The sequence below is a fragment of the Rhododendron vialii genome, chromosome 10a (assembly GCF_030253575.1).
Source record: "Rhododendron vialii isolate Sample 1 chromosome 10a, ASM3025357v1".
Lineage (NCBI taxonomy): Eukaryota > Viridiplantae > Streptophyta > Magnoliopsida > Ericales > Ericaceae > Rhododendron > Rhododendron vialii.
The window spans coordinates 31,726,782-31,798,870 of record NC_080566.1 but is presented as its reverse complement, the minus strand read 5'-3'; the positions used below and the strand labels follow the sequence as shown (position 1 = coordinate 31,798,870).

Sequence of the window (72,089 nt, the reverse complement as noted above, 5' to 3'; positions counted from 1 at the left end):
AGCGGCATTAATGACTTGTTTCTAATAACCACAGACAGATTCAGACATATAACATTATATATTCAGAAAAACTAGCATATGACAATATATACTCACAGAGATTGACACATAAACAATCCACATATAATCACACGACAGTTTATTGACATTTAACCTTATATGTCTGAATCTGTTCCAAATAACCAATTTACGACATAAAGAATCGAAATAGATTGACAAATAAAAAGTTCACATATAACCACACAACAGTGTATTGCCATATAACCTTATATTCACACATATTTCCACGAAACCCAGTGAATACTAACCATATATTTGAGTAGAAAGCAAACAATAACGTTAGATACACAAATAACCATCATTTGGGTTAATGGTAGAGAACATACCATATTTTTTTTATAATATGATTATATGTATAAATAAAAATAACATATATTTATACACAAAAATTAATAAACTACTAAATTTATGTTATTGAATAGGTCCGTGCAGCGACTTATAAACCTGAATATATAACCATATATATAGTCACAGAACAAAATGACAACCGAACAAAATGATAAAATATCATACATCTTCACAGAACAAAATGATATTACAACCAACAGGAGAATATATAACGTCATATAATGTTACGCAATAACATATAACATTACAATGTTAGATGTTATAACCTAATGTTATATGTTTACATCCGGGGGTGTGGGGGCGGAGCCCCCACGGCACAAAGTGCCGCAGTTCGGGGTGCGAGCAGCGAAAACGATATTTTCAAGAACTTGTGGTGTAATTTCGGCCATAGAACCCGATCTAATTATATTGTAGTCAGTATGTAATTAGGATTATATGTTAAAGACTCAGATGTAAACATATAGCATCATATGTTCTTCCACTGTAATGAAAATGATTTCAGAAGCTCATATATAACATTATATGATCCCATAAGTTCATCCAAAATCCTAACCAAACCAGATCTGAACAAATAGTAACAAATAACCTTATATGTTCAACTCTAAATTAAACTAAACTTACCTGTTTGTGTTGAAAACAACGGCAGTGGTGGGAATGAAGCCGACGGTGGGAAAAGACGGCAATCTCGTGGAGATTTGTGCAGATCTTGTTTGGTGATGCGCTGGCGACCTATACTTTTGTCAAACACAAAGGTGACGCGGAGGTGATATGCGATGGCGATGGCGAGGCTGGGATGGGATGCTACGGCGACAAGAGATGGGTGGCGATGGCGACGGGAATGGGAGGCTGGGATGGGCTGTGACGGCGACTGAAGGTGGGCGGCGACGACGACAGGAGGTTGAGTCGAGATGCTTGTCCCGACTCTCTCTCTCTCTCTCACGTTTGAAGGAAATGAAAAAGAAACTGCTATAGTGGGGTATATATAGTGATTAGGACTACAGGGTTATATTAGTATTTTTGTAGGCTAGTGGACTTAGTGGGTTATGAAATTTAGTAGTGGACTTAGTGAGTTATGAAACTTCTATAGTGGACTTAAGAAAAATTCTCCTTTTTTTTCTTTACCTTGGCTTAAACTCTCCTTTACCTTGGCTGAAAATCTCCATTTGTTAGCTCCAAGAAGAAGGGATCTAGAAATTAAGCATGACCAGAAGCAAATTGTTCATGGGAATTTCAGGGCAGTTTTGAAGTTTATGGAGTCCTGATTGGATTAAACGCTAATTGGGTTTAGGATGTAGTGGATGCTACTGTACTTTCTTAGATTATGTTAGCTTTGCATGTCCTGTCGGAACGAACGGCATCTACGATAAGGTGAGTTGCAACAATTCATCTTCAAACTCAAACCAAAGGCCAAAACAATGGCGGAAAAATTCCCCCCACATTTGCTCCAAGATCAGGCAAGAAAACCACAAGAGAATGTGAAACAAAATTAGTTTCCTGGATCGAGTGAAAGTGAAACCCATATTTTTTGTCAAGCGGTTTAGGAAAAATCAGAGTTTTCGAAGTAACAGATCGGGATCTCACAAAGGATAGACAATATTTTGGCTGTCGTCTCCTACACTTTTCTCTAATTGATTCAATGTTGGGACCAAGTTTGAGTGGTAAGAGAAAATAAAGATGGAGAGAGTTCAAACAGAGGGGAGAGAAGGATTCGTTTTGGGTGATAAACAGCAGTGGTGCTACAGTTCCCGACGGGAGGATTTTTGATCAGAGTCCCGACGCCCTGCCGGGCACACTCCAGTCACTGGACGGCCGATCCAAGTCGTCCAAAAATTTAAAAAAAAAAAAACCGAGTGGGTTTCGCGAGAATAAACGGCATCCGACGTGTGTAAATGGCCGATCCAAGCACTCCATATTTAGCTGATCCAAACACTCCATTTTTGGCCGATCCGAACACAAAAATGGATTGTTTGGATCGGTTATCTACACTCGTCGGATGCTGTTTATTCTCGCGTCAGGGCCCACTCGAATTTTTTTTATAGAATTTTTGGACGGCTCGGATCGGCCATCCGGTGGCCGGAATGTGCCCAACAGGACGTCGGGATTCCGATCGGGATTTTTGGTCGGGAAGCTTAGACTTTCTGGATAAAAAGTGGATGTGTGATTTGGTTGAAATGATGTAACTGTTGGAATTATTTGGCGGAAGAAGTGGAGAAAGTTTGAGTTTTGGAAGCTGCAAAGTCTGCAGTTTTCTTAGGGCCTGACTATTTGCAACCACAAATTTTCTGAACGTAGTTTATTTTTAAATGCAAATGAAATGTGTACCATCTATATCTATAATATCTATAATACAATTTGCGACGGTGTGGTGGTCCACACATTTTTCCTACATAAATCTTGACCGTTTGATTTAATACACATTTTTCTGTATAAATCTCCACCATTCATTCATCTCTTGGCATTTTGGTAAATACCTTGTATTTTCTGGAATAAATAGTTGAGTAATGATTTTCAGTTTTGGTAATGATTTATTATGAATGCCGTTTTGGTAAGGAATTCTAAATGGTCAAATATAACGAATATAATGAGTAATGATTTAATGCAATTTTGAGTAATGATTTCAATGGTCGAATGTAATTATCTAATGCAGTATTGGTAGGCGTTGAATGCAGTTTTTTTTTTTTAAGGATTGGCGTTGAATTTTTGGTAGGCGTTGAATGCTAAATGCATTTTTTTTTTGGTTACATGTTCAATCTATAATACAAATCGCGACGATGTGGTGGCCCACATAAATTCCCTCCACCATTGGATTTGTAACACATTTTTCTGCATAAATCACCACCATTTATTCATTTTCATTTTAAAACCCCAATAATTATTCCGCACCCACGGCAATGATTGTTATTCCTATTCCTATATAGTAAGGCAAAGTTGAAATCGGGAATTTCACCCTTTATTCAACCCTTGGCTCAGATTGATTTCATTCGACGGTTGAGAGTCGCTAAATTGTTGAGTAATGATTTTTTCAATTTTGGTAATTAACAAACGAATTTTAATGACATGCTATAAACTCAAGTAAATTTTATTGTTGTTTTGGTAATGAACGAATAAACTGACGTGAATTCTCCTTTACTATTGAAAATCCAATAATAACTCCACGAAATTCCTTTACTATTATAGATTGGCATTGAATTTTTGGTAATGATTAGTGAATGAATTTTTGGTAATGACTTATTCACTCGGATTGCCGTTGAAAGAGAATACAATTGAAAGACATGCTAAATGAATTTTTGGCAATGAACGAATTTTTGGTTAGGTTGAATTTTCATTGTTTGTCTCTTTCGATCTCCCCTAAACGTTTTCTTTCCAGTTCTCTTTCCCTTCTTCCTGACTCTTGCCATCTCTTCGCCCTCTGTCCAGTTCACTCTCCACATGTATGGCTCTTTGTTCGCTCTTTTTTTAAATGGCTATGAATCAAAAAATTAGTTGTTTAGAAAATTAGTTCTTTATTCTCTACCCACGGTGAATTCTCTTCTTTTCTTTTTTCTTTTTTTCTAGTTCTCTTTGTTCTCATTTCAATTTACTTCTAGGTTCTACGTGGGAGTTGGAGTGAATCAAAAAATTATTTCAGAAACCATATTGCACGGCATAAGTCTCTCCAGTTCTCTCTCCACAGGTATGGCTCTTTGTTCTTTCTTTTTTTTTTTTTAAAAGGCTGCGACGGCTATGAATCGAAAAATTAGTTGTTTAGAGAATTAGTTTTTTGTGTGAATTCTCTTTTTTTTCCCAGGTCTCTTTGTTCTTATTTCAATTTACTTTTGGGTACTAATTGGGAGTTGGAGTGAATCGAAAAAATCTTTCAAAAATCATATTGCATGGGCATAAGCTAATATTTGTTTTTAGGGTTGCAGTTAATACGTTTCTGTCGATTTATGTAGTTAGGCAGGTACAGTTCAATTCCCGTTTCGTCAATTTTGGTGTTTGCAAAGTCATGAGACAAGAAGTATGTTACTCCACTTCTTCTTTTTTCTCATGTGTTGAAATTTGATTAGAATAACATGTTTTGGAATATGGTTTAGAAATTTGGAAGCTTCCTATTTTAATTTAAAGCATGGTAGGCGTCCGTGTTCTCATTTCAATTTTGCGTATCGAACCGACTCCTTATACGGAAAGCTAGATGAGATCGGGTCTATCATTGTTTTACTATTGACATCTGTATGCACAAAATTATTTTCTGTCTGTGTTTTGTGTTTCAAGTGTTGTTTGGTGTGATTAGGTGAGAAGGGGAGGAGGATCAGGGAGCTGAAGGCAACATGGAGTTGTACGCCGAGAAGGTGAACAACAGGGGACTTATTTAGTGAACAACGTGGACTTATTTTGCTCAGGCTAAGTCCCTGCGTTACAAGCTCCTCAACGGCCTCGCCATTAGGAGGTACACATGGATTAACTTTAATACCCATTTGTTGAGTGGGCCTTGCTGCCCTTTCATGGGAGTATTGGAGTTAAATTATTACCACTTTCATATGAATATAAAGTTTATTTTCGCTGAGTTTCTTTTACTTGTTATGCAAAGGGGAAATACGTAAAAGTCTCTACTTCTATAGTTTCTTTGTGGTTAAATGTTACCCATTTTTGATATGGATTGCCATAGCTTACGAGCCTTTGATGGTGTTTACTCTTATGCATACGGTTTGTATTCAAGGCTTTCTTTACCCTTTCGTCTTCATCTTATTTCTTTATAGCTTACTTACCAATGAAATGTTATTCTGAGATTGAGAGTGTTATGATCCAACATGTATTGTTGGTTTTTCTCTCTTTCATTCGATCACCCAAGTTGGTTTGCAGTTTTGGTGGCTACAAATCCCTTTGGGCGTCTACCCTTCGTTCAAACCTAGCTTCCATAAACTTTGTTATCTGGATTTCCGCTCTTTATATTCTTTGTCCCAATTGACATGTGGGTCTTTCTAAGATGCCCACTTTATGGGGAATGAGTTAATTCTTCTTCTTTTTTCACGGGGGGAATGAGTTAATTCTTATGATTCATTTTTACGAGCAAATTTCATATAGCTCTCTTTATAATTTTTGTTTTGATTGATTTTGGATAGACTTTTTGGTTTAGATTTATGGGTTTCCTTATTACATTTTTTGCCCGTATACGTATTTGTTTGGCTCACAAACTTTTTCTCTCCCTGCTGGCGACGAGTCCTAGCGAGAAACATGAATAGGAGAAACTTGATTAGGCTTTTACTTCAGTGTGGTGTATATATTTTTTGTGTCCGTCATCTCTCTTTCATTTTCTGTCATACATGATTGTTGTAGTGTTTTATCTTTGAATAAGGTGTAGACCGTAATCACTAGAATATTCAATTCCAATTGTTTGAGACCGGTTTACTTTTTCGAATTCATTTGTTGAAATTGGTGAGATGGACCATGTTCGGCAAACCAAATTTTTTGGACAGGTAGAAATTGTTTTGGAGAAGGAAAAGGAGTGGTATGGTACTTCTGTTAGACTTGAGGAAGTATACTTCGTTTGGGAGAAGGGGAAGGTGGAATATGATACTTCGTTTAGACTGCGTTTGAATGCATTGCGCCGTGCCTTTAAGTATTATTGGTTATCGAGAATATATAGCACAACATGTAAGGGTTCCAATTTTTGTTATTGGTGCTACTGGGCTTAAAATTTCTGATGGTACAACTTTTCAATTGAATAAGTGTACTGTCTTCTTAAGAGGTACTGCACGAATCTATGTGTGTGTATGTGTGCAATACCTATGAAGGTCTAATTTCCTAATGCAATGGACATGTATTGTGTTGAACAAAGTTGCGTCTTCTTCTTTTGGACTTTTACATACAATTGATGATCTGAATATAGAGTGGAAAAACTCATGTGTCTTGAGTACCAAGGTTACCAGAACCTTTTATTTTTGTTTCATGTGCTTCCTTTGGATTTATCATAAAGTCAATACCCATGCTATAAGATGATTTTTGGGGAGACTTTAGCACCAACAAATGAATTCTTATCCGAAGTGCAGTAGGCACTGGCCATTAACTAGGGGATTATGGTGTGCAACTCTTAAATATAATTGAAAGGGAACTTATGTCCAACATAATAGATTCTATAAAAAAATTAGCCTAGGGTCCACTATAGCATGTTTCTAACCCACTAGGTCTATTGATCAAGTTTCTAACCCACTATATAAGTCCACTAATATGTATTTGGTAAGGCATAAAGTCCACTACATTTAAAAAGAGAATTATTGCCTGACAGAATTACCCTTCCATTCAAATCCCATCAATTTAGCCAATTATCCTCCCATTATCCCTTCTAGTTTTGAAATCAAAATCCCATCAATTTAGCCCATTATCCTCTCATTATCCCTTCTAGTTTTGGAAATCACACCAATCACGGGTATCTCTCTCTCTCTCGTCTCTCTCTATTTGGAATGTTGATCACGCCAATCACGGATATACTGATCTTGATATAGATTCGTATGTAACGTTGTTGTACTTATATAACATTATATAACAGTCGAAGATTCTTTTTTTCTGATACACTATATATAACGTTATTGTACATATATAACGTTATATACTCGTTCATCAGTTCTCATTTAACGTGCGATACTTACATTTTACGTTATATACTCATTCATCGGCTCGCATTTAACGTTATATGAGTTTTTGAAATCTTTTTTTATTATAATACAAGAACATATAACATTCCACGTTTACATCCGAACGTAATATACTTGTTCGTCAGTTCACATTTAACGTGAAATACTTACGTTTTACGTTATATACTCATTCATCAGCTCGCATTTAACGTTATATACTCATTCACTCATGACAGAAGACCACATATAACGATATTAAGGATGCAAACCTAAAATGATTTTGGTTGTTTAGGTTTAACCTTATATAATGTCAATATAACGTTATTGTACATATATAACGTTATATAACATTATATACTCGTTCATCAGTTCACAGTTAATGTGAGATACTTACATTTTACGTTATATACTCATTCATCAACTCGCATTTTAACATTATATACAATGCAGTATCAAACCTTAACACGCCATCAATTTCAATTTATCCAAAATGTACGACCTAAGTCAGTGGGCAAGTCAAAACTTGTTCAAAATGAAACATCATTAATGTTCAAACCATCGAAGACAAAGTTTGTTCAAACCCCTACAAAAAATTAAAAATAAAAATAAAAATTGTCCCAATGACACCATCTCAGTCCTTCTTTATCACCATCTCATCAGTTCATCCGTGCTGGAGGATCTATCCTTGCTATTGGCGGGACATTATATGTTCATTCTACAGGTACCAACTTTTTATCTTTCTGATTTGGTTTTCTCATTCCTGCAAAGATACATAGAGTTAAACATATGCAAATATATATAACCTAAACACTAGCATGGTAATAAAGTAGATTCAAGAATCATGTATAACCTAAACATTAGCATTCAAATATAGTCGTATATGTTACCATAACCATAAATAACAGTAGACAATCCTATATGAATTGGTCCCCGCAGCGGCCCTAACAGACTTGAACATATAACCATATATGTTACCTAACAGCAGTTAAACAAAAGTACAAAAACATTCCAAAGCCAGTAAGACATTAATAAAACACGTAACATTATATAATATATATAACCATATATATTTAAGGTGAAAACATGATATATAACCTTCCGCAAGTCTACTGATCATATATAACATTTTATCAAAACTAATATGGAACATGTAATATTTGTATGTTGTTGCAATACAATGAAAATGATACGGTATATCATATATAACCATATATATTTACGTTATTGAATTGGTCCGCGCAACGGTTTATAGACCTGAATATATAACCATATATAAACTTATAAAATAGTCACATATAATGTTATATATTATTAACTGTCCAATTGTGCTTTACTAATGAGTTCCTATAACTGTACTCAGTTACCAACATTGATATAACCATATATACTATCAATCAAATCCCTAACTTAATTCAACCATACCATACCAGATCAAAGATTGATATAACCATATATACTCACAATCAACACCCTATCTTAACTTAACCAATACCTAATCAATTAGAGTTTGATATAACTATATCTACTCGCAGTCAAAACCCTAATTTAACTGAGCCAAACCATTTATATAACCATATATACGATGAGAAACATAATATACTCAGAACAGGGTCTCAGAGTCAACGGATACCAATCATAAATTTTCCCCAGGATGCTGTGTACAAAACCCTCAATCACATGGCAAATAACTTAGGTTTATAACCATATATACGAAGAGAAACATACCTGGTATATCGATTGCGTTGTAGGATCTGACGAAGGCGATGGAGAAACGAAGGCGAAGAACGGCGACTAGCACTGAAACGAAGGCGACTAGATCTGACGAAGGCGAAGAACGACGTTTGACTGAAACGAGGGCGAATCAAAGGCAACTAGCGCAACGGAGATGAACGTGGGTGAACAGGTGCGATCGTTGGTGAACGATCGCGACTGACGAAGGAGGGCGACGAAGAAGCCCGACGACGATGAAAGGCTCTCAGTCTGGTTCGTTGGGTCAATGGCTTTTTTTTTTCCCTCTCTCTCTAGTTCATTTTGGAAATGGGGGGGGGGGGGGGGGGGGGGGGGGGAGGGTGGGCGGGTTTTGTAATGGGAGTAAATGGATATATTTGACATGGAGGAAAATACGAAGATTGAGAAAAAAACGGGGCAATTTTTTTTTTGAAAGGAGGGGTATATTAGACTAATCAGAGTTATTATATCCTTACTAATATGTTAGTGGACTTAGGGGATTTTAGAATTTAGAAATGGACTTAGTGGCTTAGAAAAGTTCTATAATGGACTTATGAAAAATTCTCCCTAGATTCTACCTGAGCTCACATCATGTGTAGCCAATTTTGTTGATCGTCAAACAATACGCTTATATATTCACTGTCCAGGGGAAAATGATTTTGATCGAAATTTAAAAATAGCATTGAAAGGTTGGACCAAAGAGGTTAGGAGGATAACACTAAATTGTTTGTTGATCGTCCGAGCCGTGCCTTCAGGCACGGGCCAACCCTAGTAGTATAAACATGCTACGTTCAGGAAATTTGTGATTGCAAATAGTCGATCCCTTTTCTTATCTCAAAACGACATGGTTTGATTGAATAATGAATTGGCCAAAACCCCACAAAACGCCCCTAAAACGTCGTCGTTTTGGGGGCTGTAAACTGTGACTCTTTCAGCTCACTGCGGGGACTCGGAGTCCCAATTTCTCGGTTGTGGTTTTTGCGTGTAAACATCTAAAAGCCAAGAAAGATGCAAACCCACATCCCACGCCTTTCTCTCTCCCCTTTCCCTTCTCTCTCTAAACCCAACAACAAAAACAAACCCTTCCTCTGTTCCTTCTCTTCTTGTGTATCCGCTCACTCACTCTCCCAGCATCCCAACTCCAACCTCAAACCCCTCTCTCTCCAATTTCCTCATCAAAACCCTGGCGATCTCCCAACCACAAGCTGTTTCCATCTCCAACCGCTTCTCATCGAAAAAATCCCTTGAAAACCCACACCATACTCCGTTGTTCAATTCCTCAAGCAACTAGGCTTCTCCGACGACCACATTCGATCCTCCATTCGGTCCAGGCCCCAGATTCTTCTCCGACGTGGACAAGACTTTGAAGCCCAAGCTGCAGTTTTTTCAGGACCCGGGTCTCACTGGTCCTGATCTGGGTAACTTCATTTCAACTCATTCTCATGTTTTGCATGATAGTTTGGAGAGAACATTGATACCCTTCGTTGATATTATCAAGAACACCCTCGTAAACGATGAAAACAATCGGGATTTGATTCGGGTTCTGCAGAGGGCCCATGGGGGTTGGGTCTTTTCAACCCGTATCGAGATTGAAATGTAACATTGCCTTCTTGGAGAGCTGTGGCATTGTTGGGCCCCAGCTCTCATTTCTTTTGAAGGGGCAACCTCAGCTTTTCTTCATTTCAGAGACGGCACCTTGTTTCGCGTGTTTTAGATTTGGGGTTTTCTGTTGATTCGAGGATGCTGGTTCATGCTGTGAACACAGTTAGTAGCATAAGTGGTGAGACTTTTAGCAGGAAGATTGAACACAGTTAATACCATTCTAACACTCAGCTCTCTGTTGGAGCTCTTTATGTATGACGTTTGTATTACCAGTAATTTTTACTTGCAGTTTCTTTGTCCCTACTTAGAATTCTTGACTTGCGGTTTGTTTATTACCTTGACTTAGCACATTTTGATTTCTCACTACAATTTTATTTTGAAGGATCTCCTTATTGTATTTGTATCCATATGTTCGAAATGATTGAGAATATTAACAACTTATTCTAGGTTCCAAAACCAAAACAGGAGGAGGAATCTCTGTATGATGCATTAAACAGTGGATTGGCGGAATAATATGCATCTTTTGGACGAAAGAGGGCTCATCTTGTCATTTTGGCACACTCGCGTAGAGAATGCGCTTGCACACGCATACTGCTTGTTTTCCTTGTAGAGTCCAAAATGCTGCGTGTTAGGAATTAATTGCACAGGTAGGCTTGGTTGCAATATCCTTCAGTCGGGCAGGGGAATCCCCACCAGAACCTGTGCTCCCACACTACCAAGTCAGAACCGCCTAGGAATCTCGCTCTCATCGAGAAAGCAGGCACTCTCATGTAGGATACAACCTCTCAAGCATATGAATCCCAAAATGAAATAAGACGAGAGCTATGAAACAAGATATGAAGTAACAATACTAGGAAAACATTTAGTTCAGACAAGATACTTGGAAAGTATTTACTCAAATTTGCTCAAGTGTTTAGAATAAGCATAAGATTTACCTATACTTGGAAGAAAGCATTTGCAATTGACTCTAATTCTTAGGTTCAAAGATTGCCTAAACAAAGATCTTCTGTGATTGGTAATTAGTTAGGTGCCGTTCCGCTTTCTTTTTCAACCTTCTTTTTCAAAAAGAAGGTAATTTTAAGCTCAAATATAATAAAAATGAAAAATAATTTTTAAAATTTTTTTTTGCATTGTTTAAAAGATCTCAATGAGATTTATCAAACAAGATCCATATTGGTAAGAAAATTATTTGCGTAAACACATAATTTTTTACCTTAAAATTACCTTCCTTTTCTAAAAGTTCCTTTTTTGAGAATCCGGAACACCCCCTTAATTGGCTGGGTTTTGCCGAGCTTGGACTCCGGCTCTATATTAGACTCAAATACTTTAACTGTTTTTTTTTTTTTTACAAATTATTTCCAAACGCTCCCTAGCGACTTTTAGAACATTGCCCCCCAAAATTCCCAAGCATGTAGTTTAAGGTTGATGTTAGATCCATTTCCTCCAAAGTATGAGGAAACTCCTCTTTCTTTTTCTTTTTGTTCCTATATAGCAGAGTAGAGGGAAGGTATACCAAGGACCAGTAATACCAGTTAAGGTAGCTGAATTTGCAGGACTCTAAATCTTTCATTTAGTACTTTAAACTTCTGCACTTCCTGAAGAACATGGATACATATCAGCTAGTTCCACTAGAGTCGCTACTTGTCTACTCAAACCCTAGCTTGTCTGCCACATTACTGCAAATGGGCTCCTATCATTATGCCTGTCACTTTCCAACAAGATTGAATACCATTTGGTTGAGATTTTATACTCACTCTCCCAGCAGCATCTCAACTCCAACCTCAAACCCCTCCCTCTCCAATTTCCTCATCAACTCCTTGACATTCTCCGAACCAGAAGCCATTTCCATCTCCAACAGCTTCTCATCGAGAAAAAACCTCAAAAATTCAGTCTGTGGTTCACTTTCTCAAACAACTCGGCTTCTCCGATGCCCACATTCGATCCTCTGTCCGGCTCAAGCCCAAGATCCTCTTCTCCGACGTGGACAAGACTCTGAAGCCGAAGCTGCAGTTTTTTCAGGACCTGGGTCTCACTGGTCCTGATCTGGGTAACTTCATTTCAACTCACTCTCATGTTTTGCTTGATAGTTAGGAGAGAAAATTGATACCCTGCGTTGACATTATCAAGAAAACCCTCGTAAACGATAAAAGCAATCGGGATTTGTTCCTGGATTTGCGGAGGTCCTATTCGGTCTCTGTATCAAGATTGAAATACAACATTGCCTTCTTGGAGAGCTACGGCATTGCCGGGCTCCCGATGCTTTTGAAGAAGGAACCTCAGTTTTTCTTCAATTCAGAGACGGCTCTTAGGGACCTCGTTTCACGTGTTATAGATATGGGGTTTTCTGTTGATTCGAGGATGTTCATTCATGCCATGTGCACAGTGGGTAGCAGGAGTCATGAGAACTTTAGTAGAAAGATTGAAATGTTGAGGAGTTTTGGGTTCTCAATGGATGAATGTATGGATATGTTTAGGAGGGTTCCGAGTTTACTTACGGTTTCTGAAGGGAAGTTGAAGTTGGGGATGGTGTTCTTCTCATATGATGTCAAGTTGGAGAGGTCTGCTTTATTTAGTCGGCCTATGTCTTTGACGTACAGCATGGGGCAGAGAGTCCTCCCTCGGTACAGAGTTTTACAGATTAAGAAGTGCCAGAGGCTGTTAAAGAAGAGCCAAGTCTACTCAACGTATTGGTTTTGACGGAAGAGAAGATTCTACTTTTGGTGGCTTACAAGGGCGATCGTTTGGATTACTCTTCGATGGACTTGAAAATCTGACCCCTTCGTCACTTGTTGTTTTTAGCAGTCATGACCAATTACGCTATGGATGTCATACTTTGGGAGCACTTTGTGGCAAGAAACCTCCCTATGGGAAAGCCATGAGCACCTCTGCAACCACAACTGGAATCAGAACTAGGGTTTTCGCTACACACTTCCCTCAAGTCCAAAGTGTGCTTTTGATATAATTGTTGGTATTTTGGTGCTAAAAGTTGGCAAGTTCTAGCTCTATGCTATGCAGTATGCAATATGCAACGTAGTTGACAATTTCTCGATCATGATAGCATGGTTTGATAATGGTAAGCAATTAGGGCGCATTTTGTTGAACCATACAGGAATGAGACAGGTGAAGGGTGACTGAGTGGATACTTAATTTGCTGAAGAAGATTTTCGACAGCAAGGGATGTCTTTTTTGTTCGGGTAAGGAATTGAATGGCTATGTTACCCTTTTGTGTCATGTTAATATATTTTTTGACAACATAGTTTTTTTTCAGTTTTGGTCATTCGGTTATATAAATCCGGTTTGTGGTTCATGTTTGACTTATGAAAGGAGTAATTGGATTTTACCAGTCTGTGACTATGAAATGAAATATTTCACAAGAGAATGTTGATTTTCAATTTCGCTTTTGTGCTTTATATTTTTGTCATTAATCACACGTTGTGGTTATATTTGCATAAAATTGGTAGTTAATGTATTTTTTTCAAAGGTTGATTTAAAATAGAGTCACACTAGGGCTGAGCAGCTGGCTTTTGCATTTGTTTATTGGGCGATAGGAAATCATTTTTGTTAAAATAGGTAGGATGAAAAATGATGCAAATAGTACTCACATGATGAAGAGTTAATCAACACAAGTTTTATCCATGGTCCATTGCTTTTTTCACAATCACCCAACTTTTGAAAATTGCATTTTGACCTCTTAATATGTCCTTAGTGTGTCCTCACCTGTCTCGGAGTCAGAGGAATAAATGTAGCAAAAAGTTGGACTTTGGTTTAGTTCACATTGAGAAGTCTCTCATAGCAACTACTAACTACTATTTCCTTAAGAATTTGTCTATCCTCTTCATCCAGCCGCTAAAATCCTCCACACCACGTGTTCTCATTATCTATTCCACTGAAATCAGACATACGATAGCTAATCTTGTTGTATTCCTTGTCCCGATCAACAAGTTACTGAACTAATCTGGAACTCATGGTGTCAACTCTTTTGCATTGGCATTATGTCCTTAATTCTCCGTGCTTTTGGTAAAATTGATAAAGTGGATATGGAAATATACAAACATGATATAAGATGCAAATGCTAGTTTTTACTTTTTGACCAAATGAGGGAGTTCTGGGCTTCTCTTTGGCAAATTCTCCAGGGTACCTCCATTTCTCTCAGGGTACCTGGAGTTCAGGCCAGATAAATTGGGATTAGAAAACCATCCTGGCCTTGTAGGTTCTCCCGTTGTACTTAATCTGGTTTTGGTGCTAAGTTCTAATCTTTGACTATGGTTATAGCCCGACCGACATGTGGGGGACTACAAAGGGGTGAGCTTTACCACCCTTTCTTTGGTATCAACTCCTCCCTCCGCCCCGTTTATCTTCTCTCCCCATCTAATCGCTGAAGTTATTTGATCTTCTTTCATTTCATTCTTTATCCGCATGTAATAAACAATAGTATTAATAACCTGCCGGTATTACTTTGTCTCATCTATCGCTTGAATTCAATTCTTTGAGTATATACTGATAACCCTTACAGCTATGGAGCACGGGTACCGGTATGCGGTACCGGTACGGGTACGGAAAACTGCAAAACCCCAAAAAAGTAGGGTACGGGTACGGCGGGGGTACGGCATATATATATATATATATATATATATATATATATATATATATATATAATGTTTTTCTATTTTTTATTGCATAAAATGAAATATAAACCCATTTTACCAACAAAAAGCAAAATCAGTACAAATATGCATATCTACTGCATATCTATTAGTATTCAGAATTTCAGATACATATATACATATACATATACATTACACATGCATACATTTGTACATATATACAAAGAGAGATTATTCCGATCGATAAAAAAAATATACAGAGAGAGACGAAGAGAGAGATGGACAAAGAGAGAGAGGGGTGTTTATAAATGACAAATAAATTACACAATAAGCCCCACATTTTATAATTATTTACAAAAAAATCCCAGAAATTTTGAAACAATTTCATTTTGGGCTAAAACGTACCCTTGCCGTACCCGTCCCGTACCCTTGCCGTACCTGTGCCGTACCCAAAATTACCAAAAGTACCCGACACAATTTTGCCGTACCCGGTACGTTTTTGCCGTACCCGTACCCGGTACGCGTACGGCGACATTTTCGAAGTACCCGTGCTACATAGCCTTACAAGGAGCTCTAGGAACTCTAAATAGTTGTTTTGACACCGAATTACATTTGCGTACTGCAACCTAAGACTGGTAATAATAGTTGGATACAGTTAATATAACCAGAAGGCTGGTTATGCTACTTTTGGCCGGTAAGGAGATTTCCCTTGACAGTGCTCACCATACAAGTGAATGGAATTGAGATTTTCCTTTGCATTTTCGAAATTGGTGATACAACTTTATGGCTGTAGAGTAGTTCCCCATGAGCGCAAGGAAAAAAATTCTATATATGTTGCCATTGAGACTACTTTCTCTTAATAGGACTTCGTCGGTATTCAAAATCATTGACTCTTGTTATTGGAAATTACCTCTTCATTGGTCATGATGACGCATATGTCGCAGATAAAGATCTCCAACCATTAGGATGATTTTTATTTCAAATAAGCCTTCAAAATTAAACCTTCGCCTCAAATCACACATGCATAATTAAGAGCACATGGTGTAAATGAAAGATTGAAATATAAGGCACAAGAAACTATTTCCATGTAGAAGATCCTTGGATCTACTGACATATCATAAGCATAATGGTACCTATCATAGATGATGCGTTGAGATTGAAAAAGCGCACACAGACTACCGGCCTTGTGTATCCATCCTTGACGCATGTCAGACAAGTTAGGACACTACACGCTCACACATGTTAGGCACATAAATACTGTTTATACCAGTTTTTTGCACCAAGCATCAAGCTAGCACTGGAGGGCCATTTAATTAATTTGTTTATTAAAACTTATGGGCTATTATGGACTGGAAGATTATGGGCTATGATATTTAATTAATGTTGGGCCCAGTTATTTGTTAATTCCGTTTGCCCAAGATTTATGGATATTATATAAAGGGGAAATGACGGCCCAGGACACTTTGTGGGCCCAAATTGCCAAGAAGGATGAGCCCATTTCCAAAAGGAGACTTAGCCAAAGATCCCTCATATTTTCATTTTTTGAGCTCAAGGACAAGCCTTAGGATACTCTATGAAAGTGCCTAAAACCCTAGGGTATCTTATGAAAGTGCCTAAAACCCTAGGGTGCCCTATATATGAAAACGCCTAAAACTCTAGGGTACCTTGTGAAAGTGCTTAAACCACTAAAATCCTATAATAGGAAAGTGCACCCTAAAATCCTATAAAAGTGCCTAAACCATAGGATATTTCCAAAATAAGAAAACTACACTAATCCTTATCAGTCATTAACAGAAAACCACGTCCTTACACGGTTAGGAAATAGTTAAGTCCACTCCGTTGTGGCAATCCACAAACCAACTTGTGGCTTTCCCTTTTAAGTCACACACATTTGCTCTACGCTTAGAAGTTAGATTCACGGCATCCAACCTTTCAACGTTAGGCGCAACAAGTCTTGGCACGCCCGCATTCAATCAACAAACACCTACAAGCGTGCTCACGCCTTGCTCGGCATCCCCGTTTCAAAAACAGGACTTTTCGTTGACGTATCCTCTACTAATATTTTGTGTTTGTGTGTATGTAAGTTGGACGTGCTTGGACACTCGGGGACAAGTTACACATACATTAGGAGGTAAGAATACAAAATTTGTAAAAACATTGGGCTAGGGTGAATAATATCTTGGCTAGTTGGTTCATTTTTTGTAGTATTATCACAATGTAGAACTGATTTTTTTTAATCCAAATTTGATAGAAATTACGTTTTGTATCTGATATGAATTTTCATAATAATACTTATGTTAGTTATAGTATTTAGCATGTCCTCAACATGTCGGTATCCTAGTTTTTAGAAAAAGCATTTCCATGTCGTGTTTTTTTCGTGTCCTGGCTCCTTAATCGTGCCATTTAGATTGAGATTATGTGGGTTCTGCATAGGGTTTCATTCTTATTATTTGCGTGAATCTAGTGCAATGGAACGAGACTGTGGCTTTTCTAAGAGTGCATAGAATTGTATTTTTTTGTTGACACTTTCTTTTTACTAAAGGAAAAAGTTCTACTGCTGTGTGCGGGGTTTGATGACACGGTATTGCAAGATCAAGCCATCGTTTGAATGAGGAATGGACTCTGCATCGAAAGAAACGCTACTGGTGGGGAGGAGCGATGGGCAATTGCTGGCAATGTCTCCAAGGTGTACTTTTAATTTGGCATCTGCTAGTGGACAGTATTATTGGTCCCCAGATTTAGTTGGTTCATGGGCCCGATACCAAGTTATCAAAAACAAAAAAGTGTGTTCTCCGTGCAGATGAAAGGCACAACATCAGACAAGACTTCTATGAACTATTGATACTGATTTGAAATTTTTGTTTGAAGCTGCTTTTTTCTCTGTTCCCTTGGATGAATTCATTTTTATTCGTACTTCTTGATTTCCAATTGGCTACCGCACCGGTTTCTTTTCAATATTTTGGTGCTCTTCAGATTATTTTTTCTTGAACTTGTGCGCAAAGAGGGAAATGATCCGTTGATGTTTGACCGTTTCAGTTTGATCTTTGGGGTGTAAACATTGCAATCCGTTTTCCTCTTTGTTTCTGCAATTTAAAAATTTTGCATTAGTTTTCAAACCCACCAGAAGTTAGTAGATTATAGTATTGCTGTTGCTTTCGGTTTCAATACAATAAAGAGAAAGAAGAAATAGAAAAAAAAACATTCACTTTGACCCTCTGCTGGTTGGCCTATGTGCAGTTTCACCCGTCACATGATTGTTGGCACTTAACCTCCTTACGATATTTGTACAAGTAGTTAGAGATCAACAAAAGCAGCTCAATCTAGTGTCAAGCATATAGATATGCATGATACTTTTTTTTTTTAGAACTAGGTGTTTAGGCCAATTCACATTGACCTCGATTAATCCTAGGCGATCATAAACCCATAGTCCACTTGCAGGGGGCCCATTTGAAGCTGGAGCAAATACTCCGTGTGGACTGGCCTCAAAAAAGTTGATAACACCTGAGAGGTTTCGAACTTGAAACCTAAAGAGTGGGCAAATCTCTAAGTTTTGTGCCTTGACAACTAGCACAACCCCTTGGGTTTTATATGCATAATACTTGAACTCATTCAATAACTTTTATTGATTTTAGTCACTCAAAGTGGATTTTGCTAGATGGCGTGCAAAATATGTTAGATGTCTCGTTGACAAATCCCATGAAATCGAACTCCGTTTTTTTTGTCCATCAATAAGAATGACAAAGTACAAACCACGGAACACTATATTAACTTTGTGGTAGTCCATGAGATAACCATATCCAACAACTCAACCAACACAAAAAATAAACCTATCATAAAAAAGAAACAAACGAAGAAAGAAAGAGCCCTCTAATCGATTTATCCTTCCCGTGCCAAGACCTTTTCTTTCGACCTAACCTATACTCGAGCTACGACTTCCTCAAATTTATCAATAAAATGTCTCACACTAGCTGGTCTCTTAATAAGGAGACCATTGCTACAATCCAATGCCAAAGAAATGAGATGGGCACCGACTCTTTTGGACTTACGATCCTTGCCTATGTCAGTGTGTACGTGTTTCCTTAGATTAAAATCTTCAGCAACTTCATCCCTCAAGTTATTCGGGAACATTCTCTTCATAATCAGTTGTAGCATGATCACACCCAGACTGTGCAAGTCAGAGAGTGGGCTCGCCGAACTTGCTGCAAACAAAGGGAAAAAAGAAAACAAATCAAAAGAAATAATCTGTTTTAGGCTAAAAATCTAGCACTTTAAATGGGTCCAAATAGCCCTATAAGACGTGAATTCTTGGGCTTTCACTGAACTGGAAAGCAACCGTCCATTAACATTGAAAACTGAGTGTTGATACCCGAAGCTCTAAAGTCATTCAAATGACAACCAAAGCCATAAAATGATTAGCCTATTTTGCTAATTACATGGTTAACATTCATTGATATTTGGCTATAGAAAATGGACATCGTTCAGCCAATTTTTAAATAAAGTTACAGCCACTCAAGGCTAAAAACGATAGGATTTGTACCATTTTCCCCCTTATTTTCTCCCCCTCCCAAATTCAAATTTTAAACTTGATTTGAAAAGAAAGTGGAGCATATACATACATGCAAATAGGATTTGGCTCAATTCTCTCTTCATGACATGACAGGACTAGTACTACTTGTGGATTTGGGATCAATTGTTTTAATTTATTTTTTAGTACAAAATTGAAATATTTTGTTAAAGTGGTAAAATGGTAAAATTGACATAAAGTCAATATAATTGTGGTGTTTTCTTAAATTTAGTGAAAGTCAATATAGACACAACAAAATGGGACGGGGGTTGTATTTTTTTGGGTGAAAATCTTGTCAATTGAAAGAGTAAGAAGCAGGCAGTGTTTGCATAGTCAAGTGCAGAAGTAGAGTATCGAGCAATGGCCCACACGACATGTAAGATTGTATGGGTGCGCTTGTTTCTTGAGAAAATCAGATTTGGGGTGAAACTTCCTATGAATGTATATTGTAATAATCAAGCGGCAATTCACATTGCATCAAATTCAATCTTTCATGAAATAACTAAACATATTGAAGTGGATTGTCATCTTGTGCGGGAAAAGTTAACTAGTGGTGTAATAGCTACTCCCTTTGTATTGACCAGTGTTCAGAGTTGACTAACATGTTTACCAAATCATTGGTCAAACCAAGGTTAAAGTTGTCATGTAGCAAGCTGAGACTTTTTGATATCTACTTCCCAGTTTGAGGCGGAATGTTAAAATATTGCTAGTCTTAATCACTGTCCCACATCGGTTAGCTAAGCAGTGTAAGGAGTTATCATTCAATATAAATAAAAATTGTGTGTGTTAGGGTCATTTAACGTACCTGTGTAAACATCATGGTAACAAAAAGTGCCAAAGTGATGCCTTCCGATTCTCACCATATTGCCAAAATCAATAATGACAGCTTCGTGATGCTACATATAAATAAATGATAATCAATAACCAAAAGAAAAGTAATAAATACATGTTTTTTCAGTTGATATATCACGTTACCTCATCTAGAACAATATTGTCAGGCTTTAGGTCGCAGTGAATCCATCCTCCTGAATGCATGTGAGCCAAGCCCAGAGCAACCCCTTTGACGATTTTAATAATTTCAGACAACCCATACTCCCCTTCAAATTATAAAAGACATTTCAAAGGATTATGATCAACTTCTATTTTGCATGTCCATGCTTGAGCCATCTAATCTTCAAAGCCGATCAACTTTTAAAAATACGTATAATTACATGCATATTAATAAAAAAATAGTTTTTTTTTTATGAATATAGAATCAGAAAGAATCTACTTCCTCACGAAAATAAGCCCCTACGAATATACCAGATTTTAGAATATCACTAAGAGATCTTGCATAGCGCGGGTAGACAAGATACAACGATTCGTCGAAGGAGTCCAACTTCCCCTCAATGATGCCTTCAGACAACGAATAACCGAGCAACTGAATTAAATTTTTGTGGTGTCCGATTGCCGGCAAAGATTCAATCTCTTCCTATCAACAAAAAATTTCTAATTAATAACCCATAAAATAAAAAGCTATCAAAAAAAATTTATTACTTTAACACATACCTGCCAGACTTTTAGTAGCATCCCGTTGAAAGACATTTTCACTACAATCTCCTGCTCCCCCGTATGTCCGGAAAAAACAACTCCAAACTGGCCAATACCAAGCGAATGATCTAGTGCGTAGTTGTTTGTGAATCGCTTGAGTTCATCTTCTGTTAAATAGAAGGAAGCGTGTTGGGTCATGATTCCACTTTGTTTGATGTGGGTTATCTAGCGTGAGAGAAACTCTAGATGTTTTGAAGGCGTGAAGAAAACTAGTTCTAGAATTAAGACTTTTTTGGTGAATAGCTTGTATAGTTGGAACAAGAGAGAATGTAATCCATCCCTTAACCAATTTTTAGATTGGTTTGAGCTTTTTCATTTTCACATTTGTGTAATACCGAGCACATGATCTGTTGCGTAGTTGTATGAGAATAATGAAGAAAATAGGAAAATGATTAGAATCCAAAACCCTTGAACAAACGGGGTAATGCCTTCTTTTTAATATAAATTACATAATCATTTACTTATTCAAAAAAAATTGAAAGGACAAATACGAAAAAACACTTTCAGAGAAGGAAGAAGATAACCTGAGAACAGAACCAAGGTATAAGGTGGGAGCTGGTAGTCTGGGTCAGGAGTAACGGTGACAGATATATCAAGTATTGTTTCCCCCTGAGATCAGATTAAATGTCTTAGCCAAAAAATATTATTTGACACTAATATGTAAAGTACAACTGAAGCACTTTAATACTAGGTCCAACAAGAGAGCATCCATCCAACTCATATAATTGCCGTACAACTTGCTACGAAAACATTGGCCATGTGACAATCAATCGAGTATAAGCATGCTACACTTGGAACTTGGAAGCCAGACTGACCAGAGTATCAGACCACTTGATCATCTACCTTTAAGGTAAATTTCATGCAAAAAATAGGAGTATGAGATACATTTGTATCAAAATGCTACTTTTAAAGTCAAGTAAATTTCTGGTAACACCCCTGTTCCTAAATGCCACAAACTGATAACAGAAAAATCAACATAAGTATCATATATGATATGAATGGGACCAGATTACATAAGAGGGAATCCCTATAAACTTATTTTGTGAAGAATTTATAGAAACTCACCAAAACAAGATTCAACAAGAAGAAGAGAGAGAAAGTAAAGTGGTTTTCCATTTTGTTTTCTCGATGATCTCTCTCAGAGAGAGAAAATACAATGCTTTTATATCTCAGAATCTCAACTCCCTAAACCCCACTTAATCAACAACTAACTAAACAACTAATTACTAGTTCCACTAGCAGACCCAGCTGACGTGGAGATGATAGGAGCTGTATCTGTTGAGTAAGAGCTATAATCAGGTGTGGTCGATGCCCCTAACTCCTGTACACCCCTCTTCAAACTCGGGTGGATTAGCAACTCTGAGTTTGGACTTGAGAAGCTGAAATCTGGAAACTGACAAAGCCTTGGTAAAAATATCAGCTAGTTGAGCTTCTGAACTAATATGATACAGCACAATCTTGTTATTCAGAACTTGATCTCGGATAAAGTGATAGTCAATTTCAATGTGCTTGGTTCTAGCATGGAAGACAGGATTACAAGCGAGAGCAATAGCAGACTTATTGTCACACCACAAAACATGAGGTGTAGAAGATGGAATATGAAGTTCAGAAAAGAGCTGTTGTAACCAAACTAAGTCAGTTGCTGTGTGTGCCATGGCCCTATACTCAGCCTCAGTGGAAGACCTAGCCACTGTGTGCTGTTTCTTAGCACACCAAGAGACCAAGTTATGGCCCATGAAGATGCCATAACCTGTCGTGGACCTTCTATCAACTGGATCACCAGCCTAGTCAGCATCTGCAAACGCTGTGAGAGTGTGAGAGGCCCTGGAACAAAATGGAGACCGTGGTGTATGGACCCTTTGATGTACCTAAGGATTCTTTTGACAGCCATAAAATGGCTGATCTTTGGATCATGCATATGCTGACATGCCACATTCACAGAAAAATGAAATCTCAGGTCTTGTCAAAGTTAAGTACTGTAAAGAATCCACCAAAGTCTATAAAGATGTACATCTTGGAATGGGGAATCACAGTCAGGAATACCAGGCTTGACTGAGGCAGGGGACTCAGAACTCTTACACTCCACCATACCAGCTTTAACAAGAAGATCTGAAGCATATTTAGACTGTGAAAGAAATAATCCAGAAGAAGAAGTAACAACCTCAAGCCCAAGAAAATAGTTGAGATTCCCCAAATCCTTCATAGCAAATTTCTGGCTAAGTTGATGAATGAGTGAAGTAATGTAAGTAGAATTGCTGCCAGTGACAATAATGTCATCAACATAAATCAAAACCAAAGTAATATGATCCTCTGTAGCCAAAATGAAAAGGGAAGTATCTGTCTTACTGGACTGAAAACCAAGCTCAACAAGATAACAGGAGAACATGGAATACCAGGCGCGAGGAGCCTGTAGAAGACCGTATAAAGTTTTGGACAGCTTACAAACAAAGTCAGGATGAGCTGAATCTTTGTACCCCTGTGGTTGCCTCATATATACATCCTCAATGATCACCCCATGCAAGAATGCATTAGACACATCTAACTAATGTAGAGACCATTGTTTATGAACAGCAAGACTAAGAACAACCCTTAAAGAAGGCTCTTTAATAACAGGACTAAAGGTCTCAGTAAAGTCCATGCCCTCTGCTTGTTGATTGCCATTAGCAACCAATCGAACCTTGTATCTGGCTACGGAACCATCAGAATGTCTCTTAATCTTATAGATCCATTGACAGCCTATAACATGCCCATGAGAGGGAGGAGGCACAAGTACCCAAGTCCCTTGCTTAACTAAAGCTTCATACTCTTCAGCCATGGCCTTTTGCCAAACATAATGTTTAATAGCTTCAGAAAAATAAGAAGGTTCTGTAGTAGGAAAAGAAGAAGAAGAAGAAGAAGGAGAGGAAGAAGAAGTAGAAGTAGAAGTGAGCAAAGTAAGAGGTTGGCATGGCTTAAAAATACCATCTTTAGATCTAGTTCTCATAGAATGAATAGGTCTGGACACAGATGGATTAGAAGTTTCAGAAGTAGTGGAAATAGGAATAACAAGAGGAGAAGGAGGAGGAAAAAGCAGACTGAACAGAACAGTGATAGGAACAGAAGAAGAAATAGAAGGAATCCTTGGAACAGGAGTAGGTGTGGATACTCCTGGTTACAATTTTGACAAAGTGAAGATTCTGGCTCTGGGATCTTTACTAAAATATACATGAAAGGGAAAAAATGGAACCAAGGCTGACGTGGGTATGGCCAGATTCTATGCGGAACTAGCGTAGGTTAATCAACTAAATTATGCTCTTTCCTCGTTATTTCCTTTATGGCTGGTGCAGCTTGTTAATTTTTGTTTATGGGGCTCTAGGTAAGGATGCCATGGTGACTCACGTGGACACCAAGCTCGTTGGGACACAAAATGGTCTATCGACTCTATCCTAGCATATGTAATGTCTTGGCTTCTTTCCGGCGTGATGCTTCTATCTTTTAGGCGTGTGACTTAGAGCCTACGTGTGATGCATCGTCTTCTTCTCCAGCACTGTTAAGCCTTTAAAAGCCACAGTAAAAATTTCCGACCTTTGACCAATATGCCTCCAAATCTTAATTAACATGCTGTGCAACAACCCTCCATCTAACCCTTCATTCACAACCTGGAAACGAAACCAAACCCTAAACCAGCCAAGGTACTGATATTACCATTCCAGTCCCCAAAACTTCATCTTTCCTCATTTGGTTCAACCTTGAGGCCCTTACCATTCAATTTACCTTAGAAAATTAACCATTGACACCCTATTAATTGAGTCCACTAGTAGCTAGAAAATGACTGTTACCTCTAATACAAGCCTACATTTACGAAGGTCCACATTACCATGCTAGATCATAAGTCTATCATTCTTCTTCTATGCCCCAAAATTTAATTTCCTAGTTGTCAAAACATACCACCCATTCTAAACTGTCAGATTCCAGACTATGATTGCATGGATTATAGCAGAAAGTTTGAGATGGTAACACATGACACCGGATCCAACATGAAGACAACATTTATATATCATGAAGTGCAAGGCAGAGTTGTAGTTATTTGCTTCAGCAAATTAGTGAAAATAAGCCAAAGTTTAATTCAATTCTCAAGCGATGCAGTCGAAGAAATATAGGATACGCTTGGGAAGCCACTCGACCCTAGTCGAGGATGTCTCACAAGCAACCATGACTATGCTATCCTTGTGATGAATGAAATTTTTGTCAATGTTCAAAAGAACCATGACACATGCTTGATTGTAGGAAGAATCGCTCTCTCCAACACTCCATACAATTTCTACACAATAAAATTTTCAAATATCTAGACAACTAATAAGACGAATACATAAATAACCTTTAATCTACATGCATATATGGCATTCAATTTATTGAGTCCACTGGTTGCTAGAAAATGACTGTTACCTCTAATACATGCCTACATTTACGAAGGTCCACATAACCATGCTAGATCACAAGTCTATCATTCTTCTATGCCCCAAAATTTAATTTCCTAGATGTCAAAACATACCACCCATTCCAAACTGTCAGATTCCAGAGTATGATTAATTGCAGGGATTATAGCGAAAAGTTTGAGATGGTAAAACATGACACCGGACCCAACATGCATGAAGACGACATTTATTGATCATGAAGTGAAAAGCAGAGTTGTTGTTAGTGAAAATAAGCCAAAGTTAAACTTTCATGATCAAACATCACATTAACGCAATGTATACAATGGTCCAGATGTGAAAATGCCACACACGAAACATCGAATACTTTTCCATCATCTTTCCAGTCAGATAAGAGGTATTCAGACAGAGGTATAGGTATGCAGTATCAACTATCAAGTCACAAGTCAGAAAAAAAAGACATCACAAATTGGTTGTTGAACTGATGAGAAGGAAACACACCGAAACTAGGACTGCATCCTGTGCTCCACGTGAATCCTCAAACGTGACAAATGCAATTTGGGATTCTTCGGTATCACTACACAAACAACTTACTAAATTAAAGAAACTATGACAAGCAGCAAAAAAGATAAAACAGTATTGAGTAACTAGTTCAGATGTTAACCTCTTCATTTCAGCATATAAAATATCACCAGCAGGGGAAAACAAATTCTTCACATCTTGCAAAGTTGCCATTCGGGAAACATTGCTGACTTTGACAGTTCTTATCTGCAGCAAAAGACAACTATATCATTAGAAATACCAACAGACACATAATACTTATCTGCAGAGAAAAAAAGAAACAAGTTGCATGTCATTTCTCAACCATCAGAGCACAAATTTTGCCAACATAACCAATGATAAATAACAATCAATGTGATTCATCACCCAACAGGAGTGTGTTAGAGATTTTCAAAATAAAAGAGTCGTCGTTTTTGGTTTTGTAAATTTCCTTTGTTTCCTTAGAATGCTTGTTTTCCTCTTTGTGAGCTTTGTCCCACATTGGTAAGCTGAGAGATGTTGGAGTGGTATATATTAGGAAACATTCCTAATATAAGTAACTAATGATCTAGTGTGGTACAGCCCTTTGGTGCTTCGCACCATACCGGCAGAGCCGGTACACACTCACACACGCACACGCACACGCGCGCGCGGCGTGGGCAGTGTGGCGTGGGCTGTGGTGCATTGTGGCGCTTTAGAGGCGCACTTTGCACTTAGCGCTAGGCGCCTTATTGGCGCCATTTCTTATTGCGAGTTGACAGTAAGGTGGGGCTGACGTGGATGACACGTGTCACACGCGTGGCAAGTGAGTCACATGGAGCGGTTCCGATCGGGTGCAACTCGAGACTACGGGTGCGTTGGTTCGTAGAGTTGCGATCTTAGCCGTCGACCGCGAATGGGCTCGATCCAACGGATTGGATCAAATCAGATTGGGTGTGAGTGAAACAGCACACCAGTTCGGTGTGACTGGGTGCATACTCATTCTCAATGGGTGCGTAGTGGCCTATAAATAGACCACTACTTAGCAGAATCCAGTGCTCATAATATACACACATAATCCGAATTTCTCCCACATCTCTCTCTATATTTTCTAGCATTCATTCTGCGTTCTGTTTTGTTGCAGAAAATAGAACACAGTGGTTCTCGGTTCTTGTATTCGTTCAAGCAGATATTCTGTCCGTTTCGTTAGTGCAAACGAAAACGGAAAGAAGTTCAAGTTCGGGCTTCGATTTATCTTGAAGGCAGGTTTGCTGTAACCCTTTGCATACCGGAATTGGTGGGGGCAAATACTGTCTTTAGGAAAGCGACATAGTCGTGACTCGAAGTGTATTTCAGCATTTGTGGAGGTTTCGCCAACAGTACAGAATTGCAGCAGCCAATTTTTCCAACAATCTAAAGACAGTATTTACGATGGCGATGTCTCTACAGAAGATGACACAAGACTTTCTGAAATTGGAGCGGTTTGAAGGTGGGAATTTCAGGCGTTGGCAGAAGAAGATGCACTTCTTGCTAACGACCCTGAAAGTGGTGTATGTTCTGACTACTCCGAGTCCGGAGATACCGGAAAATCCAGATGATGAAACTATGGAGCAGGCCCGTGAAAGGGGCAAGTGGGAGAATGATGACTACATTTGTAGAGGACACATCCTCAATGCACTGTCAGATGCACTGTTCGATGTCTATCAGAATTCAATGACAGCAAAGGAACTTTGGGATGCACTTAACGATAAGTATCTTTCTGATGACGCTACAAGTAAGAAATTTCTTGTTAGTCAGTTTATGAATTATCGCATGGTTGATACAAAGCCGGTCATTGATCAGTTGCATGAGATTCAGTATATCCTCAGTCAGTTTAAGGTTAAGAACATGCATATGGATGAATCTATTGTTGTTTCCTCTGTTATTGACAAACTGCCTGCATCTTGGAAAGATTACAAAAAGGAACTCAAACACAAGACCGAGGAATATACCCTTGATCAGTTGGCCCAACACCTTCGGGTGGAGGAAGAGACAAGGCATCAAGAGGGTAAGGATAATTCTACTTCTAAAGTACATGTGGTGGAAGAAAGTTCCAACAAGAAACGCAAGAACAGGGACGGTGATAAGTCTTTTGGTAAGTGGAAGAAGCAGAAGCGGGATCCTACCGACACTGGTTGCTGGCATTGCGGCAAACCTGGGCATCTTAAGAAAGATTGCAAAATCCTGAAAAGGAAGAACTCTGGTGGAAATCCAGGAGCATCTGGGGCAAAGAATTCTAAATTCATTGCTGTTGTTTCCGAGGCGAATATCCTCGATGATGCTGGAAGTTGGTGGGTTGATTCTGGTGCGACAAAGCATGTTTGCAATGACAAGAGGCTCTTTACTGAGTATAGTCCAGTTGCAGATGGTACCGTTCTGTTCATGGGAAATGCGTCAACTGCATCAGTTAAGGGAAAAGGCAAAGTGGACTTGGAGTTCACTTCTGGCAAGACGCTTACTCTTACTGATGTGTATCATGTACCGGAAGTTAGGAAGAATCTCGTGTCTGCAAGTCTACTTAATAAGTATGGTTTTAAAGTGGTTTTTGAGTCAGGCAAAATTGTTGTATCCAAGGGTGGTGTGTTTGTTGGCAAAGGCTATGTAACCGAGGGGATGTTTATGCTTAATATTAATAACACAGTTATTTCTGCTTATATGCTTGATTCTTTTTCTTTATGGCATACTCGTTTAGGACATATCAGTACAAGGAAAATGAATTGCATGATAAAATCTGAACTAATTCCTAAATCTGATAATGATATGGTTGATAAATGCAAGATTTGTTTGGAATCAAAGATAACCAGATTGCCATTTCCTAAAATTGAGCGGACTTCTTCATTACTTGAATTGATTCATAGTGATGTATGTGATTTTCATAGCACTCCAACTAGAGGCGGAAAACTTTATATGGCAACATTCATAGATGATTATTCGAAATTTTGCTATATCTATTTGCTTCATTCCAAAGATGAAGTACTTGATAAATTTGTTGCATATAAGACTGAAGTTGAAAATCAATGTGGTTTGAAGATAAAATGTCTTAGGTCTGAGAGGGGTGGTGAATATCACTTCCCTGATTATTGTGAATCAGTAGGGATAATTCATGAAGTAACTGCACCTTATACACCACAACAAAATGGAGTGGCCGAAAGGAAGAATAGAACTTTATGTGAGATGGTAGTTGCTATGCTAAGCAATGCAGGATTAAGTAAAGGTTTGTGGGGCGAAGCCATACTTACCACTGCTTATATCCTAAATAGAGTACCTCTCAAAAAGTCTAACATTACTCCATATGAACTCTGGTCAAAAAGGAAACCAAACTTGAGTTATTTTAAGACTTGGGGGTGTAGGGCGATTGTGAGATTGCCTAGACCTAAAAGGAATAAACTGGGTCCAAAAGGAATCGAGCGTGTATTCCTTGGATATGCTTTGCACAGTAAAGCATATAGGTTTCTAGTGGCCGAGCCTAATGATGTTGTGTCCATCAACACCATCATTGAATCTCGAGATGCAGTGTTCTATGAAAACAGATTTGACAAAATTCCAAGGTTAAAATCTAGTAAAGATTTGGAATCTAATAAAGATTCGGAAGAGTTTCCTTTGATGTCCGAAGAGGACAACGAGCCTTTAGAGGTTCCAGTTGAAGGAAATGAACCTGAGGAACAAGTTGAATTGAGAAGGAGCAAACGAGTTCGGATAGTGAAAACGTTTGGTCCTGATTTCATAGTTTATCTAGTTGAAGGCACTAGAGAGACTTCATGTGCTCACAATGTATTTTCACTTCACGTTGAAAATGATCCTTTGACATTTGAGGAAGCAATGAAATCGCAAGACTTGGCTTTCTGGAAAGAGGCTATCCAAGATGAGATGGACTCTATCATGGGTAATAATACATGGGTTCTGGCGGATTTACCACCTGGTTCTAAGCCAATTGCTTGTAAATGGATTTTCAAGAAGAAAATGAAAATTGATGGAACTATTGATAAGTTCAAGGCCAGACTTGTAGCCAAAGGTTTTACCCAGAAAGAAGGTATTGATTACTTTGATACCTATGCACCGGTTGCTAGAATCTCAACAATTAGAGTTTTAATTTCTCTAGCTTCTATATACAAGTTTGAGATACACCAAATGGATGTCAAGACTGCATTCCTTAATGGTGAGTTAGATGAGGAAATCTATATGAAGCAACCAGAGGGGTTTGTTGTGCAAGGTTATGAGCACAAAGTTTGCAAGCTTATAAAGTCTCTTTACGGACTTAAGCAAGCACCTAAGCAATGGCATGAGAAGTTTGACAAAGTGATTGTGTCAAATGGTTTTACAATACACCAATCTGATAAGTGCGTGTATAGTAAATTTAATGGCAAACGAGGAGTCATTATCTGTTTGTACGTAGATGATATGCTCATTTTTGGTACAGACCAAAAGAGCATTCAGAGTACAAAAGATTTTCTTTCTGCTAACTTTAGTATGAAAGATATGGGTATTGCTGATGTAATATTGAGTATAAGAATTAAAAGAAGTGGTGGTCACTTGATTCTATCCCAGAAACATTACATTGAGAAGATTTTAAAGAAGTTTAATTACTTTGAAAGCAAACCGGTGTCTACTCCATATGACTCTCAATCACCATTGGATCTTAATGAGGGGAGAGCTGTGTCACAACTAGAGTATTCTAGAGTGATTGGCAGCTTGATGTATGCCATGACAAGTACAAGACCGGACATTGCATATGCGGTGGGGAGACTTAGTAGGTATACTAATAATCCTGGGCATGTGCATTGGCATGCAGTATATAGAGTACTGCGGTACCTCAAAGGGACTATAGATTATGGAATAGTCTATAGTGGATATCCTTCGGTTCTAAAAGGATACACTGATGCTAGTTGGATTACTGAGCGGAATGATCACTCGTCAACGAGTGGTTGGGTGTTTACACTTGGTGGAGGGTCAATCTCCTGGGGATCTAAGAAGCAAACGTTGATAACAGACTCAACCATGGCAGCCGAGTTTGTAGCATTAGCTTCTGGTAGTAAGGAGGCAGAATGGCTGAGAAATCTGTTGCTGGAAATTCCAGTGTGGCCTAAGCCTATGCCACCTGTATCGCTGCATTGTGATAGTCAAGCTACGTTGTCGCGAGCGTATAACCAAGTGTATAATGGAAAGTCCAGGCATATTGGACTAAGGCATAGCTATGTGAGACAATTGATTGTTGATGGGGTGATAACCATTGATTTTGTTAAGTCAAGTCAAAACTTGGCAGATCCTTTTACGAAAGGCCTTACAAGGGATTTGGTGTTGAAAACATCAAAGGGAATGGGACTTTTGCCCAATTAGCTTAATCACTCCTGGTGGAAACTCAACTCAACCGGTTGATACTCTCAATCTCTTGAGTTCAATGAGAAACTACACCATATGTCGTGATTGAAAACACTTGAAAGCTATTTTACACATTCCAAGGTAAAGTGTTTTGTACCTATAATGTGAATACAAAGGAGGTTGAACTACTTAGTTCTTAATAGATTGTTTTGTGCTAATATTATAGGAGCACGGATAGCGATCTACCTATGTGAATGTGGAAGTGGTGCCGCTTCCTATAGGTCACAGGGGCTAGACCTTAGAGCGTTCATGAAATCAAGATAAAATACCCAAGGCCAGTTCACGGGTCAACCGATTAGGATATCTGCATTATTTGGAGGATTATGTGTGAGACACGTCCGGTTGGTCGACAGAGGACAACTAGTTCAAAGACACGTCTACTATGCTGCCCTGACCAGCTTTGATATGTTTTCACTAAGTGAATAGTTGAAGTCGCAAGACACTATTTATGTATGCATAAACCTTGTAATAAGAACTGAGAATATTTCATCTGTATTTCGAAAATGGTGGGGGATTGTTAGAGATTTTCAAAATAAAAGAGTTGTCGTTTTTGGTTTTGTAAATTTCATTTGTTTCCTTAGAATGCTTGTTTTCCTCTTTGTGAGCTTTGTCCCACATTGGTAAGCTGAGAGATGTTGGAGTGGTATATATTAGGAAACATTTCTAATATAAGTAACTAATGATCTAGTGTGGTACAGCCCTTTGGTGCTTCGCACCATACCGGCAAAGCCGGTACACACTCACACACGCGCGCGCGCGCGGCGTGGGCAGTATGGCGTGGGTGTCAAGCAATCACATTAGTTAGTTAGGTAGTTAAATTTCCAAGTATACTTAGCTGTTAGTTAATCTTGTTTAGCGGTTAGTTAATCGAGTTTTGTGTAATTAGTTGGCTACAATTTGCAGAGTATAATTAGTTTTGTAACAGATTCTGTTAGAGAGAGAGTGCTGGGTATAAAGCACGATCTCAGTCCTGTAATCAGTTCAAGGAAAAGAAATAAACATCAATATGTTTCTCTCTCTTGATTCTCTCTCTGTATTCTTGTTTTTCCATATGGTATCAAAGCCATTACAGAGACGAAAGTCCTTCGATTCAAACACTGATCTTTGATACAACAGCGAAATTAGGTCATCATTCCTTCGATCAAAACACAGTTCTTTGATACAACAGCGAAATTAGGTCATCATTCTCATTCTTCGACGAGATTAGGTCATTGTTATCTTCTCAATCTTGTTCGTTTCCACATTCAGCAAATTAGGTCATCGATCTTATCGATTATGACATCAAATTCAACTATTGCAATGTCGACCACAACCACGGCTGTTACGTTACCTCCGGCGCTTGCCTTTCTCGTTTCAAATTGGCACTCTCTGGTCAACATCAAGTTGGATAGCACCAACTATTTACTCTGGAGAATTCAGGTTGAGAATGTTGTCGAAGCAAATGGATTTCTTGGTTATCTTGATGGTACGGTTGAAATTCCAGCCACACATGTTCGTGATACTCAAGGTGAACTTACTCTGAATACTACCTTTTCTCTATGGCGTTTGATAGATTCACAAATTCGGTCTTGTTTAACTGCTTCTCTCTCCCAAGCCACACTTCCCTATGTTCTAGGGTTACGCACTGCGCATCATGTTTGGGAATCTTTATCAAATCGCTATAATACCTTATCAGAAACTCATGTTCAAGAGCTTAGGGATCAGCTGTATAATCTGACCAAAACATCTACTATTGATGTCTATATTGATAATATCAAGGAAATCGCACAAAAATTGGCTGCAGCAGGTAGTCCAATTGAAGATGATGAACTTGTTTTTCGTGCTTTACATGGCTTACCTAAGGTGTTTAATGGTCTTAGAACTGCTGTACGGGCTGTACGCACCAGAGGTCATAATGTGAGTTTTGATGAACTTGCGGTAATGATGAAAAGTGAAAATCAACAGTTAAGTAGAGAAACTGCTGAGATAGAGGTGCACAATACCGTTTTGGTTGCTGCTCATGGAAATCCAACATCATCTCATAATGACACAGGCATTCTTTCCTCTGTGCCCTTGGTTAACCCTGTTTCTCAATCTCATATTGGTGCATCACAGTCTCAGGGGGTTAATTTTAACCAATTTCCATCTCCGACTCAGGGTGTTGGTTTTAATCAGTTTCTACCAAACTCTCACCAACCGTTTCCTCAGCAATTTAGACATTTTCCAAGAGGTAGAGGGAGTAGAGGACCTTATTATCCCAAAGGACCTTGTGATATATGTGGCAGAACAAATCACTCCACTAATTACTGTTATTATAGACCACACAATGGGTTTACTGGTATGTCAAGTTCTCAGTGGAGGGGTTATCAAGATCCCTATCAGTTCTCTCCATGGATACCTTCTATGCTTGCTGGTTCTGGTTCCTATCAGTTTCATGCACCTCCTTATTCTCCTTTTTCATCATCATCACCGAGATTTCCTCAGCATTTCACCGGACAGACCAGACCTAATGGGGGATTCAGACCTCCTCCTACTCATTCAGTGCACCCAATGCAACCTGTTCAAACTGCTTTTGCTGGTTTTACTGGTGGTTATGAGTTGCCTTCTGGTTCTACTGGTTTCTATGGAAATCCTCGCATCTCACAACCGTCTACTGCCTTCTATGGTTTAGATTCTTCTTCTGCATCTGTTTACAATGATGATTCAGTCTCACAACCTTGGTATTTTGATAGTGGGGCCACAAATCATATTACTAACAATATGCAGCACCTCAATTTGGGTCATTCTCCTTCCTCAGCTCTGAATGAAGGTGTCATGGTTGGTAATGGGAATACACTGCAGGTCACTCACACTGGTAAGGGTTTACTTCCAACACCTCATACTACTTTTCAGCTTTCTCACATTCTTCGTACTCCACATATAACTCACAATCTTTTGTCTGTTCATCAATTTGCTAAAGACAATCATTGTCTGCTTACATTTGATTCCAATGGTCTTGTTATCCAGGACAAGCACACTCTTCAAGTTCTGTACAGAGGCCCATGTCACAAGGGTTTATACCCCATTCTGAGCCAATATAGGTCAGTGTCATCCAATTCTAGTCCACTTTCTACTTCAGACACTGGTGTTGTTCCTGCTTTCCTTAGTAAATCTACTTCCTCTGAGCTTTGGCACAGAAGACTAGGGCATCCTAGTACTCCTTTGTTTGTTTCCTTAATAAAACAATTCAGTTTACCTGTTGACAGAGTTGTTTCTTTTGACTGTAATAGTTGTCACATGGCTAAAAGTCACAAACTTCAGTTTTCTATCTCTGAAACTCACACTACAGCACCTTTTCAGTTAGTACACATGGATGTATGGGGACCATCCCCTGTGGCTTCTAATAAAGGTTTCAAGTACTATCTTCTTGTCATAGATGATTTCTCAAGATTTTCTTGGCTGTTCCCTATGCATTATAAATCCGAAGTTAAGTTCAAGATTTCGGATTTCAAGGCTTATGTTCAGAACCAATTTGGTACTTCTATTAAGATTGTTAGAAGTGACAATGGAGGAGAATTTGTTAACCACTTTCTTCTTCATTTATTTCTTTCCACTGGTGTCATTCATCAGACAACTTGCCCTCATACACCAGAACAGAATGGTGTTGTTGAAAGGAAACATCGGCATTTGATTGAAACCACTATCACTCTCTTACTTCAAGCTAGTTTACCTGTTACCTTTTGGCTTGAAGCTTTAATCACTGCGGTTTACTTAGCCAATCGTTTACCCCATTCTTCTTTGCACTATCAAGTTCCTTATGTTCGTCTGTATAACACCACACCCAATTACTACAATCTTAAACCCTTTGGTTGTTGTTGCTATCCTTGGCTTAAACCATATACAAGTCACAAGTTACTTCCTAAATCCACACCATGTGTATTCTTAGGCTACTGTGATAACACTAAGGGTTTCAGATGTTATGATCCTCAAACCACAAAGGTATACACTTCTAGGCATGTGCAATTTCTTGAAAATATTTTTCCTTATCCCAGTCTTGTCTCTTCTAAATCTGACTCATCTTCTGTTGATTCTTCCTTTATTGTTCCTGTAACCTCATTTGATGATCTTCTTATCTCTGTGCCTGTATCTGTTTCACCATCTCATTCCACTTCAGTTTCTATCCCTACTCCTCTTGTTGATCCTAGAACTTCTATTCCTTCTAGCACTCCTATTATTTCTGCTTCTTCTCCTTTAGCTCCTCTTATATCTCCTGTTTCTCCTTCTGAACTTGTTCCATTTTCTACTTCTGTTGATCATTCTTCTAATAGTTCCCATTCTTCTTCTTCTTCTTCTTCTTCTTCCTCCTCTGAGGTTTCGTGCACAGAACACACCCTTTTTCCTTCTAATCAGCATCCTATGGCCACTAGAGCTAAGCATGGGATAGTTAAACCTAAAACTATTGTGAGTTTGACTGCTGTCACTTCTTCTGTTCCCACCCCTAACACTGAACCTACACACTATTCAGAGGCTGTTAAACATTTTGTGTGGCAAGCTGCCATGGCTGAAGAATATCAGGCCTTGGTTAAACAAGGCACCTGGTCTCTTGTTCCACCACCTCTAGGGGCAAATATCATAGGTTGCCAATGGATTTACAAAATTAAGCATAATTCTGATGGCAGTGTGGCACGATATAAGGCACGACTTGTTGCCAATGGAAATCAACAGGAAGAGGGTTTAGACTTCACTGAAACATTTAGTCCAGTCATTAAACAACCAACTATCAGGGTTGTTCTTAGTCTTGCTGTTCATTATGATTGGGCAATTAGACAGCTTGATGTATCCAACGCTTTTCTCCATGGAGTTGTTGAAGAAGAGGTGTATATGAAACAACCTCTTGGCTACAAGAGTGTGTCTCATCCTTACCATGTTTGTAAGTTGCACAAAGCTCTATATGGTCTGAGACAAGCTCCAAGGGCTTGGTTTTCTCTATTTTCCAGTTTTCTTATTCAACATGGATTTATCAATAGCAAGGCAGATCCTTCTCTCTTTTCTCTCAAGACAGATCAAGGCCTTACTTTAGTGCTTGTGTATGTTGATGATATTCTCATCACTGGTAGTAACACGTCTTACATTAACGAGCTTATCAAGATTCTCAGTTCCAGGTTTGTGATGAAGGATCTTGGCACTCTTAGCTATTTTCTGGGTCTCGAAGTTCTGAGACATGGTAAGAACATTATTCTTTCTCAAAGCAAATATGCTACTGATCTACTTGTTAAAGCTGGAATGCATGAATGCAAACCTAGTCCTTCACCATCTTCTACCAAACCTGCTCTCTTAGATCCTGATCCTTATTTTGAGAATCCACATTGGTACAGAACAGTGGTTGGTTCTCTTCAGTATCTTACCTTAACTAAACCTGAGATTTCTTTTGCTGTCAACCTTGCTTGTCAACATATGCATGCCCCAAGACAGAGTAACTATGTAGCTGTAAAACGTATTCTGAGGTATATCAAGGGCAGCATACACCAGGGTCTCCACTTTATGCCTGGTCCTTTAACTTTAACAGGATTTAGTGATGCAGATTGGGCAGGGGATCATGTAGACCGAAGGTCTACAACAGGTTTTTGTCTATTTCTAGGCTCAAATTTGGTGTCCTGGTGTGCTAAGAAGCAACCCACAGTGGCACGATCATCCACAGAAGCCGAATACAGAGCCCTGGCTCAGACAGTTGCTGATGTAACTTGGGTACAACAATTACTTCTTGATCTTCATGTTCTCCCAACTTTGCCTCATTTGATTTGGTGCGACAATCAGTCTGCTATTGCACTGGCCTCTAACCCTATTTTCCATGCAAGAACCAAGCATGTCGAGGTTGACTATCATTTCATCCGAGAGAAAGTTCTGAGTAAACACATTTCAGTGCATCATATTGGTACTTTGGCTCAAATCGCTGACATTTTTACTAAATCTCTATCTGTGGAAAGGTTTCAGTTCTTGAAGGCCAAACTCATGGTCCAGCCAACTCCCATGAGTTTGCAGGGGGCTGTCAAGCAATCACATTAGTTAGTTAGGTAGTTAAATTTCCAAGTATACTTAGCTGTTAGTTAATCTTGTTTAGCGGTTAGTTAATCGAGTTTTGTGTAATTAGTTGGCTACAATTTGCAGAGTATAATTAGTTTTGTAATAGATTCTGTTAGAGAGAGAGTGCTGGGTATAAAGCACGATCTCGGTCCTGTAATCAGTTCAAGGAAAAGAAATAAACATCAATATGTTTCTCTCTCTTGATTCTCTCTCTGTATTCTTGTTTTTCCATAGTGGGCTGTGATGCATTGTGGCGCTTTAGAGGCGCACTTTGCACTTAGCGCTAGGCGCCTTATTGGCGCCATTTCTTATTGCGAGTTGACAGTAAGGTGGGGCTGACGTGGATGACACGCGTCACACGCGTGGCAAGTGAGTCACATGGAGCGGTTCCGATCGGGTGCAACTCGAGACTATGGGTGCGTTGGTTCGTAGAGTTACGATCTTAGCCGTCGACCGCGAATGGGCTCGATCCAACGGATTGGATCAAATCAGATTGGGTGTGAGTGAAACAGCACACCAGTTCGGTGTGACTGGGTGTGACTGATCGATCTGGACCATAGGATCTGATCCAACGGTCAGATTAGATCGGGTGCATACCCATTCTCAATGGGTGCGTAGTGGCCTATAAATAGACCACTACTTAGCAGAATCCAGTGCTCATAATATACACACATAATCCGAATTTCTCCCACATCTCTTTCTATATTTTCTAGCATTCATTCTGCGTTCTGTTTTGCTGCAGAAAATAGAAAACAGTGGTTCTCGGTTCTTGTATTCGTTCAAGCAGATATTCTGTCCGTTTCGTTAGTGCAAACAAAAACGGAAAGAAGTTCAAGTTCGGGCTTCGATTTATTTTGAAGGCAGGTTTGCTGTAACCCTTTGCATACCGAAATTGGTGGGGGCAAATACTGTCTTTAGGAAAGCGACATAGTCGTGACTCGAAGTGTATTTCAGCATTTGTGGAGGTTTCGCCAACAGTACAGAATTGCAGCAGCCAATTTTTCCAACAGAGTGTACCCACAACGTCTTTCAATTAATAGCAGTATCAAACATTCCTTCGCAAAATCATAGCTCTAGCAACTCACGGGAAGAACGACACACCATAACCTCGCTTTAATAAAAAGAAGGAAAGAGGATAACCGAGTTAAGCAAAAGAAAAAGACAAGACGAGCACCCCTTTACTCCTTTAAAGAATAACCATTATCGCTGCGGTAGCCTCGCCCTTACACTCAATGACAAAAGCTTACTCCAACTACCACTATTCTATTCGAACGTATCAGCAAGTATTAATCAAATGGATAGTTAGCGTCGACCTACTCTTGCATTAAAGATCTCGAAGAAAGATGAGGAAGCTGCTTCGCTACCGTTCCTAGAGCCCAGAACTGCTTCTGGAACTAAAGTCAGGACCTCGACCCGCCTACTCGGGTCTTATATGGATATGCAGGAAATGACTTATCCTAGCTACCTATTACCTTACAACATGTTGTGGCCTATCATGTGCAGTCATTCTTATCGGTACCGCACTCCTAGGACATGAATTCTATGTCTTGACGACTTACGGAAGTCATTAAAAAATAAGAAATTACACTAGTGGGGGTGCCTTATAAGATGTTTTACCATGCTTTCCATACCGAATGAGTTGTTAGGTGAGGGCCGAGAGGACGAGATTCAATATCTTCTTCGTATGGACGAACTATACCAGAAAACGAAGCGGGGATAGAGAGATAATGGGAATCCATCTACAGTTCTACACTTACTGCCGACCCATAGAGTACCTTTAACATCAGCGTTATGCAATTTTAGAGTTCGCATAAAATCCTACACAAGCTTCCTTACAATAATGCACAAATTTGGACCATCTTTGGTACTGAGCAACTCATCAGAGCACAAGGGAAGTAATATAAAACCTTGGTATTGCAACTATATAGGAGAAACTGCTCGGTTAGTATAGACTCGTATATAGCAATATTTTGAAATCCGAAAACTGGAGCGAACTGGTAAAGGGATCGGGCGGTTAGCTCTTCAAAGAAAATGTCGACGAAATGCAGAGCTACGTACACCTAGGCATATGTGCGTAAAGATGCTAACTTTATACTGAGAGAGAGACGCATATGCTACGTACTAATCTTTTGATATGGAGATCAGAGGGGAAAGAGAGAGACAGAGACTGAGAGTAACCGGACGGTTCTTTACCAATCGACGGTCCGGTCGAGCCGGGTTTCAAAACACTGTTATATATATTAGCTCTTCAAAGAAAATGTTGACGAAATGCAATTAAAGATGCAATCTTTCAAGAAAATGTTCGTAAACATCCACAAGAAAATGTTTGTTTGTACATATATATACTGTGAGAGAGACGCATACCGACATCTTTCTTTCGCTATGGAGCTAGAGTTAGAGAAGGAGAGAGAGAGAGAGAGAGAGAGTTGTATAATGAGTGAGAGAGAGAGAAGCAGCTATGGAGAGAGCTATGGGGAGAGGGACGGAGGGAGTGAGGGAGTGACTGAGAGTAAGGTGGTTTTATGCAGGGTCATGGAGCTAGGCAGGGCGATAGTGAGGATCGTTTACCTACGGACATAATGCGAGTGTATTCACGAACGCAGACCGTTGATCTAATCATTAAAAAAAATCGGACGATTCATCTGCTAATGGACACCAACAGTAGTGATGATCCATGGTCCTGGAGCATAAAAAGGAACATATCATTTGCAATTCGATTTGGACAAATTTGGTCCAATTTTTTCAATTTGGTCCTTCGTCTATTGTCCACGTTGCCATTTTCAGGGGTAAGGTAGATCGATCTATTTGCTGTTTTTTAAGAAATTCAATGCTTTGTTTGTATTGGAATTTTAAATTTTTTTTGAAAAATAGTAGGGGTAATAAGTGGAGAGAGATAGAGAAAGAAATGTTAAAAATAGAAGGAATCTAGAGAAAAAAAATTTAAATTTTTTTTTGAAATTACAAAAAGAACAAAGCATTGATTTTCTACGGCTCTTCAATTGATGTACATACTCTCTTCTTTCTTTTTTTTTTGGTCTTTTAGCAGGTGAATTTATGAAACTGTTGTTATAATTTGTAAAAAAAAAATCAATTAAGGTATTGTACAAATCAATTTCCTTTTGTAAATATTACTTTAACGAGTTGTCCGACCTTAACTGGTTATCTAAGTTTTGATTAGTTATGGTGGGTTTCGATTGAAAAGTTAGTAACTTATTTTTTTGTATTTATTTGATTTTTTTTTTTGTATTTGTTTGTTTTGCTTCAAACTTTTGTGAGTTATTATTTCTTCCTCTAAGTAAAAAAAAAAAATTGATCGAAACTCATAATTTTTTGAATAAAGAAAAAAATAAGTCAAAAAAGACAAAAAAAAAAATACTTACTTTTGTCTTTTTTTAAAAAATTATGAGTTTTGTTCAAAATTTTATATTTTTTAAATTTCTCTCAACGAGACTAATCAATAAGTAACAAAAGTTTGAAGCCAAAACCAATAAATGCAAAAAAAAATTTATACTATTTGACTTTAAAGCCAAATCCACTTATCCACCCATTAGACTTTCAAAAAAGAGTTAATATTTTGTTTGTTTATTGCTAATCCTAAAAGGGTTTAATTAATTGATTGGGTAAATTTCACTGACCTCCCCTGAGGTTTCTAAAATCTCAGTAACCTCCCTTGCTTTTGCTGACATTACCAAAAATCCCCCTTTCCGTTAATTTAACCTTAAATGGCGTTAACTATTGTGACAAAATGACATATATGCCCTCTACTTGTATTTCCATTTGCCCTCTACTGAATAATTCTTCCCCTTTGCAAAGAAATCCAACGGAAATTGCCGATTTGGATGCTGGCATAAGCAAAAAACATAATGGGAGAGAAATAATTAAACCTCACTTGGTGGGTTTGGATTAAAAAATTAAGAGTGACTTTTTTTTTTTTGTCTTTATTAAAAAAAAACACATTTATTAGTTTTGCTTCAAAATTTTGACTTATTGTTTTGTCTCGACGAGAGGAATCAAAAATTGATCGGAAGTCTTAATTTTTCTAAGAAAGAAAAAAAGTAAGTCAAAAATACAGTTTTTTTGACTCTTTTTTTTTTTTTGTCTTTTTAAAGAAAATTATGAGTTGCGATTAAAAGTTTATACTTTTTTTAATCTTTTCGCCAAGACGAATCAATAAGTCACAAAAAAATTGACGCAAAACTAAATGTAAAAAATTATTTGAATTGAGAAAAAAAAAAGTTACTCCCGACTTTTTAATCCAATTGTGCTCTTATTCTGCATACGCAATTACTACTCAAATAAAATAAATATAAACACATTTTTATATAAATCGGGCGAATTATTCTTTTTCGGCGAATGGAGTGAGCAACATGCGAAATTAGTAAAATAAGGATAAAAATTGGTTGCGCTACGGCAAAATTGGGTGCGGTGGTTTTGGGCAATTTTTACGATGGGGCATTGGGTGGTGATAAGGTGATGGAAGAGGTTTCTGGAGGTTTACAATTTATGCTGGGTTAGAGGTTTTGAGAGCTCATTGTCTATATTGAACAAGAAAAATGGATAGATTTGCTCAATACAACAAGTTCATATTCTAGAATTTCTTATTTAAGACATTTTAGATTTTTTTAAATAACTAAGGTGTTCGGGCTAACTTAAGCGCGCCTCGAATAATTCTAGGGGCCGAATCCTACTGCCCATTTGCAGGGAGCCCAACTAAAGGTAGAAATGGGTGGTCCAAAAATAGTTGATTACACTTGAGAGATTTCAAACTTGAGACTCTAGAAAGGAGCAAACTCCTAAGTCTCAAATCTTGACCACCAGACTAACTCTTTGGGGTTTAAAACATTTTAGTTTTGTGTTCAATTTTTTTAGATTATTAATTTATATCAAGCAAAGAAATAAAAAAAATTAAAAATAGGAACTAAAATTGAAAGAATTAGAATAACAAAACATAATTCTACTAAAAAATATTTTGTTTTGTCTATGTCCTTAGTCAACTTTTAAAAGTCTGTCAAAAAAAAAAACTTTTAAAAGGTTTTGATCATAATTTTTTACATTTTATGTTTCTCTTGTTGAAATGAATAAAAAATCCATCCAAAATTGACGCAAAACTACTAAGGCAAAAAAATATTTGAACAAAGACCCAAAAAAATCCAAAGAATTATCATGCCAAACCACACCTTAGTTTATTTTACAAAGTAACTAAAGAATTTGTTATTTTTCTTTTTTGAGCTTATTGAGCTTATTAATAGAGTCATTATTATAAATATTTTCAATTAAATATTTGCATTTGAAATAGAATAATTGATAGGATCATATGCTTTCTATCTAATATCCAAAATAAGTGGGCTTCATTGCGGCAAAATTAGAATTTGAATTGTAATATGGGTAGAAGAACACATGGATTTAGAAGATTTAGAGAGGTTAAAGGGCATTTTTGGCAGTTCAAAGCACATAATATGACATCATCAGCAACTTTTGTTAGCATATGTAACGGCTGGTAACAGAAGGGGGACTTTTGGTAATGTCAGCAAACGTAAGGGAGGTTACTGAGATTTCAGAAACCTCAGGGGAGGTTTCTGTTTGTGTCAGAAACCTCAGGGGAGGTCAGTGAAATTTTTTCTTACTTGTGTCTGAAATCTTCCAATTTTTTGCAGGTCGCCAAGTTTCATATCATGTTATGTTGATGTTGAGTTTTAGGGTAATCGTAACAGGGAGAAAATCTAATCTATTAGAGTTAATTTCATTCAATGTAAAATATATATATACAAACTATATAATAATTGCACTACGGTCTTAAATACTTAAACTAATTACATGATAAGATACATAATTACACTAGATACAAATAGATCCATCGTCTAACACTAACACTATGCTTCGTATATCAATTGGCTACTTTTTGGTTCCTTGATTGAGGTTTGAGAGAAGAAAACTGAAGGCGAATCAGAAATAGGGAAGTCGAGGTTCATTGAACGGGTGGTGGTTTTTACTTCAGTTGGTGTGCATTTTTTTCTCGAACAATGTGTTTTTTATTTTTGATCGGCGAAAGTTAGTATTGTTGGAATAGTTAGATTAACACCTCGGAGAACGAGTTGAACTCTTGACCTCCTTTCTCTCTCTCGAACAATGTTACAATAGTTTTTTTCCCTTTGAACAACAATGGATTTCTGTTTACTGAATTTCATTTCTACATTTATTCTATGGAGCTGTTGTGGTATCTTTTGCAGTTATGGAACTGCTGTGATATATATTTTCTCCTTTTATGTCATTACTTGGGGTAAAATTAGATAATTTCATCTTGGTGTAGTTTAAAGGAGGCCGAGGTTTGTTCTGAACAGATTCATGGGCTGCTACAATGCCACTAAATACGTTTATAACCATTCTACTTGCTTCTATTTTCTTGTGGATGAAAGGAGGGATTGAGGCTTGAGAGAAGAAAACCTAGGGGAAATTTAGAAGTTGGAAAATGGGTACAATTTCTTCAATATAAAGAGTAGACAGTACAAGACCTTGATTAAAATAGATTGTGGAGGGCGATGTGATAGGGAAGAAAGAAGAAGCATATATAACTTTTTGTTTTCTTTTCTGGTTGGCTTAAGAAAATAAGACGACTACTTCTACCTTGCAGAACAAACTATTGTTTGTAACTTTATCCTTTAAGTTTACCAGCTTTTCTCCATTTAACTCTTGCCCACAGACTCAGCTACATGACACATTTCTAAACTTAGCCTAAGCATGTTGCATTTATGTCAAAAAGTGAAGTTTGAGCACGAAGACAGGTCCTCAGCAATTATTTATTTGCATGTATGGGATATTACGTAATATTTTGCGTTTTGATACATCTTCTATTGAAATGTACTTCCAATCATATGTGATTAAGTACAGATATAGAGTTTCTATATCTCATCCATGTGAAAGTTTTGAAAGTCCAACCATTGTGGTGATATATACTTTTTTCAAATATGATCGTGATTAGAGAATCCCGAGTGTCTAAGCAGGGTATGGGGGTTGGATACATGTCGCACATCCTCACCCAAGATCCGTTGTCTGTTATGCATACTTGCATACATAAGAAGAGTCCATAAAAGATATCACAGGGATACTTAACAGATGTTTCTAACGGTTAAAATCTTAGCATTAGTGGCATATGATTCTGGAATTGGTGTTGGAATCCTTAGGTGGAGGAGAACCCACAGCTGAATTCAATGCAAACACTTGCTAATCTTAATGATGCATGTTATACATTGGCTGTCAATGAATTTAGAAACCTGTTGATTGAACCAACAAATAACAAAACGTCTAGCACTTGTAGCTTGTAGCCTTGCACGTTACTCAAGTCATTAACTCAATATTAGATGATGCTTCTTATTACGAATTTCAAAATTAAAACGAATACCTTGTTCATTACTCAAGTCATAAACTCAATATTAGCCGATGCATCCTTTTAAGAATTGAGCATTGTAAAGTTAAAAGAAATACCAATTGCAGGGTGGATGATTTGATGATGGCGAGCTAACCAGACCTCATCCGGATCACGGAGTGTAGGTGGACTCCTGCAACTGTGGTATGGGTTAACCTCAATTTCCATTATGGTTGTAGTCTGAGAAGCATGGGTAGGGGAATTGGTTTTGTTCATAAGGGGTTTTATTAGTATGTTGCTCAGCTAAGATTCAAACTTCTTCATTTGAAATAGAATATTTGTAACAGAATGTTTGTTGTTGGGAAACTGTGCTTTCTTTTTTAAGCTATCAGTCAATTATACTCTACGATGTAGTAGGCATGAGCAATAACTACTTACCCAAAAAAGGCATGAGCAATTATTATTATTATTATGATTGTAAGATTAGTTCCTTATGATTAGTAACACTTGAGTAGAAGCTTGACGTTACGACTAGAGATATTGATTTGCTTTGTGCGCAGTCTAGGTCTTAGGATTTTGTTTTTGGGATACATGCTGGTAATGGAGCTGTGCATAAGGTGGCTTAGGCTAGGACTACTTGGGATGGATGTTTGGTTTGAGTTTCTAGGTTGAACTACTTGTAGATGGAGTGTTATTGTAGTAACTCTTTCGGTTTCCTTGGCAATATAACCCTAGCGGTTCGGAGGTTTTTTTTGGCTAACTATAAGGATGGTATTCATTAAAACATAATGCACTATTATGGCTTTTCTAATTCCAAGACATTTCTCATGTGCAGACTTAAAGGGAATCATGCTCAAGCCATTGTTGGTATGCCAACCAAGAGTTTGAAGTGCAATGGTGATCTGGAAGTGGAAGTGATAATTGATGTATGGAATCTGTCTCACTTATGCTATTTCCAAATGTGATTCTTATCTTTTCCCCTTGTGCTTATGAGAAAGAGGGAGGCTAACTTGGTGGCCAAACATCCCATGAATTTGGAGGATCCAAATCTTGTCTGTCGAAAATTTTTTAACTACGGAAATAGCAGACCCCTTACTTTCAAAAAAATCTAGGAACTCAATAGCATTATGCTGTAGAACCATTCCAAAAGGGGAAAAAAGGGAAGGCCTAAAGTGGCATTTTAGTTTTCTACACTCCAAATATAATAATGTATGGCAAATTTTTCACGTGCAAAGCACGTGCAGCTTTACAAGTCTATGTAAATGCTTTAAAATACGGGGAATGGATCGATCTGCATCTTGGTTTATGAGATTCCAAAGGAATCATAGGTAAAGTTTGTAATTCTTTATGAACTTTTTAAACACACTCGCACATGCCATTTGTTGAAAGGCATAGCATTTATTTATGTATGTAATTCTCTTTGTTTATGTTGAATAGTTATAGGAAACAATTCATTTAGCCAAGAAACTGAAGGTCTAGGGCATTGATCAGTAATTCTTAATACCAAGTTGGTTGGTATTGTTTTCCCTAGGCCACAACAAGGGATTTAGGTTTGTGATGGCCCTGTGTGCAGTCTATACTACTTATCAAAAAAAAAATGTATCCAGTCTAAACTCTCTCTTGTTTGCCAGTTTAATTTGCTGTGTTTTGGTGACTTCCCTTCAGCGTAGAAATTCAACAGCTAATCTTTTTGCCTCTCTCTTTAGCTTCACACTCAATTTTGGTTCTTAATAGAAATACAAGGATGGGGGGATCTTTATTCTTCAGTTTTTCTTTGAATCTTTTTAGGCATCAAAGATCTAATTTGTTTGAGTAATCTTGCATTTCCTTCGTCATCTGAAACTGAATAGTTTGCCACCGTTTTGTTTCAATCCGTGTGACTGGTGCAGGTCATTGATGGTGTTCATCGTTGAAGGCTCAGTCTTACAAGGTAGATCTTGTTATAGAATCACAGTCTTGATATACTTTTGGTGAGATTTTAATACTATGTTCTTGTATATTATGAAATTGCTACAAAATGAGATGCATATGTGTGCTTTGTGGAACTGTATTCTGTCTGAAAACTAAAGAAAAGTACCTTTGCCGACTACATTTGCTGGAGTAATAACAAGAAAGGAGAAGGAACAAATCAATTGTCTAAAGCAAAGGGGTATGTCTTATATAGAATGTATATGACGGAGAGGTTTTACTTTCTGGAACATAGCAAAAAGGGGAAGGGTGTTGAAATGGGGATGGAGGAGGAAAAGCACATGAGCACTAAATGCGGGGATCAGGTAGGAGGAACTGACACACTCTATGCATTAGTATAATAAAACTTGTTTTCATATGATTAAATGTACTTACCAATGAAATATTAGTGGATATTGGTCCTGGTGGCCTATTGTAATATATATTCTTTGCAATAATAAACGAATATACATGGACAAATGAAAACTTTTTTGCAAGCAATCGACAAATGATAACAAAATATATATGAGTTCACATCTTTCGAACTAGTATTCTCTCTCCTCAACTTGGTAGGTTTCTATAGTCTGGCTGCTACAGAGTTTCTTTTGGGTTAGCAGCTGTTGTCATTTGAATTTAAGATCTACATGCTGCCCATTGAAGTTGTAACTGTGATACAATCTCAATGGGAGTACACAAGCATTGTGTACTGCGATTCTTCTAATTACATTGTTTTTATAAGCATATCTGTGCATGGATTGGTATTCGCCCTTCCCACCTCTCCAATATCATGCTTCTATCTTCATATATCTTTCATCTTTTTCTTCCTCCCTTTATTTCTCGAGGGAGTTTTTTCAGAAAGTTTTTGTTGTTAAAAATTGGTTTTCTCTCATTTTTCATGCTTGATCTTGGAGTTGATTTGAGTTAATTACGCCGAGTTGCCAGTTCACTGGTTCTGTCTCAATAGCACTATTTTAGGCGCCACGTGAAAGAACTAACCTTTCTGGCTGTTAGGGGGTTTGATTTTCTTTCTTTGATACTCTGATGCTAAGAGATATGAGATGTTCAAGCGGTCAGCAGGGAAGATTTAGGGATTACCCAGTTTGGGTTAGGGTTGAATAATCCCCAATGTAGAATAATCCATCATATTTAAACATGGGGTAGGACTCTTTGAACTTTGTCGATACGAGAGAGAGAGAGAGAGAGAGAGAGAGAGAGAGAGAGAGAGAGAGAGAGAGAGAGAGAGAGAGAGAGAGAGAGAGAGAGAGAGAGAGGTGCAGGATATAAGGATTGCATAATAAAACACTACGTACAAAATAAAAAATGAAAAAAGAAGACCAAAAAGATAAGATGTCGATTTTCCTTGCTTTGTACAGAGGAGGAAAGACGGTTCTCTACCTGGTGTTTGAGTACATGGACACTGATCTGAAGAAATACATCAAAAGCTTCCGTCAAACTGAAGAGAACCTTCCCATCAAAACAGTCAAGGTAATGGACTGTTTTATGAAGTACTTCTCATCTTTCTCAAGGAGTATGCAGTTGCTTATCAAGGTAGAAATATTTGTTTTGTTTTTTTGCAGAGCTTGATGTTAGAACTCTGCAAAGGCATTGCTTTCTGCCATGGTCATGGTGTGCTACACATGGTTATTTTTTAGCTAAAAGGAAGCGAAAATCAAATCTCGTTTGAGTGTCTTCTCTCGTCATGTATGGAGACTCAAAATGAGGTCTCCTTTTTGGAGACCCAAAAACTGGTGCTTGGTTGGAGTGCTTTCCATATCCACTTTGTAGTTATGGAGAGTGGACAAATCTCAAAATTCCAAACTTTGTCAGTGATGATGACTAACCACACATCGCTGTTTTGCAGTCCGGAGGAGGCATTCATGAATTCTCAGATTCTCAATTCGGTAGGTCGCTTGGAAACTTTCTAACTGATATTGATGCAGCTCGATGAGAAACTAAAACTTGCTTGCCTCCGGTCATGTCTTTGCATTGGGGAGTCTAGAGCCTTAGCAATGGCCAACATGGTTCTTGGGCTGAAGGAAATTCAAATTCGGGGAGAACCCGTAAAAATGTTAATTACTCCATTGACCTATTACACGTAAGTTTGTGGACTTTGACAACCTTGCTATGTTAGTTCTCTTCATATATAAGCCAACAGTGTATTGGTTTTTGCAGGCTTCAGATTTCAGAGAAAATAAAATACACATAGGCTGGTCCGGACAGTAGAATAGCGATGTGAGTTCGAGCAGAAAGGCCACCTTGGTATCTATCCATGGTTGGAGGTGGTTTTTATGTAAGTTTGCTTTATAGAGTAGTTTTAGGTGTCTGATGATTCTATAGTTTGGACTATGTTTCAGCTGCCTTAATAGTTAATACCACTGACTTTCCTTTCCCTTGTTTTCCAACTGTAGAAAGCATCTACTAGTAGTGCAGCTATGGTAACAGATATTTTGGTTATCTTGAAAAAGGGCAAATCCCTCCTAAGGTACTGTGCTGCAGATACATGTTTTAGTAGCTGATTTTAGGTTGTCTTTTTCTCTTGCTTCTGAAATTTTTGTTTCGATCAATTATTGATATTGCCCCACAATTTGCAGCATATATTACTTGTCAACTCAAAAATTTCTTTGAACGTCAAAGGGAGCAAATCTACGGTTTGTTTTCTAAAGAGAAACTATGCTACCTGATAATGCTGGATCCATGTTTTGTGTGAAGAGTTTGCCTATTAATTTTTTTGGTTGGATATCTTCTCCATGAGTCTGTTTAATAGGTCCCTAATATTGCGAATGGTTCTTGCTTAGATTGATATGGTGAGGGGAGGACTAAGATGCTATAGATTGAGAATGAATGACTCAGAGATTGAGGCAGAGATACATACTCTACGTGATGGAGGTTTATTGACGCGGGCAAGTATTTTTTATTAGATGGTACTTACTTTGTAGGTTAATGATCTGGTCTTGCATTGTGGTCACAAATCAGTAACATCGACGATTAGGTTTGGAATTTTTATTCAAAGCAGATTATTAAAGGTGCATAGAATTTTGACTGGTCACTTATTTTTGTTGCAGTTGGACGGAAATAGTCATGTGATATATGCAGATGAAGAAGCCGCTGGTAGTCTTCTTCTTATTGATGGAAGGACTTGTTTGCTTCAGGTAGTTATTAATGTCTTTCCTGAAGCTTGCTTATATGGCTATACATGTAGTTGGCTGAGAAATTTTATTTACTTATTTTTGTTGTACGCAGAATGATCATGATCCATCCAAGTTAGTGGCAGAGACTCCATGCAAGCTACTAAGGTATTTGGTCTCAGATGGTAGTCATGTTGAGGCTGACACACCCTATGCTTTGAAGATGTGTATGCCACTTCCGGAACTATTCGAATCAAAATGTCAAAGGTCAAGCAATGCAGGTACATCATGTCATACATTGGAAACATGGGCTGCTTGGTAAATCATGTCATACATTGGAAACATTTGCTGCTTGGTAAATCATGTCATACATTGGAAACATGGGCTGCTTGGTAAATCATGTCATACATTGGAAACATTTGCTGCTTGGTATCATGTCATACATTGGAAAGATGGGCTGCTTCACATCCCTTGACCCCACTGGATGTCATAAATCCTTTGAAATTTTGCATTTTACACGTTTGCTTATATAATTGACCCCGTTAAATGAAAAAGGTCGAAGCACTTACTATGGGGTAATTTTTCGGTAAAATTCATTTTGGTTAGAAAAGAAAAGAGTGACCTCTTATGTGGGTTATAGGAGAGTTGGAATTATTGTAACTTTTCACTTTTGTGGTTCGAAAGATAAGAAAGCAAACAATGTGATGGGTGAATCCTTCCTTTGGATTTTAAATAAAAAGTACATAGTGATTTGTTTGCAGTATAGTTTTATGAGAACTAACGACATAATTAGGGATATCTCTGACTCGCCTGATTTGTTATTCGAACTCGAGAGGATTCTGTTTCATTTCTCCTTGTTTCAAGTTAACTCCCCTTACGTTAATTATACTGTTAAGTTTTTAATGAGCCCGCTAAGGAGATGTTGTAGAGCCGCCAGTGTTTAGAAATTTTAAGATTTCTATTGCTGGCAGTGATTAAGATTTAAGAAGCAATTCTTCTGTAGGCCGGCGAGCTCATAGTGAGGCTTGATCTAGATGATCCATCAGCTGTAAGAAAAGGAGAACCTTTTTCATAGGAGCTTTCCAATTTTGGGGTCACTGACCGCAATATCTGGAAAAGTTCATCAGTGGTGTGCTGCGAGTTTGAATGCAGCCCAGATGATTCTTGCAGGTTCTGACTTCTGAGCATAACATTGATGAAGTAAGTATCGCTTACCTTTTAGAAGCTCACAATATGGAATTTTGGAGATAGAACAGGATTTGTCCTCATTTGGTCATGTTGGGCATAGAAGCTGAGTAAACATAATAAACAATCAAAAACTCCAGACACATTCCTACTTTACCTCTTAGCAACCCAATTGTAAGTCAAAAGTGAGCCACTGCTTTAATTACTTGTACAGAGCTCAACCATCTATGTCTAGCAAAATAATGAAGTAAAAGCAAAACAAAAAATAAATCTAATCTAATCCACCCCTACTTTTTTATAAGAAAACATAAGAAACAATCTTTGGTTATATCTGTTGGAGAACTAATTATTGTCTAGGAACTTTTGGATATTTAGTCTAGCTTATCGAACAATTTCATGCCTCAGGTCATGCAAAACTTGATCAGTTGTCTCGACAATCCTGAGCTCCCTTTCCTTCGGTGCCAAGAGTGATTGTCTGTCTGGCAACCCGTCTTCCTAAAGATCTCAGATTTCAGGTAAGTGCATTGACACTTAACTGTGTTGGTTTATGCACATATAGTAGGTTTGCATTCATAATCTTGTGGGATTTTGAAAATTTTCTGTTAATAATTTCAGCAGGAATCAGAATTTGAAGTCCACGAAGGTAGTTCAAGCTTGCAAAATCTTGACTTCCCAGCCAAAGCATTGCGGGTTGTTCTTGAGGTTGGTTTATTGTATCAGATTACTAATTTTGTACTTAATGTTCTTGTTTGCTAGGTGATTAACTCTTATGATACTGTTCTGCTGCAGGCCTATCTAAGCTCTTGCCCTGACAAAGAAAAAGGAGCCCAAGAAAGACTTATTGAACCTCTGTTGAGTCTTGTTAAGTCTGATGAAGGGGGTAGAGAGAGACGTGCTCGTGTTATTGTTCAAGCTAGAGGAGTATTTTTGTGTCGAGGAATTATTTAGTGACAACATCCAGGACCAAGTCATCCACATTAGTTGTAGCCTCGAGAATTAGGAAGAGAGGCAAGTCAGCACTCCGAACGATACCTGAATTAAATTCAAAGCACACGTTTCAAACGTATATGGTAAGCTGGTAACGGTGAATACAAATTTGGTCAGCCAGAATCATATGAGCCTACTTATTCTCGTTTTCTGTAGATCACTAATCTTTTGAATTGTACGGCATAATAGAGCAGCGCTGGTTAAACACCGTCAGAGTCTAAATCAATCAGCAATTGAATAGAAGTATCAGCACAGCTAATCTTCATTTTCTAAACAGAAGTCATTTAAAAACAATTACAATCTTTTGGTTCAGCTCTAAGTAGGCATGGCCTTACGGGAACCAACTTATGGGCTAGGCTTAGTTGCTTAATGGAAATTATGATCGTAAAATGACCCGTCTTTGTTACAACATGCAAAAATACATGCTTTACCAATTCAACAAGATGGTAGGTATTGTTGTGATCCCATTGCCAATATTGAGCTTCCTAGGCCAAAAAGTTTGCAAGTGGTTTTCTGTGGAGGGGCATGTTTTTGTTTCCCTTTTACCAGAGGAGGGAGATGTCGAAACTTAATATTTTGTTAGAAAAAAGTTTTGATACTTAATCCTAATAGCCATGTTACAAGGGGTTTTGATTGAAACAGGGACTGGGACAAGGCTAGCAGAAGCAGGACTGGGAGTTTATGGAATGGATTAAGAAGGGCATGGGAAATCATATGGGCTTCAGGGATACATCCCTAACTTTGACATCTTGGTACAAACTGGTCTGATCATTACACAATAATCTCCTGTTAGTAATCATTTATTTTGGTAATTCCAAAACAAGTTGTTTCGTTGCCTAGAAATCGTGGGTGTCATTCAAGATTCTCAGCAGCAAAAAAGAAATAGCACAATAAATCTGTCTATGTGCACAATAAATCTGCTTGTGTGAATTGAAAATATCTTGCTAATAGCAAATGTAACAATTGGCTGTGACGCTGCGTATAACTATATTTTTTGTTTTTGTTTTGTTCGGATTGAACATAATGTGAAAAGGCAATTTTCATAGTTTTGCGTTTCTGGGGAAGTAAACAGAGTTCTGTTAGTTTTATCTTATTTTATCAATTGTTGTGATTACATTTATTGATGATTTTGGCAGTTCTTTCAAATTGTTGAATTTAGGAAATTGTGAACAGAGAGGAAGGAACACATGAAAGAATTGAGAATTTGTATGGGAGGAGCAGTGGCACTTATGTTGCACTTTAAGAAGCCTACCTTCTGGGGACAGTGCCATATTAGTTGCACCATTGCATAAGGTGTGCCTCTCTCTCTCTCTCTCTCTCTCTCTCTCTCTCTCTCTCTCTCTCTCTCCTTTTTTCTTCTGGAAACCACGCAGCCTTATGTTTGGTCATATGAACCATACGATAAGGAACAGCCTGGTTGGCATTACAAAAATATAGAGATCCCAAATACTACCTTCTTTCAGGTAGTTAGTTTGTCGTTAAAAATAGTTATTTTCAAAGAATGTGTCATTCTACTGGTTGATTTTCCGCCTTGCATGGATGAATAGTAAAAGTAAAATGAAAAAAGATGAGAGATTGGCAATTTTGGGCTTTTAATCCTGTTTGTTCATTCAGTATATTTATTTTTGTAGTATAGGAAGCTACTTGCTGGAATTCTGTTTATTTCCATCAAAATTCTGATGGAACGAATTTCGGTTAGTGCAGGACTACTTGTTTTTTTCTTACATCATGTTATGGACAGATCGGTGGAAATGAAAAGAGTACTTGGAAAATTTGCTGCAAGTTTGGGTCTTCAGCTTCGAGAAGCTTATCCGCCTTCATTGTTGGCAAGTGCCCCTTCCTTTTGTTCTTTTTTTGATAACATTTCTTTCCTTTGATTGTGGTTGTTCGATTGTCTTATTCCAGCGTTGCAAGGATGGGTATAGACCAAAATGCTGTTCCCTCCCACTATATTTTCTTCTTGTGCTGAAAATTTTGAATTTCTTATTGGATTTCAACGCTTTGGAGGTGGGAAGCTCATCTTATCAAGGATAACCTCAGCTCGTTCTCCTCTGTGGCAGATGAAGCTGCGATTGGCATACCAAGCTGCAATTTGGGCAGATACCTTCATTTAGATTTTCCTTCTCTTCAAGTAGAGAAAGCTTCTTCCCCTCCTTCAAACTTCTTTCTTCCCTTTTTACAATATCATTTTAGATTTTCACAGAAGCTTCATTGCAAAGACTACTGTAGCAAACTTTATGGTTAAATTTGTATCCTTTTATCTCTCTAATCGCTACACCGCCAAACATATCTATAATACAATTCACGACGGTGTGGTGGCCCACATATTTTCTCTACATAAATCTTGACTGTTAGATTTAACACACATTTTTCTGCATAAATCTTAGCCCTTGATTCAACCCTGGCATTTTTGTAAATACTTTGTATTTTCTAGAACTAGTGTTAGCCCGTGCCTACGGCACTACGTATCTCGGTTGGAAGGGGATGACAGTTGTGTGATTTAGGTGAAAATCATGGGCACTTAACCGGAAAATGGAAGAATGCACTACAGCCTTTGGATCAAATGAATCTAAACCGTTCCAACAATTTGTCTCCACACCATTCTGTTTTATAATAGAGATAAATGGTTGAGTAATAAAATTTTCAGTTTTGGTAATTATTTTTTCGGTTTTGGTAAGTCTTGGCTGCTAAAGGCTGGTAATGAAAATCTATTACTATCAATGCTGGTAATGAAGGCACGTGCTACTAAATGCATAAATGCCGGTAAACCGTGTAAATGCTGGCAATGCATTTTTCGTAATGAACCGTGTAATGTAAATGCTGCTAATTACATTTTTGGTAAGTTTGAACAAGTAAATGTGAGAGACTAATTTTCTCTCTTTTTTTTCAGTTTTGCACGTTTGTTTTGTCCAGATCTCTTTTTTCGGTCCAACTCCAAAAAATTTCGACAAAAAGAGAGAACAAAAGAGTCATACCTGTAGAGAGAGAACTGGAGAGAGGGCGGGCGAGAGTCTGGGAGACGGGAAAGATAAGTGGAAAGAGAACGTTTAGGGAGAGAGAGACATAGAAAATAGGAAACAAATGGTGAGAATTAATCTTTTTTTTACAGTTCTACACGTTTACTTTTTATGTTTCCAATGGGAAAGTAGGGGACGGAGTGAAAGAGAATTTGTTTTTGATCATTTTGATGCACCATTACTAAGATCAATTTGTAAACTTCTTATGTTTCAGAGTAGCATCAAGTTGAATGTATTGGTATCTCTTTTTCCTCTTTCAAAGCACGCATTGGTATCTCTTTGATGCATTTAGGGTTATGGAGATCTATGCATTTGAAGAGACTATATTTTCTTGAATATTGAATGGATGCTATTTTTTTTGACATGGATTACTAGAATTTGATGTTGACAAAAATTATGATTTGAGTTTTTGGTTTCATTTTTGTGACATTAGTTCATAGCTCACCCTGTTTGTCGTAGTTGAATGAGATGTGATTGACTCGGGATGTGCTTTATTTCTTCTAACAAACTTGCATTGGTTAACTTCAGGTGATATGTAGGACTTATGTTGAGGTCATATTGTGCTCACTAGAGCATTGCCTGTTCCAACATTGGATAGTTGTTGTAATGCCATAGGCACGGGCAATATTGACTTGGATTGTTGATTCGACTTGAAGCTCGAGTATGTTATTCCGGCTTTTGGAGAGTTACATTATTAGTCCTGTAGTCAATAGTATGAGTAAATGATTTTTTGTGGTGACAAAATTATGTTGGTATGTGCCTTTAGGCACGATCAGTTTGCTCACACCTAGCTAGCTAAGGCCACTTGAAATCATGTTGAATAAGGAATTCTTCGATCTGTGCCTAAAGGCATGGGCAAGCATTTGGCTACTTCAATCTTTGTTGGTTTTACATTTAGTTTAACTTTTAAAAAATATTGTATTTAGGATAGGCTTTTGATTGGAAAGCTAGATTTTGGGTATTTATATGGTGTTGACAAATTAGTTGCAAATGTAGGCTATAAAATCCCTTTCAAATTAGGGGACTTAAAGTTCGTGTTGCTTGAGCAATGCTATAGTTTTTGTAGTTTTTTACCATCTTCATTATCGTGACAGCCAACTGTAGATTGGGAAAATGAGTGGACAATGAAGACATAATAACTCCACCTACGGTAGATTGGCTTATATTTGTTTCATTTTCTTTATAGCACGTAAAAGAATCTGAGTAGCTCAGTCCCTTTTTAGTAAGAGCTGACCAGGTATGCCAAGAGATTTAGCACAGCCATTTTGAACATAGTCACCCCCATCGTTCATGTTTGTACCACCAGTTTGTGCTGAGTCCCTATCAGCATATACGATACTGCTGATTTGATCTGGAGTTGTCTCGCTTCGTCAATATGAAAATGCTAAAAGAGAATGCAAAATGGTTAAAGCTTCCATTTTCATTTAGTGATTTTTTGAATCATTGTTTTCCCTTTTTATGCAAAATTGTTAAATTGTTTTCCTTTTTATGTGAGAGTAACATCTACTATTGCCATTTTTTGCAACATGTACAGGTTTGGACATCCTTTCTTTTTGGGGAGTGAAAATGGGAATAAAAAAGGCTCTGAGTTGGGTGAGCAAGTCCATATTGTTTTGGTTCCCTTTGTATAGATCAACTATATGGTAGTTTCATTCAATCATATGGTCTTACAATGTACAATTTATGAAATTATATGGTATTTTTGGCTCAAATGGTTGTATGAAGAATGATGCAATTGCAGAAAATTATTGTATCATATTCGTAGCGTAGCTAAATGTCTGGTTTCTATCAGTCCGTCTAACTTCTTAATTATTGGCATTTCATTTAGGCATTGTTTGATTGAAAGTTGCATTTCATGCTCTTGGTAACAAGTTTACGTAGAGGATGGAGGTTAAAGGACCTTAGCTGTCACGCCCTCGATTTTCAGCTAAAATAATAATATATTTTCCATAACAAAAGTCTTCCTCTCAAACTATATTTACCCTTAACTGACATGCCAATCCAAATAAAGAATCAAAGTCTCTTCTTCTTGTCTCTAAATTTTTTTTTTTTTTTACGTAAAGTCTCCAAAACGTCTTCAATTAAAAAGGGCTTCACAATAATCAAAGAGATGAGTTTATACATAGCTTTACATATGCTCAAACCAAAAGATACTACATTCAATTGCAGGTGAAGTACACAACGTGAATTAGACTAGTTGATAAACAACTCCTTAATAATTCCAACGAAGCTCCCAAGAGACGTCTCCATGTGCACTCCATGCAATCCAAGCTAAGTGCCATGGCGAGTACCTGAAAGGATAGGGTGAGCTACACTAGCTCGTAGAGATATCCATACCTAAATTACATGCAGAAGCGAAGACAGATTACAAGGGAAAACATTTTCCAAAAAGCATACGTGTCTTGTCAAAAGTGAAGCTCAAAATGTCATACTCATGCTGGAAAATATTTAACTCCATTTCTCAAACACCAACACTCTCAACCACACACGCCAATATTCTTAAATATCTCAGCTTACCGATACGGCATTACCCAACCCAATCCCTGCTTTTTCATTTCCATTTTAATGACCTAAAGATTAGTCTGAGTTCTTTAACAAAATGTTTTCCTTTCTTTTCTCATACAACTAACCAACCTCTCACCAAAAATATACACACTAGGCATGTAGAGCTAGAACATAAGGTAAGCAATGACAAGTCAAACAATACCGCACCTCAACAACAAGGAAACTCACCCGTCAACCCCAAATTAATCTTCAAATCTCAAGTTTAACATCTAGTAAAAATCTCTTCACAATAAGATTTCCTTTATGAAACTCTCGCAATGCATAGCACCACAAGGTACCAAATATGCATTCACACAAAATAAATTGACCACCACATATCAGGGAAAACAAGCCACAATGATTTGGAGGTCTAAAGGAAGGAATATAAAACATGTATTGACATACTGGACAATCCAAGTTACCAACTCAAACTGACATTTCAATCTTAGTATGATGCTAAATACTATGAAGATTCTCCGTTTTCACTGTCACATATTTCGATTTCATTTCCGGGCTTTTAGGACCCCCGTGCGTCCACTACAATCCTTTGAATCAATTCCGGGCTTTTAGGACCCCCGTGCGTCCATTAAAATCCTTTTGATTCAATTCCGGGCTTTTAGGACCCCCGTGCGTCCATTAAAATCCTTTGATTCAATTCCGGGCTTTTAGGACCCCCGTGCGTCCATTAAAATCCTTTGATTCAATTCCGGGCTTTTAGGACCCCCGTGCGTCCATTAAAATCCTTTTGATTCAATTCCGGGCTTTTAGGACCCCCGTGCCTCCACTAAAATCCTTTTGATTCAATTCCGGGCTTTTAGGACCCCCGTGCGTCCATTAAAATCCTTTGATTCAATTCCGGGCTTTTAGGACCCCCGTGCGTCCATTAAAATCCTTTTGATTCAATTCCGGGCTTTTAGGACCCCCGTGCGTCCACTAAAATCCTTTTGATTCAATTCCGGGCTTTTAGGACCCCCGTACGTCCCATGTTCGGCATCATACCTTACGGTGGATCCGTGGCTTTCATTATCGTTCAATTAGTGTCACATATTCTCACTAACAAGCAATCTCATTATCCACCGTTTCTCTAATCCCCACACATAGCAAAACACATCTCTCACACCAATACTTAGATTCAGTTACACGTAAATAATCTTGTCTTCATCATTTCAATAAAGAAAGCACAAAAACCCACATCCTTCACATTGTAAATCAACCATTTATTTCACATCTCATATTACCACCTAATGGACCCCCTTTGTGACATCTCCATCAAGAGTCTAATTTGCAAATACTTATAAAGATCCTCATCTTTGTAGTACCCATCAATGCTTAACAACCATGCACTCATGCCAAGTGATTCATCAAATCCTGTTTAACTCACTGCAAGTATCCCGCAAGCCCAAAGACTCAATCTCATGGAAAGACATCGAATAATTTACACATCATGTCAAACATTCCACAACTTAATTTATCATCGATCGTATCATCCATCTAATCCATTTTCTATTCCAATCGTTTACAAGTATTTTAACCCTTATGCTCATTAGTTCTCATATCCCAATAATTAATCATCTAGATCAACTCATCATATCCCCACATATCCAATAGGTGAAATTAATCATTCACACTTGACCATATCCAATTAAACAATATGAATTCCAGGGCGACACTTAAACCATTGAAAAGTAGACTTCTTCTTCTTTGAATCCATAGGTCATACATCAAAAACAAAGTTCGGGTAACCTAACTACGGCCTTGCGATTATAGCTTCAACATAACAGTAAAAACTGGTGCGAAGGCAGAATTTAGGTCAACTTTGGATGCAAATCTGTTATCGCTCGGACATACCCATGATGCATGGGATGTATCGTTGGAAAGCTCTCTGTGTCTAGTTTCTAACAAAACAAACGGTGCGTCATTTCGAGTCCCGAGCTAGGAGTTATGGCCATTTTACCAAAGTCCACCGGTGCTGTCAGATTCTACGCGGGAATAAGTAAAATTGATTGAAAAATCATAACTCTTCCAACTTAAACCCAAAAATATTGAAACCAACGCCAAAAGTCGCACCACTACAAGCCCTACACTCAGTAAAAATCCCAGGTTCAGAAACAAGAGGAGATTAACCCAACAATCAAAAGAAATACAGATTCGCAACCATTTTCGCCCTAGTCGACCAACCCTACGTTAGAAATTCACCAAAAATTGTATACTTAACCGAATCACTTGATTCCAACGCCAATCCTTTCCCAACTTAAATATGCAGCTCCTGTAAAAGACCCAAAGCCACCAAATTGTTCATCATGCCCAGAAAATTAAAAGAAGACAGCCACGCACAGATTCGCGTATCCAGGAAACAGCCGGTATTCAAAAATTCATAACTAATTGTGTGATTATCGGTTTTTCATGATCTTGGTACCAAAATCTTCGTATTGAAACGTACTTTAACTGTTATGAAGACACCAAAAATTGATTCCTAGCAGAAGGGCTCCCAAAAGACAGATTTCCAAAACCCACGAAATTTTCAGCATATATACCAGATTTGTTCAAGACTCAAAATAAATGATCAAACTTGATTCTCGTACATTAAACCAGCACTTAAACATGTAAAGAAGGCAGGAGATCCCTACCTCGAAGGTTGAAATTAAAACCCCAAGAATCTCCAGGCAAAACCTCTCCCGAAAACACCTCCTCCGAGCTTTCCAACGCGATCAACGGCTAGAACTCGACTCTAGGAGAAGAATACTCCAAGATCCCTTGGTTAATTTGAGATTTGGGGAAGAAATTTGAAGAGAGAGACAGAGAGAGAAGCCGTGGGAGAGATGAGAGAGTGGCGTGGGTGTGTGTTGTGTTTACTGTGAGAGAAAAGAGAGAATTATAATTGAGGAGAAAATTATCTCCTACACCCACACATACATCTATCACATGCCATACACACATATTTCACAATTGCACCGAATTTTCAACTTCTTGCACATCAATCCCCAATTCATTATCCACCATAATAATCAATTCTTTTAAAAAGGGTCCTTCAATATCCCCAACATTAAAAATAAAAAGATTTTTAATACGGGTCTCTACATCCTACCCCTCTTAAAGAAATTTCGTCCTCGAAATTAGGATAAACCAAGTCGACCATGTCATGTAACACCTGAAACGCACAACACCACCGTCACCACATGTAGCACAACATCCGAGAATGTTCAACAAGTCAACAACCACAAAATCTAGATCCAAGAGACCTACATCGATCACAAGAAAAACAAGTCCAAATACTTCCCTCTATCTCATCATTCGTTACCCACATGGATTCCTCTTTTCCTTTTCTTTGTAACTCAAAATCCTTACACCAGAATAACCCCATCATGTTCTACATATCCAAGCGTTCCTTTCAAGGCCTAACCTTAAGTTCATCATTAGATCGTTATTCAAGACTTAACCTTTCCTTTCAACATTTTCCTCAGCATAGAGTCAAGAAACTAAATTCAACCATAATTTTACACTAGTTCTTGTTAATTAAACAACTTCATCAAGTCATATTCTAACATCACTTAGTGTCAAACACAAAGGTACCAACCTATCATCATGAAGGTAATAGAAAGCATTGCAATTCCAAAAGAATTTAACCATCTCACTTCACAGTTCTCAATTCTCTATCGGATGCAAAAACACATGTTCACATAAGACATAACAAGACATGCATACTCTACATAACCCCTTTCAAACAAATTGATAAGCTCACCCATAGAGAAAATTTTGCAGTTGGACTTATCTCTGTGGTTAAAAGAATTAAATATCATCTTGCTTATTAGTACACCATATAAGACAAGGTCCAAGTTGATACCCCCTTTTTCTTTTTCTTTTTTTTTAACAGGTGTCTATTCTGGATATTCAATCTCGAAGTCGTGGTGGCCAGCCGCACCTCAAACTGAATATCCGGAAGTAGATCCTCAAAATCTTAGAAAAGAAATAAGTTTCACATATACTAGATACGGTCACCCTTAACAATCTATATATCAGTTAACATAAACATAAGAGATGCACAATACGTTCAAGCTTACCATTTAAGATAGCACAAAACAGGCACCAAATACAATACCGTAAGATATTATACACACACAGAATCACCAAGAACAGTGATCAATACACCACAGCCACAAGACATAACCACATCACCCCAACTACATTAATATGCAGCTTTCTCCATACACACATTTGCAAAACACAAAATTTTTCGGTCGCCACAGAAGTTAAGTAAAAGAACTAATCAACAACCACAACTTCACTTATGAGGTCAAACCTCCAATTTTCTCCAATAAAGGTCAACAACACCATATGACGCTACAGAGATGCAATTAAGATGCCAAGTAGATCGGTGTAAGCTATTCACGTACACCCAAAATTCATGCCCCAATGCAACCGCTAGACTCATAAGACTAAGTGTCTCCCCACGGTCCCGAGGTATTCTAAACCTATGCTCTGATACCAAGTTGTCACGCCCTCGATTTTCAGCTAAAATAATAATATATTTTCCATAACAAAAGTCTTCCTCTCAAACTATATTTACCCTTAACTGACATGCCAATCCAAATAAAGAATCAAAGTCTCTTCTTCTTGTCTCTAAATTTTTTTTTTTTTTTACGTAAAGTCTCCAAAACGTCTTCAATTAAAAAGGGCTTCACAATAATCAAAGAGATGAGTTTATACATAGCTTTACATATGCTCAAACCAAAAGATACTACATTCAATTGCAGGTGAAGTACACAACGTGAATTAGACTAGTTGATAAACAACTCCTTAATAATTCCAACGAAGCTCCCAAGAGACGTCTCCATGTGCACTCCATGCAATCCAAGCTAAGTGCCATGGCGAGTACCTGAAAGGATAGGGTGAGCTACACTAGCTCGTAGAGATATCCATACCTAAATTACATGCAGAAGCGAAGACAGATTACAAGGGAAAACATTTTCCAAAAAGCATACGTGTCTTGTCAAAAGTGAAGCTCAAAATGTCATACTCATGCTGGAAAATATTTAACTCCATTTCTCAAACACCAACACTCTCAACCACACACGCCAATATTCTTAAATATCTCAGCTTACCGATACGGCATTACCCAACCCAATCCCTGCTTTTTCATTTCCATTTTAATGACCTAAAGATTAGTCTGAGTTCTTTAACAAAATGTTTTCCTTTCTTTTCTCATACAACTAACCAACCTCTCACCAAAAATATACACACTAGGCATGTAGAGCTAGAACATAAGGTAAGCAATGACAAGTCAAACAATACCGCACCTCAACAACAAGGAAACTCACCCGTCAACCCCAAATTAATCTTCAAATCTCAAGTTTAACATCTAGTAAAAATCTCTTCACAATAAGATTTCCTTTATGAAACTCTCGCAATGCATAGCACCACAAGGTACCAAATATGCATTCACACAAAATAAATTGACCACCACATATCAGGGAAAACAAGCCACAATGATTTGGAGGTCTAAAGGAAGGAATATAAAACATGTATTGACATACTGGACAATCCAAGTTACCAACTCAAACTGACATTTCAATCTTAGTATGATGCTAAATACTATGAAGATTCTCCGTTTTCACTGTCACATATTTCGATTTCATTTCCGGGCTTTTAGGACCCCCGTGCGTCCACTACAATCCTTTGAATCAATTCCGGGCTTTTAGGACCCCCGTGCGTCCATTAAAATCCTTTTGATTCAATTCCGGGCTTTTAGGACCCCCGTGCGTCCATTAAAATCCTTTGATTCAATTCCGGGCTTTTAGGACCCCCGTGCGTCCATTAAAATCCTTTGATTCAATTCCGGGCTTTTAGGACCCCCGTGCGTCCATTAAAATCCTTTTGATTCAATTCCGGGCTTTTAGGACCCCCGTGCCTCCACTAAAATCCTTTTGATTCAATTCCGGGCTTTTAGGACCCCCGTGCGTCCATTAAAATCCTTTGATTCAATTCCGGGCTTTTAGGACCCCCGTGCGTCCATTAAAATCCTTTTGATTCAATTCCGGGCTTTTAGGACCCCCGTGCGTCCACTAAAATCCTTTTGATTCAATTCCGGGCTTTTAGGACCCCCGTACGTCCCATGTTCGGCATCATACCTTACGGTGGATCCGTGGCTTTCATTATCGTTCAATTAGTGTCACATATTCTCACTAACAAGCAATCTCATTATCCACCGTTTCTCTAATCCCCACACATAGCAAAACACATCTCTCACACCAATACTTAGATTCAGTTACACGTAAATAATCTTGTCTTCATCATTTCAATAAAGAAAGCACAAAAACCCACATCCTTCACATTGTAAATCAACCATTTATTTCACATCTCATATTACCACCTAATGGACCCCCTTTGTGACATCTCCATCAAGAGTCTAATTTGCAAATACTTATAAAGATCCTCATCTTTGTAGTACCCATCAATGCTTAACAACCATGCACTCATGCCAAGTGATTCATCAAATCCTGTTTAACTCACTGCAAGTATCCCGCAAGCCCAAAGACTCAATCTCATGGAAAGACATCGAATAATTTACACATCATGTCAAACATTCCACAACTTAATTTATCATCGATCGTATCATCCATCTAATCCATTTTCTATTCCAATCGTTTACAAGTATTTTAACCCTTATGCTCATTAGTTCTCATATCCCAATAATTAATCATCTAGATCAACTCATCATATCCCCACATATCCAATAGGTGAAATTAATCATTCACACTTGACCATATCCAATTAAACAATATGAATTCCAGGGCGACACTTAAACCATTGAAAAGTAGACTTCTTCTTCTTTGAATCCATAGGTCATACATCAAAAACAAAGTTCGGGTAACCTAACTACGGCCTTGCGATTATAGCTTCAACATAACAGTAAAAACTGGTGCGAAGGCAGAATTTAGGTCAACTTTGGATGCAAATCTGTTATCGCTCGGACATACCCATGATGCATGGGATGTATCGTTGGAAAGCTCTCTGTGTCTAGTTTCTAACAAAACAAACGGTGCGTCATTTCGAGTCCCGAGCTAGGAGTTATGGCCATTTTACCAAAGTCCACCGGTGCTGTCAGATTCTACGCGGGAATAAGTAAAATTGATTGAAAAATCATAACTCTTCCAACTTAAACCCAAAAATATTGAAACCAACGCCAAAAGTCGCACCACTACAAGCCCTACACTCAGTAAAAATCCCAGGTTCAGAAACAAGAGGAGATTAACCCAACAATCAAAAGAAATACAGATTCGCAACCATTTTCGCCCTAGTCGACCAACCCTACGTTAGAAATTCACCAAAAATTGTATACTTAACCGAATCACTTGATTCCAACGCCAATCCTTTCCCAACTTAAATATGCAGCTCCTGTAAAAGACCCAAAGCCACCAAATTGTTCATCATGCCCAGAAAATTAAAAGAAGACAGCCACGCACAGATTCGCGTATCCAGGAAACAGCCGGTATTCAAAAATTCATAACTAATTGTGTGATTATCGGTTTTTCATGATCTTGGTACCAAAATCTTCGTATTGAAACGTACTTTAACTGTTATGAAGACACCAAAAATTGATTCCTAGCAGAAGGGCTCCCAAAAGACAGATTTCCAAAACCCACGAAATTTTCAGCATATATACCAGATTTGTTCAAGACTCAAAATAAATGATCAAACTTGATTCTCGTACATTAAACCAGCACTTAAACATGTAAAGAAGGCAGGAGATCCCTACCTCGAAGGTTGAAATTAAAACCCCAAGAATCTCCAGGCAAAACCTCTCCCGAAAACACCTCCTCCGAGCTTTCCAACGCGATCAACGGCTAGAACTCGACTCTAGGAGAAGAATACTCCAAGATCCCTTGGTTAATTTGAGATTTGGGGAAGAAATTTGAAGAGAGAGACAGAGAGAGAAGCCGTGGGAGAGATGAGAGAGTGGCGTGGGTGTGTGTTGTGTTTACTGTGAGAGAAAAGAGAGAATTATAATTGAGGAGAAAATTATCTCCTACACCCACACATACATCTATCACATGCCATACACACATATTTCACAATTGCACCGAATTTTCAACTTCTTGCACATCAATCCCCAATTCATTATCCACCATAATAATCAATTCTTTTAAAAAGGGTCCTTCAATATCCCCAACATTAAAAATAAAAAGATTTTTAATACGGGTCTCTACATTAGCTTTCTCTTCATATCAAAGTGGGGGAGGGCAAGTTGTTGTATGAGATTGAGTCACGAATATACTTAGGTAATAAACAAATAGAGAAAACTGCAGCCTCATCTCTTAGCTTCTTGATACAAAATTCTTTTTTTGATTCAAAACATTTAAAAGACTTTTCAATTGATTGTGTGTTGCCCTGATTTTAGATTGTGTGTGAATGATGGTGTATCTGGAGAGCCATTGATGGTATATTTTGATGTCTCTACAAGCTTGGTACGTAAGGTAATTTCATTTGTTGCAGTCATTTACTTTTGTAAAATCTCTCACCTTTGTTAGTAAAATATCTCACCTTTTTTTTGGGATCTTCAAGTATGTTGCCTTAGACATCTAACTACTTATTAATGGCGTTTGATTCAGGCATTGTTTGATGGAAAGTTGCATTTCATGCTCTCGATAACAAGTTTACGTAGATATGGAGGTTGAAGGACCTTAGCTTTCTCTTCATACCTAAGTGGGGGAGGACAAGTTGTTGCATGGGATTAAGTCACGAATATATATGGCGATTGCACCGTCCACCAGGATAGAGCGCGGCTCGACTCCTCCTTTGTCTCCCTTTGTGAAGACGTTGATTTTAGTTTTTATTTGCGGCCACACCAAATAACTTTCTTTGATAATGTACTCTTTCATTTTAACTTCTTCTTTTTTCCTTCCTGAAATGATTGGGGTTGGTCAGTGTTTTTTTTCTTTCGGTTAATTAGATGTATAGGATTTGTTTCTCCTTTCAAAGTAGGGAAAAAGAGCGTGCACTTTGATGCCCGTCTAAGTGATTGTTCATTTCTTTGGTGTTAACCTGTTGGGGTCTATAACTTTTGTTTTGACTATTTCATTTTTTGGCCAAAATTACACACTCCTCAACCAAGAAAGAAAATTACACTCTTCGATAATTCATTTTAGTAGTGTTCAAAAACGTGTTGCACCGTGCCTGCAATTTCTAGTCTATATTACAATACACAAGCAAAATATTTCTCTCACAACTGTCCTACGTGGCACATTGAAGGGCTCTGATTAAATAAAGGGTTTGAGGGCTAAAATTCAATCCATCCAAGGGTTATCATTTGTCTGGGTTCGAAATTTGAAAACCCATTATTTTCTCCCTTAATTTCCAATTCTTTCCTTTTTCCATGGCAAAAAATATAGAAATTTGTTTTCTCTCTTACTTCCCCTGTTTGACATTTCATTTCTCTCCCTCTCTCTTCTCCTTTTCTTCTCCTCTCTACTCTCTCATTGATTTTTCAACAACAACAGAGGTTGCTGTAATATTGGTATCATTCTTCTTTTTTGTCATAGACTTTATTTATTTATTTTATTATCATAGCCTTTGTACTTTGACTTTTTTTTTTTTTTTTCAGTTGCTAAAGCTCGGGCTTGCAAGATTCACCAATTTTCTCTCCTTTCTTGATTGTGACCATCTACCATAAACGTAAACGAAGTAAGTTTTCCTCTTTTCTTCATGTTCAACAAAGTCTACTTTTTGAACCCGAAGTTTTTGAATTCACAATATCCAAAACCCAAACACTTTTAATCAGACTATCATATTTACTTTTTATTATATTTTTTTACATTATTGCTCATGTATTTTTACTAGACTAGATGAGAACTAAAGCGCCACCCATTTTTTTCTAGGTTGCATTGGCTAACCAATGAGTCAGATACCGAGTTGGTTGGAGCTTGAAGCTTAAAAAGTCCACAATTTTTATAAGTGAGATTACATTTTTAGATGTTGATATTGCCGATGTATTTTTACATTCTGAAGCTTGGTTTATTTTTTGCCCATAAAGTGTTTTTGTGATAACAGTGGTTTTTTTGTCGATTGTGATCAGTAGTTGGTAGTGTGATCAACATACTGTGAATTCAAATGGCTGGCTATAAGTAACCCACAAGTAAGGACACTACAACTGTTAGTTTGTTAGTTTGTTTTGTGCTAATTCAAGTTAACCGGTGCATATACTTGAGCTATTATTTTTTTAGTTGAAATTTTGCAAATGGGGCATTGGCTTTCAAGAGGTTAGAGACACAAAATTGGCGAGCCATGCACTAGTGCTATTCACTTAACTGAATAGAAGCTCAGTGAACGCCTGTAGTGATGCTTTAATTGAGATTCCAAAATATTTTGCGAAAACCAGCTCGAACCTCTTTTAGAGCATCCCCAATGGGGATGTAAAATAGAAGAGGTTGTATAGTTATTTTAGAAGTAAAAAGTGGTTAAAAGTTGGTTAGATGTAAAATAGAACCTATGCCTATCCAATGGTGAGATGTAAAAAAAAGATGGATAATTAACTAACTTTCCATCCTCTTTAATTTTTCTCAACTTTCTTATTTCTAATTTAAGTACTACTTCCGTTGAAAAATAATTTTGGTATCCGGTAATCGAGAACTTTAAAAAAAAAAATTCCTGAAAAAAAAAAACAGTGAAAATCATGTTAAAAACACGGGAGACTTAAATATCCATCCTCAAACCTCATCCAACGTAAGTATTCATCCAGGGTATTTTGAACAGTTATATTTTCATCCTTTGAGATGGTGAATTACCTATCTTACCCTTTTAATAAGATATCTATATGTGTGTGTATTCACTTCCTAAATTAGTGGGATTCAATCATTTCCTAATTTAGTGGGTTTCAAGTCATTCAACCATTTCCTAATTTAAAAAGGATTTCAAAATTTTAAAAATTCATAATAACCAAATCCAACCGATTTATTTTTCACCAATTTAAATTCGATAACCATATTTATAGTTCCCTATCTACCATGTATTATCATGATTTTTTTTGTAACAAGGTGGAATCGACTATGTTTTTCATGATTACCATAAAAAAAAAAAAATATATAGATAATATTCAAACCGATCATCTACCTATGAAATACACCATAAAATTTCTTGATAAATACACCATGAAAACCGCTTGATAAAATACGCCACGAAATTAATCTGCTTGATAAATACACCATGAACATGAAATACACCTTGAAATCTACCTTGATATATACAACATGAAATCCGTAAGATAAAATACACTGTGAAATTAATCTGCTTGATAAATACACCGTGAAATTACTGTGCTTGATAAATACACCATGAAAATCCGCTATATAAAATTCCCCATGAGATATGATTGATAAAATACACCACGAACGAAGAAATACACCATGAAATATGTTTGACGGAGTAATATACACCACGGACGAAATACACCATGAAATTACACCAACAAAACTTTCGATTCTCATAGTGGTTTGGGTTTCTGGCAACCAAATCAAAAAAATATGAACAAGAAGTATGTGGTAATACTAATTACCACCATATATCCATAAAATACATGAGGATTACCATCCTCCTGATCAAGCAGAAAAGAAAAACTAACGTAATGAACCCACCATCAATTAAAAAGCTATGCAATGAAGCTGCACTAGGAGGACGAGTTGATCCCATTCACGGCGGAGGAGGTGGAGCACCAGCCTACTCCCGGTTCGGCAACAAGTCCACCATCGCAAGGTTCCTCAACCGCCGGTCGAACAACGCGATCAAGAATCACTGGAACTCCACGCTCAAGCGGGAGCATGCGGCGGCGGCGGTGGCGGTCGAGGCATCACGGAGCACGGCGGTCGGAGAGGCCGCTCTCGCCGCTTGGCTCTCTCCAAAACCTGCAAATGGTTTTGCCAGAATGGTTTGTCACGAAATGGTTTGTCACGTGCAAATGGTTTTGAATGGTTTTTTTTTTTTTTCCTTTTTTGAAATGGATTTTGCCGGAAATTTTGGGATTTGTTAGGGGTGATTATCCTCAAATTAGGTTAGAGGACTCTTAAGATTATTTTTTAGTCCCAAAAATCCTTCCTATATATATACATATATTATATATAATAGTCAATGTATATTATAATAAAGGGTAATTCTGAAATTATTTAAAAGCGGGGATGGAAACATAATTGTTTAAAATGGCCTGGATGAATACTTACGTAGGATGAGGTTTGAGGATGGATATTTAAAAACTCCTAAAAACACCCATTTATAGGTAAGGGGAAAAAAAGCCCGTTGCTGAATTGATCCGTTGATCAGCGGTCAAAAGATCCGTTGGCTGATTGATCAACGGTCGGCTGAAATTAATAGACCCTCTCAACTTTACTCTCTCTCAGTCTCAACTTTACTCTCTTTCTCTCTCTACGAAACCAGTCGGTGGAAAGTTTCCACTAGAAACCCACCCGCCTCTCTCTCTCTCTCTAAACTACTGGTAATAAACCTCCCTCCTCTCTCTCTCTCTCTCTCTCTCTCTCTCTCTCTCTCTCTCGCATTGATATCTCTGTCTCCTACCGACTTTACCGACTGTTCCCGTTGAGTACCGAGATGAAACCCTAACTCCCCTATGTTGATCATCATTGATGATCACCGACTGTTCCCGTTGATATCTCTGTCTCTCATCGGCGAGATCCCTCTCTCACCTCTCTCTCTCTCTCTCTCTCTCTCTCTCTCTCTCTCACTCAATTCCGGCATTTTTTGGTCACTCCGGCGAATATTTGCAGAATCCGGCGACGAGGAACAAATTCCGGCCAACTATCCGGCGAATACAGGTAATTCCGTTCGTCCATTTTTCTGGTATTGCAGTTGGATTTGATGATGTTTGATGACCTGTAATTTATAGCTGTAGCCAAAAAGGGATGGAAATATACATCCCCCTTTCCATCTATGCCATTTTACATCCAGATTTATGCTATTTTACATCCCCATTGGAGGGGTTTTTTTTGCATCCAGGTTCTATTATAAGTATACAACCCAGTTTTACATTCCCATTGGGGATGCTCTTAGACTTTCTTTGAATATTTTAGAACCTTTTCAAATGCGTGAGAGAAAGAGAGATCAAGCTCCCATCCAATTTTTTGTTATGTCCCGTTTGGGTCATTGCGAGCCCATCCTCGGCCCAAATATTATTTGAAATTTATATATTTTTTATTTTACCTTGCACAAACACTTTTGGTTTGCATATCTATCGATGTCCTATCAAACTAATTTTTTAAATAAATATCCGTGCATGCATCATCATATAGAATCCTTCTTTTGGCCAACCATAATACATTAATACATACTCATACGATGTAGGAATATTCAACTGGAGTATAAGTCAGAGATGTGTCATACTTATTGTAAAACACACACGGCCATGTATATCTAGATCCATAAAAAAATATAAAAAATTGGTGGGAGGTCCACTATAGCATATTTGTAACCCATTAAGTTTACTTCTAAATTTCATAACCCCTCTAGTCCACTAATATAGTTATATAACCTAATAACTCCAATTTACTTAAAAAGAGATATTTTTCAAGACCAAAAAACCCTCCTATATAACATATAGAGAGAAACCCTAGATCACAAAACAGATCTGAGCCTCCCCTCTGCTCCTCTCCCTCTCTCCTCCCCTCCCCTGGTGAACCGTCCGCCTCCAAATTTTCCATGCCGACGAGCTCTCCCTCACTCACCACGAACTGGATTGGGCCCGCGCTGCCCATAACGGTGATGCTTACCAACAATTAGTCACCGAAGTTGAGGGAGGTGGCGGTGGCGGTGCTAGCAATTATCGGCATTCTGGGTTTGGGGCCGAGCTCCATCAACAACGACACAAATCAATCTGACGGTCTGTACTTTACTCCTTCAGTCTTTACCCCCCAGCTGCTCTGCTGGTTATGTTTGTTTGTTTTGTGTTTTTCTCTATTTGTGGATAAAAATTGATGGGTTTTCATTGACTGACTAAATCTATCTATATTCTATTTTTTCTTGAGAACGCAGTTTATACTTTGTACCCATTACTAAAAAGCTGGCAAGCAGGAGGCACGATCTGCTAGAAGAATCCAAAGCCACAAAAAAAATTCTACCTTCTTCACATGTACTACTGGTATTATGGTTAAACTCTATATATATTATAGATCTATATATAATCTTGTGGAGTAGTTTATTTTGTAATCACGGTGATTTATGGCTAGAGTTGGACGCCGCCGCCATGGCCATAGATGGATCGGCCCGTAAATCACCGTGAATTTATATTTGTGCTTTTCATCAATCACTTATTGATTTGGTCCGCGCAGCGCCTCTCCGACTTGCTTCTGATATATTTGGAGTTTTTTGAATAAATATATAAGGTTATATGTGTGTTTTTTCTAGGTCTAGACATATAAGGTTGGAACATGTTGTGTTTT

At 37.9% G+C, this 72,089-nt stretch overlaps 2 protein-coding genes and 3 long non-coding RNA genes across 5 annotated transcripts; 3 read left to right on the top strand and 2 right to left on the bottom strand.

Moving 5' to 3' along the window:
* Nucleotides 1-18,358: 18,358 nt before the first annotated feature.
* LOC131303124 (proline-rich receptor-like protein kinase PERK12) lies at nucleotides 18,359-21,946 on the bottom strand. The gene is made up of 8 exons (XM_058329919.1): nucleotides 21,923-21,946; nucleotides 21,632-21,716; nucleotides 21,066-21,214; nucleotides 20,820-20,988; nucleotides 20,493-20,614; nucleotides 20,323-20,413; nucleotides 18,875-19,152; nucleotides 18,359-18,454 (listed from the first exon to the last, which is right to left on the bottom strand). Exons 1-8 carry the CDS (start codon nucleotides 21,944-21,946, stop codon nucleotides 18,359-18,361), a joined length of 1,014 nt encoding a protein of 337 aa, XP_058185902.1.
* An 11,812-nt stretch (nucleotides 21,947-33,758) lies between these two features.
* LOC131303960 (uncharacterized) lies at nucleotides 33,759-35,426 on the top strand. Its single transcript, XM_058331050.1, has 2 exons — nucleotides 33,759-34,286; nucleotides 34,439-35,426. Exons 1-2 carry the CDS (start codon nucleotides 33,773-33,775, stop codon nucleotides 34,510-34,512), a joined length of 588 nt encoding a protein of 195 aa, XP_058187033.1. The 5' UTR covers nucleotides 33,759-33,772; the 3' UTR covers nucleotides 34,513-35,426.
* A 12,864-nt stretch (nucleotides 35,427-48,290) lies between these two features.
* LOC131303962 (uncharacterized) lies at nucleotides 48,291-48,859 on the top strand. Its single transcript, XR_009192268.1, has 3 exons — nucleotides 48,291-48,347; nucleotides 48,661-48,700; nucleotides 48,740-48,859. It is a non-coding gene; the product is annotated as an uncharacterized LOC131303962 (long non-coding RNA).
* Nucleotides 48,860-49,247: 388 nt separating this feature from the next.
* Nucleotides 49,248-50,140, top strand: LOC131303963 (uncharacterized). The gene is made up of 4 exons (XR_009192269.1): nucleotides 49,248-49,281; nucleotides 49,391-49,447; nucleotides 49,595-49,948; nucleotides 50,040-50,140. It is a non-coding gene; the product is annotated as an uncharacterized LOC131303963 (long non-coding RNA).
* Nucleotides 50,141-57,189: 7,049 nt separating this feature from the next.
* Nucleotides 57,190-65,638, bottom strand: LOC131303961 (uncharacterized). Its single transcript, XR_009192267.1, has 3 exons — nucleotides 65,411-65,638; nucleotides 60,285-62,530; nucleotides 57,190-57,404 (listed from the first exon to the last, which is right to left on the bottom strand). It is a non-coding gene; the product is annotated as an uncharacterized LOC131303961 (long non-coding RNA).
* Nucleotides 65,639-72,089: the final 6,451 nt, after the last annotated feature.

Coding starts and splice junctions, on each gene's coding strand:
- LOC131303960 (XM_058331050.1), top strand. CDS start 33,773: ATGTCAAGTTCTCAGTGGAGGGGTTATCAAGATCCCTATCAGTTCTCT. Junction 34,287..34,438: donor ACTGCAGGTCACTCACACTG/GTAAGGGTTTAC, acceptor CTTGTTATCCAG/GACAAGCACACTCTTCAAGT.
- LOC131303124 (XM_058329919.1), bottom strand. CDS start 21,946: ATGATCAAGTGGTCTGATACTCTG. Junction 21,717..21,922: donor TCAAGTGGTCTGATACTCTG/GTCAGTCTGGCT, acceptor ATCTGATCTCAG/GGGGAAACAATACTTGATAT. Junction 19,153..20,322: donor TTACCATGATGTTTACACAG/GTACGTTAAATG, acceptor CTTTGTTTGCAG/CAAGTTCGGCGAGCCCACTC.